The 72,089-nt window shown below is 40.5% G+C and overlaps 1 protein-coding gene across 4 annotated transcripts; it reads left to right on the top strand.

Annotated features, from left to right (window-relative positions):
- The first annotated feature begins 15,503 nt into the window (after nt 1–15,503).
- On the top strand, nt 15,504–53,817 carry ZNF595 (zinc finger protein 595). Of its 4 annotated transcripts, XM_078367770.1 has the most exons (5): nt 15,504–15,670; nt 19,175–19,301; nt 19,807–19,902; nt 39,940–40,003; nt 47,156–50,251. In XM_078367770.1, exons 3-5 carry the CDS (start codon nt 19,879–19,881, stop codon nt 48,868–48,870), a joined length of 1,803 nt encoding a protein of 600 aa, XP_078223896.1. In that variant the 5' UTR covers nt 15,504–15,670; nt 19,175–19,301; nt 19,807–19,878; the 3' UTR covers nt 48,871–50,251. The 4 variants fall into 4 exon arrangements, with proteins under 4 accessions (XP_078223896.1, XP_008991989.1, XP_035150321.1 ...); XM_008993741.5 differs by lacking the exon at nt 39,940–40,003 and having other exon boundaries at nt 47,156–53,817; XM_035294430.3 differs by lacking the exon at nt 19,175–19,301 and having other exon boundaries at nt 47,156–48,949.
- The last annotated feature ends 18,272 nt before the right edge of the window (nt 53,818–72,089 follow it).

Raw genomic sequence — 72,089 nt, 5'->3', positions numbered from 1 at the left:
TTGATAAACCCAACAAAAACAAGCAGTGGGGAAAGGATTCCCTGTTCAACAAATGGTGCTGGGAAAACTGGCTAGCCATGTGCAGAAAGCAGAAACTGGACCCCTTCCTGACACCTTACACCAAAATTAACTCCAGATGGATTAAAGACTTAAACATAAGACCTGGCACCATAAAAACCCTAGAAGGAAATCTAGGCAAAACCATCCAGGACATAGAAGTAGGCAAGGACTTCATGAACAAAACACCAAAAGCATTGGCAACAAAAGCCAAAATAGACAAATGAGACCTAATCAAACTCCACAGCTTCTGCACGGCAAAAGAAACAGTCTCTAGTGTAAATCGGCAACCAACAGAATGGGAAAAAATTTTGCAGTTTACCCATCTGACAAAGGGCTGATATCCAGAATTTACAAAGAACTCAAACAGATTTACAGGAAAAAAACAAACAAGCCCATTCAAAATTGGGCAAAGGATATGAACAGACACTTTATGAAAGAAGACATATATGAGGCCAACAATCATATGAAAAAATGCTCATCGTCACTGGTCATCAGAGAGATGCAAATCAAAACCACATTGAGATACCATCTCGTGCCAGTTAGAATGGCGATCATTAAAAAATCTGGAGACAACAGATGCTGGAGAGGATGTGGAGAAATAGGAACACTTTTACACTGCTGGTGGGAGTGTAAATTAGTTCAACCATTGTGGAAGACAGTGTGGCGATTCCTCAAGGCCTTAGAAATAGAAATTCCATTTGACCCAGCAATCTCATTACTGGGTATATATCCAAAGGACTATAAATCATTCTACTATAAGGACACATGCACACGAATGTTCATTGCAGCACTGTTTACAATAGCAAAGACCTGGAATCAACCCAAATGCCCATTGATGATAGACTGGATTGGGAAAATGTGGCACACATACACCATGGAATATTATGCAGCAATCAGAAATGATGAGTTCGTGTCGTTTGTAGGGACATGGATGAATCTGGAGAACATCATTCTCAGCAAACTGACACAAGAACAGAAAATGAAAGACCGCATATTCTCACTCATAGGCAGGTGATAAAAAATGAGAAGACATGGACACAGAGAGGGGAGTACTAAACACTGGGGTCTATTGGGGGGAAAAGGGGAGGGCCAGTGGGAGGGGGAGTTGGGGAGGGATAGCCTGGGGAGAAATGCCAAATGTGGGTGAAGGGGAGAAAGCAAACAAAACACACTTCCATGTGTGTACCTATGCAACTGTATTGCATGCTCTGCACATGTACCCCAAAACCTAAAATGCAATAAAAAATAAAAAATAATTTCAAATGCAAACATTATATGTATTCTTACATATACAGTCTGATTCTTTTGGGAAGTCAGTCTAGAATGACAGAACTTAACTCCAAAAATTATTTGAATAATACATGACATTAACAGAATCAATTTCTTACACATGTATTATAATATATGTTTGTGTCTTGAGGCAATTGTCTAAATTTACAAAATCTGAAATGTATCTGTGACTGCAATTATTCAAAAAATGCTAACCCTGAACAACTGTACTTTTTATGTTTTCAAGGCATAGTCATGTATATCTTATTTATTTAATGTATTAATTAAATATCTAGCATCTACTGACTAGTCCTATGAGAAATTACCCACATATTCAGGATTTCATAGTTAATTTTGTTGAAGACTTAGGGTGCAAGAGAATCTTAAGTAACTGAGGAAATTTCAAGTTAATATAAAACAAAATGAAAAGATGAAGGGGAAGTAAAATAAACCAATACTTATTGAATACATGCTGTATGTCAGTCATTTGCATATATAATCTGATATATCTTCTATACCTACAAATTTGATATGTTATAAATAAGATTGATTCTCATGAGATTATGTGACTTTCAGAAAATAAAGTAACTAGTAAGTGTAGAAGTAAGACTTTGAGCTCAGATCTACTTGATTCTAATATACTTGTGCTTTCCACTAAATTCTGCTACTCATCAGTTACTCTAAAGTTTTAGTGTTTCAAGAATTCCACAACTAATTATTAATGGTAGCAATGTTTCAACCAACTAATACTACTATGATTTCAGTTTATTCATCTCTTATTCTTTTACTTTGGATAAAAATGTAAGAGGCAAATTGTAATGCAAATTACACAGCTTTAATTTACATAGAATATTTTCAAGTAAACCAATTTTGTGTTCATACATGGGACTTTATCAAACATTTCCCCATGCATTTCCTGATTTATTACACAGAGCAACAGGGTGAAATAACTTCCATAAGATTGTACAATGTAAAATTTTTGTTTTGAAGGTCAAAAATGATAAAATACAGATAATTTTATATTGCTCAAAGTAATATCATTTACTTTATACAACAAGTAAAGGAAACTCATAAATCATCAGTGAATTTATCAAGTTCACACAGGTAGAGAAGAGTATATATGCAATCCAAGACTTTTGAATGTCAAGTTGAATGCAATTTTTAGTGAATTAAGGTTGTCTTTTGTTATTATTTGTCTTTTTGAAGATGAAGAAGGAAAGGCAACCAAACAATATTTTTGGTGCATTTCATGCCTACTATTTCAACTTTGATCTACTGTAAAATTATTGTTCTCATGGATCTGCTAGATACTTGGTTTGAGTTGTTGGAAAACAGATAAGAATATAGAAATAACAATTAAAATTGAAGCATACAGAATACTAGACAAAATAGAATTTGTGGTATTTGGTCTTATTTTAAAAAGAAAGTATTAGCAGAGTATTTACCACATAAAATCTACGCCTTGAAAATATAGTTATTAAACTTGCCATCATAGGCTATTTCACCAAAAATATTTTGCACCTGAAATGTATGCTTTAAAAATAATGTTTAAACTTGCCATATAAAGGTATAATATTAAAAGCCATTCAATGTTGTATTTGAATTGTTTCATACATTACAATTAAAGCACCCTCTTTCAAATTTCTATTTTTGTAGTAGTATACTCCACATATTCCCTTGAAATAACTGTTTAATTATAATTAAGAAGGAATGAAAAATAAACACACATCCAATGTATTTTCATATGCTCTAAATAGTAAACAGAATTATTTGCCCTTGTATAGATTCTGTATATATATTATGTGAATATTGAGTTGAATGAGTTATTTCACCCTGTTGCTCAGTGTAATAAACCAGGAAATGCATGGGGATATGTTATGTTAGAGTTACATATAAGGCAATAATTATACTTTTTGATTCAATAGTTTTGGGGGTGCAGATGGTTTTGGTTACATTAATATATTCTTTTTTTATTGAACATTAGATTCTGGGGTACATGTGCAGATCATGCAAGATTGTTGCATAAGTACATTCATGGCAAGGTGGTTTGCTGCCTCCATCCCCCCATTGCCTATACATGACATTTCTCCCTACATTATCCCTCCCCACCCTCCCTCCCACTATCCCTCCTCTAGTCCCCACAACGGACCCTAGTGTGTGATGCTCCCCTCCCTGTGTCCACATCTTCCATTGTTCAACACCTACCTATGAGTGAGAACATGTGGTGTTTGATGTTCTGTTCTTGTGTCAGTTTGCTGAGAATGATGGTTTCTAGGTTCATCCATGTCCCTACAAAGGACACAAACTCGCTGTTTTTTATGGCTGCATAGTATTCCATGGTGTATATGTGCCATATTTTCTTTGTCCAGTCTGTCATTGATGGAATTGCTGGGTCAAATGGAATTTCTACTTGTAGGTCCTTGAGGAATCACTGCACTGTCTTCCACAATGGTTGAACTAATTTACACATCCAACAGTGTAAAAGTGTTCATATTTCTCCACATCTTCTCCAGCATCTGTTGTCTCCAGATTTTTTAATGATTGCCATTCTAACTGGCATGAGATGGTATCTCAATGTGGTTTTGACTTGCATTTCTCTAATGACCAGTGATGATTAGCATTTTTCCATATGTTTATTGGATGCATAGATGTTTTCTTCTGTAAAGTGTCTGTTCATATCCTTTGCCCACTTTTGAATGGGTTTGCTTTTTTCTTATAAATCTGTTTTAGTTCTTTGTAGATTCTGGATATTAGCCCTTTGTTGGGTAGGTAGATTGCAAAAATTTTTTCCCATTCTGCTGGTTGCCAGTTCACTCTAATGATTGTTTCCTTTGCTGTACAGAAGCTCTGTAGTTTAATTCTATCCCATTTGTCTATTTTGGCTTTTGTTGCCATTGGTTTTGGTGTTTTAGCCATGAAGTCCTTGTCTATGTCTATGTCCTGAATGGTTTTGCCTAGGTTTTCTTCTAGGGTTTTTATGGTGCTAGGTCTTATGTTTAGATCTTTAATCCATCTGGAATTAATTTGAGTGTAAGGTGTCAGGAAGGGGTCCAGTTTCTGCTTTCTGCACATGGCTAGCCAGTTTTTCCAACACCATTTATTAAACAGGGAATCCTTTCTCCATTGCTTGTTTTCCTCAGGTTTGTCAAATATCAGATGATTGTAGATTTTTTCATTTTTTTTATTCTGCAATGGCTCACATCATTCCTTGTCAGTGTTTCTTCATATAATCTCTCATCAACATATACCCAGTAATGGGATTGCTGTGTCAAATGATTTTTCTATTTATAGATTCTTGAGGTATCACCACACTGTCTTCCACAATGGTTGAACTAATTTACACCCCCACCAACAGTGTAAAAGCATTCCTGTTTCTCCACATCATCTCCAGCATCTGTTGTCTCCCAATTTTTTAATGATCACCATTTTAACTGGCATGAGGTGGTATTTCAATGTGGTTTAGATTTGCATTTCTCTAAAGACCAGTGATGCTGAGCTTTTTTTCATGTGTTTGTTGGCTGGTTTAAACTCTTTAGCAAGAGCCCTTTATAGAAAAACTGAATGGTCAGCCACTTTTTGAAAAACAGACCACAAATATTATTTTCAATAAGTCATCTATCTAGGTTGCTTTACTTTCCAAAGAGAAATATTTGCAGTCTCTTATTACAGTGTTTTAGGCAGTTACTTGTACTGTGAGGCAAGTAGGGGAAATGGCTTTAAATTCTCTTCATCATTAAACCATAGAGACAGGAATCAGAATAGATATTTCTGTGAGATGGGGATGCGATGGAAGCATTGACTGGAAAAGGGAATATCAGAACTATCTGAGGTTATGAAAATGTTTTATATCTTGATTTGAGTGGATTTTTGAGATCTATAAACATATGTAAAAAGAACTAAGTTGCATACTTAAAATTTTTATACATCATTCTATATAAATTAAACTTGTATTAAAGTAAAATAAATAGGTTGGGCACTGTGGCTCACACCTGTAATCCCAGCACTTTGTGAGGCCAAGATTGGTGGATCCAAGGTCAAGAGATCAAGACCACTCCGGTCAACATGGTGAAAACCCATCTCTACTAAAAAAAAAAAAATTATGAAAAAAATACAAAAGTTTCCTGGGTTTTGTGGTGCATGCCTGTAATCCAGTTATTAGGAAGGCTGAGGCAAGAGAATCACTTGAACTCAAGAGGCAGAGGTTGAAGTGAGCCAAGATTGCCCTGCTGCACTCCAGCCTGGCCTAAGAGTGAGACTCCTTTCAAAAAAATAAAATAAAAATATTAAACAGTAAGAATTATTTTAAGAATACCCAAAACAATTTCGGTGATGCAATTTTTTCCTCAGTTTAGAAATTCATTCCAGTAGAGTGTCCAGGCAGGTTGTAAGACACAGACACTTAGGGACACACATGGAATTTGAGTACATGGCCTTTCACACTCAATTCCACAGGTAGATGACAAAATAGTGAGTCATTAAAGGAGATAGATGAGGCAAAAGAAACTCTGCAAGGAAAAGCAGAAAAAGTTAGGACTTTAAGGTGTTCTGGTAGAATTCCACATTCTAGTACTCAATCCTCTTTTTTCCCAACTCCCTGAACCGAGTGACCTTATAGGTGCAATAAATACTATTAACTAATGTCATGCTGAGGCAAAAAATAAAGTAAACCCACCATGAAACTAGAATCTCAATTCTCAGTTTGAGCAAAAGTATAAAGAATAGCCTTAACTCTTATTTAAGCTTTTGGAAGAGAAAACTAGAAAGGAAAGTGTTTGATAGCCAAATCATATCAAACAATGGCCTGCCTTGTCTCTTTCCTTGGACAAAAAGAATAAAACGCTCTGGGAAAATACAGCATACAAAAAGGAAATAAAGGACGCACATCATAAAATGCTATTTTAGTTACACATGTATATATTATGCCTAAGGAATTCCAAAGCTGAAGTTGTTCTCACCTATTTTAGTCAGATCTCCAGGCAAATATAGTCAGTTTCATCTTCAAATAAAAGGAATAAACATATTACCAAATAATACTGATTCAAACATTTATTTTCAAGTTAATTAAGCTATATAAACAAGATGCACAGCTTGATGCATATTATATATGTAATTTATTTCTTATTTTGAGGTTCAAAAGCTCAATAATATTCCTTGTATCTTTCTAAGCTTTCCCTCTGCTCTCTGCAGGGTATGAGAAGTTACAAATAAAAATGAAAATAATTAAAACTCATAACTAATTGACTGTCTTTTGTAAAGTTTAAAATGCTTGGATGTTAAATTTGCTTGACTGCTATTAAAAGTAACTTACACAAGTGCATTGTAAAAATGTTATTGCAATTCCATATTTGTTTTAATAACAATTATTATCCTTATATTTTACACTATTGCTGAATATTTCTGTAGACTTACTAAAAATAAAATAACCTATAGTCATACATAGAAATTTACTCATAGAATGAGCATAAACTGTAATCATACAACTTTAAGTTTTTTTTGTATTGTTTCACAGTAAATATTTATTTATTTATTTATTGCATTTTAGGTTTTGGGGTACATCTGCAGAACATGCAAGAAAGTTGCATAGGTACACAGATGGTACTGGGTTTTGCTTCCCTTCTCCCCTTCACCCACATTTGGTATTTCTCCCCAGGCTATCCCTCCCCAGCTCCCCCCCCCCGCTGGCCCTCCCCTTTTACCCCCAATAGACCCCAGTGTTTAGTCCTCCCCTCCCTGTGTCCATGTGTTCTCATTTTTCATCACCCACCTATGAGTGAGAATATGAGGTATTTCATTTTCTGTTCTTGTGTCAGTTTGCTGAGAATGATGTTCTCCAGATTCATCCATATTTCTACAAACGACACGAACTCATCATTTCTGATTGCTGCATAATATTCCACGGTGTATATGTGCCACATTTTCCCAATCCAGTCTATCATCAATGGGCATTTAGGTTGGTTCCAGGTCTTTGCTATTGTAAACAGTGCTGCAATGAACATTCGTGTGCATGTGTCCTTATAGTAGAACGATTTATAGTCCTTTGGATATATACCCATAATGGGATTGCTGGGTCAAATGGAATTTCTATTTCTAAGGCCTTGAGGAATCGCCACACTGTCTTCCACAATGGTTGAACTAATTTACACTCCCAAAAAGAGTGTAAAAGTGTTCCTTTTTCTCCACATCCTCTCCAGCATCTGTTGTCTCCAGATTTTTTAATGATCGCCATTCTAACTGGCGTGAGATGGTATCTCAATGTGGTTTTGATTTGCATCTCTCTGATGACCAGTGATGATGAGCATTTTTTCATATGATTGTTGGCCTCATATATGTCTACTTTTGTAAAATGTCTGTTTATATCCTTTCCAATTTTTGAATGGGCTTGTTTGTTTTTTTCTTGTAAATCTGTTTTAGTTCTTTGTAAATTCTGGATATCAGCCCTTTGTCAGATGGGTAAACTGCAAAAATTTTTTCCCATTCTGTTGGTTGCCGATTCACTCTAGTGACTGTTTCTTTTGCCATTCAGAAGCTGTGGAGTTTGATTAGGTCCCATTTGTCTATTTTGGTTTTTGTTGCCAATGCTTTTGGTGTTTTGGTTATGAAGTCCTTGCCTACTCCTATGTCCTGGATGGTTTTGCCAAGATTTTCTTCTAGGGTTTTTATGGTGCCAGGTCTTATGTTTAAGTCTTTAATCCATCTGGAGTTAATTTTAGTGTAAGGTGTCAGGAAGGGGTCCAGTTTCTGCTTTCTGCACATGGCTAGCCAGTTTTCCCAACACCGTTTATTAAACAGGGAATCCTTTCCCCACTGCTTGTTTTTGTCAGGTTTATCAAAGATTGTATAGTTGTAGATATGTTGTGTTGCCTCTGATGCCTCTGTTCTGTTCCGTTAGTCTATATCTCTGTTTTGGTACCAGTACCATGCTGTTTTGATTTCTGTAGCTTGTAGTATATAGTTTGAAATCCGGTAGTGTGATGCCCCCCGCTGTGTTCTTTTTGCTTAGAATTGACTTGGCTATGCGGACTCTCTTTTGGTTCTATATGAAGTTCATGGTGGTTTTTTCCAGTTATGTGAAGAAAGTCAATGGTAGCTTGATGGGGATAGCATTGATTCTGTAAATTACTTTGGGCAGTATAGCCATTTTCACGATATTAATTCTTCCTAACCATGAACATGGAATATTTCTCCATCTGTTTGTATCCTCTCTTATTTCGTTGAGCAGTGGTTTGTAGTTTTCCCTGAAGAGGTCCCTTACGTTCCTTGTGAGTTGTATTCCTAGGTATTTTATTCTTTTTGTAGCAATTGTGAATGGCAGTTTGTTCTTGATTTGGCTTTCTTTAAGTCTGTTATTGGTGTAGAGGAATGCTTGTGATTTTTGCACATTGATTTTATATTCTGAGACTTTGCTGAAGTTGCTCATAAGTTTCAGGAGTTTTTGGGCTGAGGCGATGGGGTCTTCTAGGTATACTATCATGTCGTCTGCAAATAGAGACAATTTGGTTTCCTCCTTTCCTATTTGAATACCCTTTATTTCTTTTTCTTGCCTGATTGCTCTGGCTAGAACTTCCAGTACTATATTGAATAGGAGTGGTGACAGAGGGCATTCTTGTCTAGTGCCAGATTTCAAAGGGAATGCTTCCAGTTTTTGCCCATTCGGTATGATATTGGCTATTGGTTTGTCATAAATAGCTTTTATTATTGGAGATACGTTCCATCGATACCGAGTTTATTGAGGGTTTTTAGCATAAAAGGCTGTTGAATTTTATCGAATGTCTTCTCTGAGTCAGTTGAGATAATCATGTGGTTTTGGTTTTTGGTTCTGTTTATGTGGTGAATTACGTTTATAGACTTGCGTATGTTGAACCAGCCTTGCATCCCCGGGATGAATCCTACTTGATCATGATGGATAAGTTTTTTGAGTTGCTGTTGCAATCAGCTTGCCAATATTTTATTGAAGATTTTTGCATCTATGTTCATCATGGATATTGGCCTGAAGTTTTCTTTTCTTGTTGGGTCTCTGCTGGGTTTTGGTATCAGGATGATGTTGGTCTCATAAAATGATTTGGGAAGGATTCCCTCTTTTTGGATTATTTGGAATAGTTTCAGAAGGAATGGTACCAGCTCCTCTTTGTGTGTCTGGTAGAATTCGGCTGTGAACCCGTCTGGACCTGGGCTTTTTTTGTGTGGTAGGCTCTTAATTGCTGCCTTGACTTCTGCCCTTGTTATTGGTCTATTCATAGTTTCAGCTTCCTCCTGGTTTAGGCTTGGGAGGACACAGGAGTCCAGGAATTTATTCATTTTTTCCAGGTTTACTAGTTTATGTGCATAGAGTTGTTTGTAATATTCTCTGATGACGGTTTGAATTTCTGTGGAATCTGTAGTGATTTCCCCTTTATCATTTTTATTGCATCTATTTGGTTGTTCTCTCTCTTTTTTTTTTTTTTAATCAATCTGGCTAGTGGTTTGTCTATTTTGTTGATCTTTTCAAAAAACCAGCTCTTGGATTTATTGATTTTTTGAAGGGTATTTCGTGTTTCTATCTCCTTCAGTTCTGCTCTGATCTTAGTTATTTCTTGTCTTCTGGTAGGTTTTGAGTTTTTTGATCTTGCTCCTCTAGCTCTTTCAATTTTGACGATAGGGTGTCAATTTTGGATCTCTCCATTCTTCTCATATGGGCACTTATTGCTATATATTTTCCTCTAGAGACTGCTTTAAATGTGTCCCAGAGATTCTGGCATGTTGTGTCTTCGTTCTCATTGGTTTCAAAGAACTTCTTTATTTCTGCCTTCATTTCATTGTTTACCCAGTCAACATTCAAGAGCCAGTTGTTACGTTTCCATGAAGCTGTGCGGTTCTGAGTTAGTTTCTGAATTCTGAGTTCCAACTTGATTGCACTATGGTCTGAGAGACTGTTTGTTTTGATTTCAGTTGTTTTGCATTTGCTGAGCAGAGCTTTACTTCCAATCATGTGGTCAATTTTAGAGTAGGTGGGATGTGGTGCTGAGAAGAATGTATATTCTGTGGATTTGGGGTGGAGAGTTCTCTAAATGTCTATCAGGTTTGCTTGCTCCAGGTCTGAGTTCAAGCCCTGGATATCCTTGTTGATTTTCTGTCTGGTTGATCTGTCTAATATTGACAGTGGAGTGTTAAAGTCTCCCACTATTACTGGGTGGGAGTCTAAGTCTCTTTGTAAGTCGTTAAGAATTTGCCTTATGTATCTGGGTGCTCCTGTATTGGGTCCATATATGTTTAGGATCGTTAGCTCTTCTTGTTGTATCAATCCTTTTAACATTATGTAATGGTCTTCTTTGTCTCTTTTGATCTTTGTTGCTTTAAAGTCTATTTTATCAGAGATGAGAATTGCAACTCCTGCTTTTTTTTTTTTTCTCTCCATTTGCTTGGTAAATCTTCCTCCATCCCTTTATTTTGAGCCTTTGTGTATCCTTGCATGTGAGATGGGTTTCCTAGATACAGCACACTGCTGGGTTTTGGCTTTTTATCCAATTTGCCAGTCTGTGTTTTTTGATTGGTGCATTTATTCCATTTATATTAAGGATTAATATTGTTATGTGTGAATTTTATACTGCCATTTTGATGCTAGCTGACTGTTTTGCCCATTAGTTGTTGTAGATTCTTCATTATGTTGATGCTCTTTAGCATTTAGTGTGATTTTGGAATGGCTGGTACTGGTTGTTCCTTTCTATGTGTAGTGCCTCTTTCAGGAGCTCTTGTAAAGCAGTCTTGGTGGTGACAAAATCTCTGAGTACTTGCTTGTTCACAAAGGATTTCATTTTTCCTTCACTTCTGAAGCTCAGTTTGGCTGGATATGAAATTCTGGGTTGAAACTTCTTTTCTTTAAGGATGTTGAATATTGACCCCCACTCTCTTCTGGCTTATAGAGTTTCTGCCGAGAGACCTGCTGTGAGTCTGATGGGCTTCCCTTTGTGGGTGACCCAACCTTTCTCTCTGGCTGCCCTTAGTATTTTCTCCTTTATTTCAACCTTGTTGAATCTGACGATTATGTGCCTTGGGGTTGCTCTTCTTGCGGAATATCTTTGTGGTGTTCTCTGTATTTCCTGAATTTGAGAGTTGGCCTGCCTTGCTAGGTGGGGGAAATTTTCCTGAATAATATCCTGAAGAGTATTTCCAGCTTGGATTCATTCTCTTCATTCCCTTCTGGTACACCTATCAAACGTAGGTTAGGTCTCTTCACATAGTCCCACATTTCTTGGAGAGTTGGTTCATTTTTTTTTTTTTGCGCTTTTTTCTCTAATCTTGGTTTCTCGTTTTATTTCATTGAGTTGATCTTTGACTTCTGATATTCTTTCTTCTGCTTGGTCAGTTCGGCTGTTGAAACTTGTGCATGCTTTGCAAAGTTCTCGTATTGTGTTTTTCAGCTCCTTCAATTCATTCATATTCCTCTCTAAGTTATCCATTCTTGTTATCATTTCCTCAAATCTTTTTTCAAGGTTCTTAGTTTCTTTGCATTGATTTAGAACAGGTTCTTTTAGCTCACAGAAGTTTCTCATTACCCACCTTCTGAAGTCTAATTCTGTCATTTCGTCACAGTCAATCTTTGTCCAGCTTTCTTCCCTTGCTGGTGAGGAGTTTTGGTCCTTTGTAGGAGATGTTCTGGTTTAGGGTGTTTTCCTCCTTTTTGCACTGGTTTCTTCCCATCTTTTTGGATTTATCCACCTGTCATCTTAGTAGTTGCTGACTTTTCGATTGGGTCTCTGAATGGACGCCCAGATTGTTGATGATGAGGTCTTTCTGTTACTTGGTTTTCTGTCTACCAGTCTAGCCCCTCTGCTGTATGACTGCTGAGGTCCACTCCAGGCCCTGCTTGTCTGGGGTACACCTATAGCAGCTGCAGAACGGTGAGGGATGCTACCAGTTTCTTCTTCTACTATCTTTGTCCCAGAATGGTGCCCACCTAATGTCAGTCTGATCAGGATTTTTTGAGGTGACTCTGGATATACAGGGGTCAGGGAGCTGCTTGAGGAGACAGTCTGTACTTTATAGGAGCTCAAGTGCTGAGCTATGAGCTCTGTTATTCATTCAGGGCTGTTAGGCAGGTGAGTTTAATTCTGCTGCAGCACAACTCTTAGAACCCCTTTCTTTCCTCAGATGCTCTGTCTCAGGGGGTTGGGGCTTTCTTTATGAGTGTCCGTGGCACTATCCTGCCCAGCTAGGAGGCAGTCTAGTCACAATTTACCTGCCAAGGCTCCGCCCTGCTGATGTGGTGTGGGCCCTGTTGCTGCGGGCTCTGCAGCAGGCTCCGCCCTGCTGCCACCAGCTCCGCCCTGCGGCGGAGTTTCTCTGTTATGGCGTGTTGCCTCGGCAACGGCAGGCTGCATCAGCAATGGGAGTGTACCTCTGTAGGGGCGGATATCCTCTGTAATGGTGAATGCCCCTCCCCCACCAAGCTGCACTGTCCTGGGTTCAGCTGTGCTCGCAGTGAAACTCTCCACCTGGAGCTTTTTGAGTTGCCATTTTGTTTGTCCCTGTGTGGGTGAAACCCACCGAGCCCGCTCACCTGGCTCCCTGCCTCAGAGCCTTTCTTTTTATTTTTTTTTTAAGTTGAACAGATGGCTCTCTCCCAGGTGTTTCAGTCACCTGCTGTTAGAGCATCAGGATCTGTGTGATTTCCCTTGCAGCTAGCCACTGCACTGGCTCAAACGCCACTTCCCAGGAATCTCCTGGTCTGGCTCACTGTCCAAGTCCCGTTTAATCAGATGGATATGCTAATCTGCCCTCCCAAATCTCAGATTGCCAGTTTAGCAAGGCACCCGGGCCCGTGTGTTTTGTGTGGATTGTTGGGGAGTGCCTGCGCTGCGGCACCGGCTGAAGCGGCTGCAACAGCCGAACCGGCTGTGATTGCATCCCATGTCTTTCCTACACCTGGGACTTTTCCCGTTCTGTGGGCAACAAAGATCCGTCTGGAAATGTGGCTTTGACTCACCCTCTGAGCATTCGCTGAGAGCTACAATCCCGGGTTGTTCTTACTGTGCCATCTTGAAAACCCCCTCCGATATTTCACTTTTGTTGTGAGACAAAGTTTTACTCTTGTTGCCCAGGCTGGAGTGCAATGGCACAATCTCAGCTCACTGCAACCTCTGCCTCTCGGGTTTAAGCAATTCTCCTGCTTCAGCCTCCCAAGTAGCTGGGATTACCAGCATACACCACCATGCCTGGCTAATGCTAATTTGATATTTTTTTCATAGAGACAGGGTTTCACAATGTAGGTCAGGCTAGTCTTGAACTCCTGACCTCAAGTGATCCACCACCTCAGCCTCCCAAAGTGCTGGAATATTTTACTTTTATATATAAGTAAAATATTTTAATATAAGTAATTATTTTAATATAAGTAATTATTAATTTTGAAGTTTGAATCTTGTAAGTTAAAATAGACAGTTGTAACTCATAGAAAGTTGTTGCATTTTGTTCTTTAGTGAAGATTGTTGTGAAGCAGCTTATCACTCTCTGTGCCTTCACCATTCTCCTGGGTTATGATTTGGTGAAAGGGCTGCAGGACAAAAGACAGGACCTGTGCAATAAATGGGGAGAAGTGAGAAAATCGATGGTACCTACAGAAATGAAATCCTCTCCAATCAACAAATTAGGTGATTGGATTCTATCACAATTCTTGTATTTCCATCACGGACTCGGTGGCTAGTCTTTTTGAAGTAGAGGCATGTTGTGGCTTATAGAACCACATACCACTTAAGAAATGTGGTTAAGAACTTCCTCTTGTGCCAGGATGTTGCTCCTAAGGGACTGTCCCAGCTTGGGCACAGGGGCAATAAATCAACCTAAATGTCCTTAACTTGACCTGGCTCATTATAAAGTCATTAACATGACATTAGCATAGCAGTTTTAGCTCCCCTCCTGTAAGTTTCACTTAGGAACTCATGGGAAGTAACCCAATCGAGTCGCTGTGGCCAACCCCAGGCATGTGCAGATGCAACACCCTTAATGGGGAACTTTAGACCTCCCATTTGGGCAGAACCATTCTTGCCACACAAAAGACCTAGAACTCAGCCTCATTTCTGGCAACCTGTTTTCAAGTCCCCTCTTGCTGCTAAGAGCTTTCCTTTTGCTTAATAAATCCACTTTGCCTTACTCACTGTCTGGCATCAGTGTGCTCCACTCTTTTTGGTCATGGCGCAAGAGTCCAGACCTGGCTGAACTGAGGAGACCACCACACCTCCACCAAACAGCAACTGGGAAACCGTGGTCTTCACGTGGATACTCTCAGCTTGCAGCCACTGCTCTCTTTAGGGGCACTGTCCCATCCCACAGTGAAGCCTAAGGAGAAAAGTTGGTAGAGAGAGGCTGTTCCCTCACTTCCAGCAGAAAAGAGATGTTCAGACCCTCACCTCCCTGAGATCAGAGCCCTTATGGCAGCACTCAGTGTGACAGCCACCTGACATATGCAGCTACTGGGTACCTGGAATATGGCTGGTTTTAAGTAAAATGTGCTGCAAACATAAAATACACAGTGAGTTTAGAAGAGATTTAGGTCAAAAAATACTTTGTTACTAATTACATATTGATCACATGTTAAAACAATTTTTTTGATACAATGGGTTAAAAATTATTAGAATTTCACTTTTTAAAATTTTTGACATGGATAATAAAAATGGAAAATTCACAAATTAGCTAACATTTTATTTTTTAGAGGATTGCTTCCCTCTTCAAATCTCAGGTGTCCTACTCAAAAGACAAGCGGCCAGAGAGGATATGAAATCTAAAATATTAAAATAATTGTCATTATATTATTTCCATTTGTGAAAAAGTGTGTGCCTGTGCATCCATGTGTGTGCGCGTGCGGCGTGTGTGTGCGTGCATGTCTGTGTATGCACGCGCGTGTCTGTGTAAGTACGTCTGTGTGCATGCTTGCATGCACTTTATAAGTGGACCTTACACACCACAAGGTTAAAAATGATGCCTGGGCTGCATCAGGCCAAGCACGGAGAGAAAGCCCTGCCTGAAGGTGCCTGGAGGCCCGAGCCTGACACTCGTGCCTCGTTCAGTGGAGTGTATGGTTGCAACTTCTGTCACTCAAGGCCTGAGGGCGGGGATTAAGTCCTATCCAATCGGAGTGCTGGAGTGACAACTGCCCAATCATGCACGCAGCCAGAGAGAAAGGGGCGGCTTCCGGGATCTGGCAAAGCCTCCTCTGGCTCCTGCTGGGGCGCGGGTTAGGTGTTCACCGCCTCGCGTCTTCCGCTCCCGGAGGCCCAGGTGATTCAGCCGCAGCCTCGGCCTCCGTCGCTCTGTGACATGCGGGTCTCGGGTGATTCGTAGCTAAGACTCCGCGACACCCCGAAGCCCAGAAATGGTGAGTGTGCGGGGCAGGGCGTCCCGAGGCTGGGGAGGCCTCATCGGAACCGGCGGGAAATGGCGGCGGCGGGACGGAGTCTGGGAGCCGAGTCCCCGCGGCCGCCGCTCAGCCGTCGGTCCTCAGTCCCCTCCGCGGAGGGACCCGGGCTCCCGACGGTCCCCGCACGGCGGCTCTGGCCCAGCCTGCAGCCCTTGTTGTCAGCTCTGCGCCCGCAGCCCCGCACCTTCCCCGGGCTGCGAGCTGAGGAGCTCCGCGGTGCCCGCGTGGGCGGTGCCCGCGTGGGCGGCGCTGTGGTCCGGGGTCCCGTCCCTACTTGACCCTGTTCGGATTAGATGGAGGCTCCGTGAAAACGTGGGGTTCCCGTGAGCAAACGGGGACTCGTGCACGGGGCGGCCCCGGCCGTGGCTCGCGCTCTGGGGGCTGCCAGCGGGTCTTGAAGGAAAGGCTCTTGTGAGGGGTGTGGGGAGGCGAAGCGGATCGCCCGCCGCCCCCTTTCCCCGCAGCTCCCTCGCCCCGGGCGTCTCCCCCGCGTGGCTGTTCCTGGGGGGCGTCTCTTAGACCCCGCCGGGGGTGCGCCCGGCGCTCCGCACCCTGCCGCCAGCCCCCACCCAATGCTAACCCAATTCTGAGTGCGCCTGCTGGGAATGTGCATGGCTACACTCCTCCCAGGACAGGTTTCTATTCTCAAGAATTGTGCACATGGCAGATTTGCTCCTAGCCTTTTGACAAAAACACACGCAGTTCGCAGAAGACTCCTGGCTCATCTCAACCCCAGACACTGAATATGTAGCAGGAACCTGTTTTCTTCAGCAACCTAGGCTTCTGGACCACCTGATCCTAATCTCTTCTGCCTTTATGGACACAGGAATCAGCGTAGCCCTGACTGGGTCTGTACCTGTAGCACATACCAGTGCTTCAGTCAGTCCTGTCCTGCTCCCACCCATGACGGTAGCTCCTTTCTTCTGCTTTTTCCTTCCCACAAATCCTCTTTTCCGTGCACACAGTGTGCTCATGTCCATCCTTTAGGTGCCTATGAGAATTCAGATGTTAGTGAGTTCAAGACCATGCCTTTAGGCCTGGCTGTTGCAGGGGCAAGTACAAATTAGAAGAGGTTTAATGCTTTCTCTTTGGAATGAGGGAGGAATTTTTGCTCTTTTCCGTTTTCTTAAAGCATTTAGTTTGAGAACTTTTGTATTTAAATATTTTCTCTGCTTTGAAATATTTTTGAATCATTTTTATCACGTAAACGTTTGTCTTTTTTGACTCAAAATCGTCTTTATCTAGGTCCTAGGAACTATTGTTTGAAATGTAAATAGCAAGAATATACACTCTATTTCACAGTTTCTGTAGGAGACTGGGAGGCTGCCTTCAGCAGGTACCTAGCTCCACGTTGCAAATCTGTATCTTGTTTTTGAATATTAGAAAAAAAACTAGAAAACCCAGATGACTTCCCAAACTACAAGGTGAAATTATAATAAACTATGTCTGACAAAAATGGTGCTTTCAAGGCTTCTGCTTGAGAACTAATTATGGTGACTTTCTGTGTTTGCAGTCTCTTAATAGATTGCCTACGACACACATCACATTTTTGTTTAATTATACAACAAAACATTTTCTTGCAGTTCTGTTATTGTGGAGACTCTTTTAGAATTGCAGATGATTTTGCTTTTAGTTGTATTTTCCACATACTGACCAGAATAACCAGATGTTATACACAAAGTGCCATTGAGAAAACGTTCTTCCTCAAGATTTCAGTCACAACCCACAATTGTGCACAAAGTGCAGCAAAGTGCTTCCCAAATCTGCAAACAGAATGGTCTCTCTCTTTGGAATCTACAGTCCTTTGTAGAGCACTTAGACTAAATTTCTACAAAAATAATTTTCAGGACAGCAGTTATTTAACCTCCTTCAGTGCTCCTGGCGTCTTCAGTTCTGACACTGATTTCAGAGATTTGGGGCCCGTAAACCTTACCATAATCACACATATGTATTGATTAAACATGGGAATTTCTGCTCCCTCCCACCTCCCCTTGCCCAAATGTCCACAAATGTACATACTCACCAGCCCTCCAAGATCTAAATGGGCAGTTCCAAATTCTGAATTTATGTTCTGGGACTTGATAAAAGAACTTTTATCTGAGAAATACAAGTTTTTAAATTTATGAGACTCAGATGTATTAAGATGAGACCGCACCCATATATTGTTCACCTCATTGAACTATTTGTCTTGAAATTCCTTGTTATTGCCACAAGTGGCTATAAATTAACCTAATAATGCCGCACTGGACACTATAACCCACACTCTGTAGCTTAACATATATGGCTAATCACTAACCAGTAAGAATTTCTGACAACTTTTTTTTGAGATGGCGTTTTGCTGTTATGGCCCAGGCTGGAGTGCAATGGCATGATCTTGGCTCACTGCAACCTCTGCCTCCCGGGTTCAAGTGATTCTCCTGCCTCAGGCTCCTGAGTAGCTGGGGTTACAGACATGCACCACCATGTCCAGCTAATTTTGTCTCTTTCGTGGAGACGGAGTTTATTCATGTTGGTTAGACTGGGCTAGAACTCCCGACCTCAGGTGATCTGCCTGCCTTGTCCTCACAAAGTGCTGGGATACAGGGATAAGCCACTGCACCCGGCCAGCTTTCTATCAGTCTACTCTCTGACTTCCTTTTTGCCTTTAAAAATATGCTTGTAACTGCTTCTAATTAGAGTGTACATTCAGGGCAACTTTATATTCTGGGATTGCAGCACACATTGATCTCACCTAGAATCTACACATAAAAGCTGGCCTCTGCCTAAGATTCACAAGACAGGGCCACACTTTGGGTTGAAGACGTACAGAAATGTCACAGAAAACATTTCTGTGTCATGAGAGATCAACATAGATATCCTAAGCACCACTTTCAGAGTGGAACCCTTTGAGTTTTCCAGACCTGCTGCAGCTGTGTAAGAGGCTTCTGGTGTGAACACAGCCCCATGGCAGAATCTGTAAGTGTAAACAAGCACCTTAGCAGTGGGAAGTCAAGACCACTAAATATCCAAGTCCATAATCCCAACTATGCCTTCTTGTGTTACTGGAGTAGAGTACTTTTGTCCTTCCCCCTACTACCTCAGATTAGTTGATCGGGGACAAGAGATACCACATCCGAATTAAGTTTCTCGTGTGATACTACAGCGAGGGCTGGGTCAAGCATGAGGGCTTCCAGGTACTTTAATGAGACATGAATTCACCCTTTGTTCCAGGAGGTCACAGGGACTGCTCTGCTTGGTTTCGGTAGGGACGGGTCAGGATAGCCCATATTTCCATTGCAGCAACAAAAATTGCTGGCATGCCCTCGTTTTTCCTCAGAGTTATAGAATACTTTAGAGAACATTATTGTGTTAAAAGTTATTTTATCAGATAATTCTTGTCAGTCCCGTAAGTCAGAACTAGTTCTCTTCTTTCACTTGTAGTCAAATTAAGAACTCTGTCACTTGATAAATATGTGTTTTCAGGAACTCTTAACATTCAGGGATGTGGCCATAGAATTCTCCTCAGAAGAATGGAAATGTCTGGATCCTGCCCAGCAGAATTTATATAGAGATGTGATGTTGGAGAATTACAGAAACCTGGTCTCCCTGGGTGAGGATAACTTTAATACATAATTCCTAATACTTCCTCAAAGTTTTCATTTTATTTCTTTGTAGAATGTCTCTTGGGAGCTTCTGCTTGGCATGAATTTAATTTCAATTCCTTTCTGCAAGAAAAAATTGGGAGTTTGCTGGTGTAAAAAAAATATTTAGGATGTTTCATCATTACATAAACCTTCTGTTTTCTTGAGTTTATTTGTGTCCTTCACTATAGGACAGTAGTAATTCTAGAAATTAAATGACGTAAAATATTGTTTTTTATATCTTAAAATCCAATTTGCCCCACTTATTTTTGACTCAGTAGTACTGGGTAGTGGAACTTATAACCCGTAGGTTTAAAATATTTAAATATTCTAAAGATTCTGTCAGGAAACAATTTTTGGACTCTCTAGAATCTTGTATAATTTCTCTATTCTACTTAACATACTAATAGGTTGGTAAATGGAGTATCCCCCAGCAATAGTCATGTGAACTTTTTTTTTTTTTTTTTAAATCAGGTGTTGTGATCTCTAACCCAGACCTGGTTACCTATCTGGAGCAAAGAAAAGAGCCCTACAATTTGAAGATACATGAGACAGCAGCCAAACTCCCAGGTAGGTGAGAGTGAATGAAGGAGAGGACACAGGCAAGGAGGCCAAAGGTCAAGAAGAAAGCCCGGCCTTAACATGTAGTTTGGGAAGCTCTACGCCAATGAAAATAATTTCTGAAAAGGCTGCATTTTTTCTTTATTCACAAGTGGAGTCATCTTCTGTCCCATGTTCTTAAATCTTATAAAAATTTCCATTTTTTCTTCAGTGATCTCCCTTCAAGTTTATAGGGAGAGCCAATGTCCACTTTCTCAATAAGGGGCTGCATAATCAGACTGCTGTTGCATTGCTTTTAGAGACAGTAGAATATTTGTGTTAATCAGGAGCTCTATGTTAAGGTGGTTTTTTGAGCTACTGTTTTTGCATCATGCCTAAAATGTATAAGGTGAGTAGTAGACATAATGGGATTTGGTTTAGAAATCCCAGGAACACCAAGGTCAGGTGTTGGATCTTTTCTGCTTAGTGATTTTTAATCCTGTAGAGGTCGCAAATACAATTCTACAAAAATTCATATGCAGCAGTTTCATCACAAAAATCAGCGGTTTTTCAAATATGAAGAAAGGTTATTTGACTTCAAAATGTCATTTAGAACAAACTGAGATTTGTAATTTAAACTCTATATATTCAGAATTTCAAATTATAATGCAGTTTAAAGCACAGGTTTCCAAACTTTGGCTTCCCTGAGCCACATTGGAAGAAGATTTATCTTGGAAGACACTTAAAATTATTAAATACACAAAGAATAATTACCACTGATGAGCTAGGAAAAAAGAAATAGGTTTGTGAATAATTTTTGTGATATCCATCACCACGGATAAGCAAAAATGTTCTCACACTCAAAGGATTGGTTTAAAGTATCTACTCACCTTCTAGATTTCTTTCTTTTTGGGTGTGGGGGCAGGAGGATGGAGCCTCACTCTGTTGCCCAGGCTGGAGTGCAGTGGCATGACCTTGGCTTCCTGCATCCTCTGTCTTCTCCTGCTTCAGCCTCCCGAGTAGCTGGGATGACAGGAACCCACCACTACACCCAGCTAATTTTTTTTGTATGTTTATTAGAGATAGGGTTTCATTGTGTTGGCCAGGCTGGTTTTGAGCCCCTGACCTCAAGTGGTCTGCCCGCCGTAGCCTCCCAAAGTGCTAGGATTACAGGCATGAGCCACTGTGTCTGGCCCACCGTCTAGATTTCTTAAATGCACTATGTCATTAACCAGCTTCGAACATTCCTAAGTGTATGTTAAGTACTAGTTACCTTATTTCTTAATAACTATTATCTTATAATTTGTCTTATTTAGCAGGAAGCCTACTAGGATTCCGTCATTGAGCAATAATCTATATGTAGAAATATGTGTCACACATATGCACATCTGTATGAGTCATATGTGTATATGAAATTCTCACTTAACATTGTTGATAGGTTCTTGGAAAATGTATGTAAAACAACATATTGTTTAAGAAAACTAATTTTACCAGGGTTTAATTGATAAAAACAAGTTATGTTTGAATGGCATATAGCTACATTGTTTCATTTAAAGATGCAGTTTTCAAGAACCTACTTTGAATATTAAGTGAGGACTTATCATACATGTGTGTCTGTGTGATATGGATTTTTCTGACGAATAAAAATTATAAAGCTGTATATTTAATTTGTACAGTGTAATGATTTAATATGCATATACATTTTGAAACAGTATTGTCAAGTTGATTAACACATCTATTACCTCACATAGATAACCTTTTTTTTTTTTTTGGTAGTAAGAACGCTTATGGTTTACTGTTGTAGGAAACATATGTGTATCTCTGTTCCATTGGTTTTTATATCTGTTTTTAATGCACATACCATATTCTTGAATACTATAACCTTTAAATAAAGTTTGAAATTAGAAAGTAGATGCCCCCAGCTTTGTTCTTTCTCAAGATTGCTCAGGTTATTTTATTTAAGATTACTCTTAAATTTTACAAATGTGTTTTCTATTACTGAAAAATGCCACAAAAATTTTGATGGGGATCACACTGAATCTATAGATCACTTTGGATAATACTCCTTGACAATATTAGTTATCCTGATGGAATGTGTTTTCATTTATTTGTATCTACTTCAATTTCTGTCATCCATATCTTACTGTATTTAGTGTATACATTTTTATCTCATCCTTTACATTTATTTTATTTATGTATTTTTTGAGACAGAGTCTTGCTCTGTCACCCAGGCTGGAGTGCAGTGCTGCAATCTCAACTCACTGCAACCTCCGCCTCCCAGATTCAAGCGATTCTCCTGCCTCAGCCTCCTGAGTAGCTGGGATTACAGGCCTGTGCCACCATGCCCAGCTAAATTTTTGTATTTTTAGTGGAGATGGGGTTTTACCATATTGGCCAGGCTGGTTTGGAACTCCTGGCCTCAAGTAATCCGCCCACCTCAGCATCCCAGTGTGCTGGGATTACAGGCATCAACCATCATGCTCGACCCCTTTATATTTATTTTTATTAAGTTTCTTATTTTTATACTATTGCAATTGGAAACTTTCTCTCTTTTTTTAGGAACTTTGTTGTTACTGTCTGGAAATACAACATATATTTGTATGTACAGTCACGTGCAGTGCCTCATTTCTGTAATCCCTGCATTTTCAGAGGCTAGAGGCCAAGGAAGGTCAATCACTTGAACACAGGAGTTTGAGATGAGCCTGGGTAGCAGAGTGAGACCCTCTCAAACAAAAAATCCCACAAGTACTAGTATGTTGATTATTTATCCTGATACCTTAATGAATGCATTTATTAGTTCAGTTTTTGTTGTTTTACTCATATCCATGATCCTATTAACTACAAACAGTAACATTTTTACTTTTATTCCAAACTGGAGAGCTTTGTTATTTTCCTTGCCTAATTGTTCTGATACAAACTTTCAGTAATATGTTAAGTTAGAAGCTGTGGCCCTGGAGGCATGCTTGCAGATCTTGGCCTCAGTTGTGGTTCCTGAAACAGCCCCACGTCTGTACATTTGAAGGATCTAACAACTCTTACAGTTTCTATAAACTACTTTTGGCAGGTAAAGATCTCCTTTTGTTTTGTTTTGAGATAGAGTCACTATCGCCCAGGCTGGAGTGCAGTGACACAATCTTGGCTCACTGCAACCTCCACCTCCCGGATTCTAGCGATTCTCCTGCCTCAGCCTCCTGAGTAGCTGGGATTACAGGCGTGCGCCACCATGCCCAGCTAATTTTTGTATCTTTAGTAGAGACAGGGTTTCACCATTGTTGATCAGGCAAGTCTCAAACTCCTGACCTCGTGATCCCCCCATCCTGGCCTCCCATAGTGCTGGGATTACAGGTGCCAGCCACCGTGCCCAGCCGTGAAGATTTCCTTTTGTTGGGTCCCCAGGCTGATGGGATTACCGCTGGGGTTGCTGAGAAGGGTCGTAGCTGGGTTACAAGGGTGCTGCATGGTTGTGTTAGCACACGTAGGGTCCAGCACTACTAGGGTTGTGGGGTGTCTCCTGTCACTGTGCTGAGGTACTGGATCCAAGAAATAAGGAGACAGGACACCACAGGACTGGATAGGAGCAGCTGGGCTCAGTGGGGGCCAGCAGTATTTACAAGCAGAGACAGGTGAGGCCCCAAGTGTCCAGGCGCATCTGTATTTATTAGGTACACGTCGGGGGGAAGGGTAGTGAGTGAGATTGTCCTAAGGGTAATGTCAGGGTCCATGCAGTCATGTGCGCGACAGGCGTTAGGCCACCTAGATAAGGAGGTGGTAAATGTGCAGCAAGGGGTCCACCCCTAAGGAGGTGGGCAGTGTGCAGTAAGGAGGGTGCAGGGTGCAAAATCTCTTATCTAAGGGCAGGCTACTTCTAAGAATTTCTATAGGAGGATGTTCTGAGTGAGCACAGTAGCAACAGAGCTGACAGGATCTACGGCCACCTGCAGGCTGCTACTAAGGATTTCTATAGGAGAATGCTTTGAGTCAGCACAGTGGCGAAAGAGCTGACAGGGTGTACAGACACCTAGGTGCTGTTATACTGGAGGGGTTTTAAGCCCTCAGGCGTGCATGGGATTGCCAGCCTGAGGCCAGCTTTCCACAAGACTGGACACAAGTTACTACAACTCCCTTTACAGAGGAGTGACTCTTGCTCCAAGCCTGCCATACAGCGGGTACCTTTACGATACTGAACGCTGCCACCTGGGCTGACCTGCCATGTAGCATATGCCCTTTCAGGCAGGGACACTACCACCTGGGTCAGTGTGATTCTTGTCCTGGTGTGGCTGTTTTTCCCTAGTTCATGCTCTGCAATGTGTCTGCTCTAGACCTTCCTCCAACTATAAACTGAGATATGATTATCTATGAAGAGATTATATATAAAGGGAAATAAATGAGCAGTAAGATATTCTTCAGACACTAATTGTGCCGGGGATCTGCCTAACTCTCCTTCCTCGGTGCCCAGGATGGGGGTTACCCACACCAGAGATTTGGACAGTGACGGATTCTTTCTGGACCCTGGAAAGATTAAATATCATTGAGGACATTAATCTACATGGCAGGCAGTCGGGTCAGGTTTTGAAGTTTGTCTGCATATGACAGGCAAAATACCATGTGTATGAATGGGATTGGCTTCTACTGGCTACCTGGGAACAGTTTTCACAGGTCTCTCTGGGTCCCTCAGTGTGTACAACTGGCCATTGACTGTGGCTATGAGGGCTAGAACTGAGTCACAGGGCTGCTTCAGGGACCACAGCTGAGGTCAAGATCTGCAGGCCTGCCACCAGGGCCATGGCTGGGTGTGTTCTCTTGCAGGTCTCTTGATAGAAAGGACCACTTCTGGATTATAGCTGAGAGGAGTTAGACAGAGTTTGCAGAACTGCTTCAGAATCCTCAGTAAGACCAAGCCTGGCGCACCATTTCCTTGTCTGTAGCCATGTCTATGGGCTCTTGAGTTGGACACCTGGGCCTGCTTTCCCCAAATAACCCATTTGATCTTTGGCCTTACTGAGCTTTCACGACCCTAACCATAGGCAGGCACCTTTCTACTTCTGTTTTCTACAAGTTTACTTCTGAAAATATCTTATATAAATGGAGTCGTACATTGTCACTTTGTTAGTGTCTTAGTTCGCTTAAAATAATGGCTTCATCGTGGTTCCAGTCGGGAGAGAAGGAGGAAGCAGGGAGCGGGGCCGTCTGGGGGGGGACCCGCCGCGGCTGCCACCACTGCCACCACCGCTGTCATCACCACCTCTGCTCGTGGCATGGGAAAGGAGGTGTGAGTCCCGGGCGCAAGGGAGGGTCGGCGGTGGGAGGCGATAGAGGGTTTAGATAAACTCAGCATTGACAGCATCATCCAACAGCTGCTGGAAGTGAGAGGATCCAAACCCGGTAAGAATCTCCAGCTTCAGGAGAATGAAATCAGGAGACTGTGCTTAAAGTCTCATGAGATCTTTCTCAGTCAGCCTATCCTACTAGAACTTGAAGCACCACTCAAAATACGTGGTGGCATCCATGGTCAATACTGTGATTTGCTGAGACTTTTTGAGTACGGTGGTTTCCCGCCAGAAAGCAACTACCTGTTTCTTGGGGACTCTGTGGACAGGAGAAAGCAGTCATTGGAGACAGTCTGCCTCTTGCTGGCCTACAAAATCAAATATCCTGAGAATTTTTTTCTTCTCAGAGGGAACCATGAATGTGCCAGCATCAACAGAATTTATGGATTTTCTGATGCATGTAAAAGAAGTTACAACATTAAACTATGGAAAACTTTCACAGACTGTTTTAATTTACCTATAGCAGCCATCGTGGATGAGAAGATATTCTGCTGTCGTGGAGGTTTATCACCAGATCTTCAATCTATGGAGCAGATTCGGCGAATTATGCGACCAACTGATGTACCAGATCAGGGTCTTCTCTGTGATCTTTTGTGGCCTGACCCCGATAAAGATGTCTTAGGGTGGGGTAAAAATGACTGAGGAGTGTCCTTCACATTTGCTGCAGAAGTGGTTGCAAAATTTCTCCATAAGCACGATTTGGATCTTATATGTAGAGCCCATCAGGTGGTTGAAGATGGATATGAATTTTTTGCAAAGAGGCAGTTGGTCACTCTGTTTTCTGCACCCAATTGTGGAGAGTTTGACAATGCAGGTGCCATGATGAGTGTGAACGAAACACTAATGTGTTCTTTTCAGATTTTAAAGTCTGCAGAGAAAAAGAAGCCAAATGCCACGAGACCTGTAACACCTCCAAGGGGTATGATCACAAAACAAGCAAAGAAACAGATGTCATTTTGACACTGCCTAGTTGGGACTTGTAACACAGAGTATAAAACCTTCATTTTTAAGACTAATGTGTACTGGTCAGCTTGCTCAGATAGATCTGTGTTTGTGGGGGCCCTTCCTTCCGTTTTTGATTTAGTGAATGGCATTTGCTGGTTATAACAGTAAATGAGGCCGGGCGCAGTGGCTCAAGCCTGTAATCCCAGCACTTAGAGAAGCCGAGGCGGGTGGATCACGAGGTTAAGAGACTGAGACCATCCCAGTCAACATGGTGAAACCCCATCTCTACTAAAAAAAAAAGAAATACAGAAAATTAGCTGGGCATGGTGGCGTGTGCCTGTAATCCCAGCTTCTCGGCGGCTGAGGCAGGAGAATTGCCTGAACCCAGGAGGCGGAGGTTGCATTGAGCCGAGATCACAACATTGCACTCCAGCCTGAGTAACAAGAGCGAAACTGCGTCTCAAAAAAAATAAATAAATAACAGCAAATGAATGATTTCACTCCAAAAAGTGTTTGGTTTTTTAATTCTCTATCCCTTTTACAAACAATTTTAATGGTGGTGTTGAAGCTGTGCACCCCAGGACTGTTTATCCCTTCTCAGGGGTAAGTGTACAAATGATCTGTTTTTGATTCAGTACAACCCATAATCATGTAAATGCTCATTTTCTTTAGGACATAAAGGGAGCCCTAGGGTGCTCTGAATCTGTACATGTTCTTGTCATAAAATGCGTACTGTTGATAGGCACCACTGTGAACATTTTTTGAGAATTTTGTTTCAAAGGGACTGCTTTTTCCTGTCATTGTCTTGTTATGTACAAACTAGTTTTTACAGCTGTCAACATTAGGAGTAACTTTCAACCTTGCCAGCATTGCTGGTATGATGTATATTTAATTAAAGCACACTTTTCTCCTACCGTATACTTAAAATGATGATTAAAACCGTTCTTTTAAATATTTGTGACTCTTTCCTAAAGCCAGAGTTTCTGTTGAATTATGTGTTGACACACCCCTAAGTACAAGGTGGTATGGTTGTGTACACATGCTACCTTCCTGGGGATTTAAAAACACGTTTTTGATTTTGAATGGCAATTAGTGATATAGTACTGTTTAAGCTACTAATGACTAAAGATAATAACATTTTGTACAATTTCCATGTAGTCTATTCATTAAGTAATCTTTTTACAGTTACATCAGGCCTGAACCCGTCCATTCAGAAAGCTTCAAATTATAGAAACAATACTGTTCTATATGAGTGACCGATTATGCTTTCTTTGGCCTCCATTCTTTATTCTGCGGTGAAGTTGAGGCTTATAAGTTAAAACAAAGGATCTAACCAGTTTATACAGAACTCACAGTATCTGACTTTTTTAAACCAAGATCTGTTAAAAAAGAAATCTGTTTCAACAGATGACCGTGTACAGTACCATGTGGTGAAAATGAATTCAGACTTATTAAATGATGAACTTGTTAAAAATAAATAAATAATGGCTTTAAGATTTATCCTTATTGTAGCCTCTGACGATATTTTCATTTGAGGCTTAAGAATATTTCGTTGTATGTATAAGCCACGTCTTTTTAAATCATCTGTGAAGAACATTTGAGTATTTTCACTTTTTGGCTTTCGTAAATGATACGATTTGGATCTGTGTTCCCATCAAATCTCATGTCAAATTGCAATCCCTAATGTTGGAAGTGGGCGAGTGGGCGGTGGTTGGATCATAGGGTTGGCTTCTCATGAATAGTTTAGCAGCAGCCCCTTTGGTACTGTCTTTGCCATAGTGAGTGACTTCTCCTGAGATCTCATTTCTCGAAAGCATGTGGCACCTTCCGCCTCATGCTGTCTTGCTCCCACTCCCACCATGTTAGATGGCTCACTGTCCCTTTTCTTTCTGCCATGACTGGAAGCCTCAAGGCCTCCCCAAAAGCAGAAGCTGCTATGCTTCCTGTACAGCCTATAGAACCATGAACCAATTAAATCTCTTTTAAAAAACAAATTACCAAGTCTCAGGAATTTTTTATAGCAATGCAAGAATACACTAATATAGTGAGTATTACCGCAGTAGACATAGATGCGCAAATGTTTCTTTCAGGTATATGTTGCATATTTCAAATAGATGCTGAGAATTGGAATTACTGGGTCATACAATAACTTCATTTTTAATTTTTGGAGGAAACTCCATACATTTTTCAGGTAGCTGCATCACATTTTTCCCACCAACAGTGTACAGGGTTTCAGTTTCTTAATTTCTCTACGTTGTTGACAGCATGTATTATTTTTTGTTTGCTTGATATTGGCCATCCTGATTAATGCACTACTTCATTGTGGTTTTTCTTTACGTTTTTCTAAAGATTAGAAATATTTTTCAATAACTATATTTCATCTTTGGAGAAACATTTTCATCTCTTGTCTATTACTTTTTGTAATCATGTTACTTTTTGTTGTTTTTTTTGGAGTTATTCTGGATATCATCAGTCATATATATACATATGTATGTAGGTTTTTCCCTTCTTACACGGAGCTCTTTAAATCTTTGCTTTAATGTGCAGAGATAAAATTTAATGTAGTCCCACTTTTTTGTGTTTTTAAATGTTTCTCATGCACAAGAAAACATTGCTGAGATCAATGTCATAATCTTTCTTCCTGTATTTTCTTCTAAATATCGCATAGTTATAATTCTTACCTCTAAATATTTAACTCATTCAACGTAGTTTTTGTATATGGCTCAGGGGAAGGATCCAACCTCAGTTTGTTTGATGTGGATATAGAGTGTTCCAACACCATTTATTGAAGAGACTATTTTTCTTATTGTGTGATTATAGCAATATTGTTGAAGATCATTGGAGCATATCCACAATGGTTTGTTTTCAGTTCTGGATTCTGTTCCATCATCTATTTGTCTCCTTGCAAGTACCACACTTATTTATTTATCTTTATCCTAAAAAAAGGAAGTGTTGTGCCTGTAACTTGTTCTTGTTTTCTAAGAAGGTTTGGGCTATCAGTGGTCCTTTAAACTTGCATGTAAATGTGAGAATTGTAAAAAAATATTTCTTCACAAGGTGTGATTTTTATTTTCAGGATAACATTGAATTTGAATATCACTATGTGTAGTTTCGTCATTTAACAATATTAAATCTCCAGACAAAAAGAAAAGTATGTTCAAGAATGTGTTAAGTTTCATATAGTTCTGGATTTGGCAATTTTGCTTCTGCTTTTGGTTTCTAGTTTTATTACATGTGGTATAAAAGGATGTTCTGTATAATTCAGTGTTGTATAATGCGAACTAGGCTCAATACTTTGATGACAAAATAATCTGCACAACAAACCTTATGACAGAAGTTTACCTGTATAAGAAACCTGAACATATCCCCTGATCTTTTAAAATAAAGGAAAAAAAAAGTTGCTTTGCATTCTAACAGGTTGTCCATGAAACAGTACCTACTCCTTATCTTCTCCACTTAACTGATGACACAGTTTAGTCTACTTTCTGTTTCTATGAGTTTAACTACTTTAGGTATCTTACATAAATGAAATTACATTGTTAGCCTTTTTGTGCCAGGGCTTCTTGCACATAAAGTCTTAAAAATGTGTCCTTATTGTGGATTTAACAAAATTCTCTTCTTTTAAGAAGTTGAATAATATTTAATTATTTATGTATTTGAAATGCTCTTTTTTTTTAAATTGTATTTTAAGTTTTGGGGTACATGTGAAGAACATGCAGGATTGTTGCATCGGTACACATATGGCAGTGTGATTTGCTGCCTTCCTCCCCATCACCTATATCTGGCATGTCTCCCCATGTTATCTCTCCCCAACTCCCCACCCCCCGCTGTCCCTCCCCTATTTCCCCCTGACAGATCCCAGTGTGTGATGCTCCCCTCCCTGTGTCCATGTGTTCTCATTTTTTATCACCCATCTATGAGTGAGAATATGCGGTGTTTCATTTTCTGTTCTTGTGTCAGTTTGCTGAGAATGATGTTCTCCAGATTCATCCATGTCCCTACAAAAGCCATGAACTCATCATTTTTGATGGCTGCATACTATTCCATGGTGTATATGTGCCACATTTCCCTGTCCAGTCTATGATCAATGGGCATTTGGGTTGGTTTCAGGTCATTACTATTGTGAACAGTGCTGCAGTGAACATTTCGTGTGCATGTGTCCTTATAGTAGAACAATTTATAATCCTTTAGATATATACCCAGTAATGGGATTGCTGGGTCAAATGGAATTTCTATGTCTAGGTCCTTGAGGAATCGCCACACTGTCTTCCACAATGGTTGAAGTAATTTACATTCCCATCAACAGTGTAAAAGTGTTCCTATTTCTCCACATCCTATCCAGCATCTGTTGTCTTCAGATTTTTTAATGATCGCCATTCTAATTGGCATGAGATGGTATCTCAATATAGTTTTGATTTGCCTTTCTCTAATGACCAGTGATGGTGAGCATTTTTTCATATGTTTGTTGGCCTCATGTATGTCTTCTTTTGTAAAGTGTCTGTTCATATCCTTTGCCCACTTTTGAATGGGCTTTTTTTTCCTTGTAAATCTGTTTTAGTTCTTTGTAGATTCTGGATATCAGCCCTTTGTCAGATGGGTAGCTTGCAAAAATTTTTTCCCATTCTGTTGGCTGCCAATTCACTCTAATGAATGTTTCTTTTGCTGTGCAGAAGCTGTAGAGTTTGATTAGGTCCCATTTGTCTATTTTGGCTTTTGTTGCCAATGCTTTTGGTGTTTTGTTCATGAAGTCCTTGCCTACCTATGACCTGAATGGTTTTGCCAAGATTTTCTTCTAGGGTTTTTATGGTGTTCAGTCTTGTGTTTAAGTCTTTAATCCATCCGGAGTTAATTTTAGTGTAAGATGTCAGGAAGGGGTCCAGTTTCTGCTTTCTGCACATGGCTAGCCAGTTTTCCCAACACCATTTATTAAACAGGGAATCCTTTCCCCATTGCTTGTTTTTGTCAGGTTTGTCAAAGATCGGATGGCTGCAGATGTGTGGTGTTTCCTCCAAGGCCTCTGTTCTGTTCCATTGGTCTATATCTCTGTTTTGGTACCAGTACCATGCTGTTTTGATCACTGTAGCCTTGTAGTTAATTTGAAGTCTGGTAGTGTGATACCTCTCACTTTGTTCTTTTTGCTTAGAATTGACTTGGGTATGTGGGCTCTCTTTTGGTTGCATATGAAATTTAAGGTGTTTTTCTCCACTTCTGTGAAGAAGGTCATTGGTAGCTTGATGGGGATAGCGTTGAATCTGTAAATTACTTGGGGCAGTATGGCCATTTTCATGATACTGATTCTTCCTAACCGTGGACATGAAATGTTTCTCCACCTGTTTGTATCCTCTCTTATTTTGTTGAGTAGTGGTTTGTAATTCTCCTTGAAGAGGTCCTTTATGTTCTTTGTTAGTTGTATTCCTAGGTATTTTATTCTCTTTGTAGCAATTGTGATTAGCAGTTCATTCTTGATTTGGCTCTCTTTAAGTCTGTGATTGGTATATAGGAATGCTTGTGATATTTGCACATTGATTTTGTGTCCTGAGACTTTGCTGAAGTTGCTTACCAGTTTCAGGAGATTTTGGGCTGAGATGATGGGGTCTTCTAAATATACAATCATGTCGTCTGCAAATAAAGACAATTTGACTTCCTCCTTCCCTACTTGAAGACCCTTTATTTCTTTTTCTTGCCTGATTGCTCTGGCTAGAACTTCCAATACTATATTGAATAGGAGTGGTGAGAGAGGGCATCCTTGTCTAGTGTCGGATTTCAAAGGGAATGCTTCCAGTTTTTGCCCTTTCAGTATGATATTGGCTGTTGGTTTGTCGTCAATAGCTTTTGTTATTTTGAGATACGTTCCATCAATACCTAGTTTATTGAGGGTTTTTAGCATAAAGGGTTGTTGAATTTTGTCAAAGGCCTTCTCTGCATCAGTTGACATAATCATGTGGTTTTTGTCTTTGGTTCTGTTTATGTGGTGAATTACGTGTATAGACTTGTGAATGTTGAACCAGCCTGCATCCCCAGGATGAATCCTACTTGATCATGGTGGATAAACTTTTTGATGTGCTGTTGCCATCGGTTTGCCAGTATTTTATTGAAGATTTTTGCATCCATGTTCATCATTGATATTGGCCTAAAGTTTTCTTTTCTTGCTGAGTCTCTGTTAGGTTTTGGTATCAGAATGATGTTGGTCTCATAAAATGATTGGGAAGTATTCTCTCTTTTTGGATTATTTGGAATTGTTTCAGAAGGAATAGTACCAGCTCCTCTTTGTATGCTTGGTAGAATTCAGCTGTGTACCCATCTGGACCTGGGCTTTTTCAGGTGGTAGGCTCTTAATTGCTGCCTCAACTTCAGATCTTGTTATTGGTCTATTCAGGGTTTCAACTTCTTCCTGGTTTAGGCTTGGGAGGATGCAAGTGTCCAGGAATTTATCCATTTCTTCCAGGTTTACTGGTTTATGGTGCATAGAGATGTTTGTAATAATCTCTGATGATGGTTTGAATGTCTGTGGGATCTGTGGTGATATCCCCTTTATTGTTCTTTATTGTATCTATTGGATTATTCTCTCTTTTCTTTTTTATTAATCTGGCTAGTGGTCTATTTTGTTGATCTTTTCAAAAAACCAGCTCCTGGATTTACTGATTTTTTGAAGGGTTTTTTGTGTCCCTATCTCCTTCAGTTCTGCTCTGATCTTAGTTATTTCTTGTCTTCTGCTGGGTTTTGAGTTTTTTTGGTCTTGTTCTTCTAGCTCTTTCAATTTTGACAATAGGGTGTCGATTTTAGATCTCTCCTTGCTTCTCATGTAGGCATTTATTGCTATATATTTTCCTCTAGACACTGCTTTAAATGTGTCCCAGAGATTCTGGTATGTTGTGTCTTCGTTCTCATTGGTTTTGAAGAACTTCTTTATTTCTGCCTTCATTTCATTGTTTATCCAGTCAACATTCAAGAGCCAGTTGTTCAGTTTCCATGAAGCTGTGCGGTTCTGAGTTAGTTTCTGAATTCTGAGTTCTAACTTGATTGCACTGTGGTCTGAGAGACTGTTTGTTATGATTTCTGTTCTTCTCCATTTGCTAAGGAGTGATTTACTTCCAAGTACGTGGTCAATTTTAGAGTATGTGTGATATGGTGCTGAGGAGAATGTATATTCTGTAGATTTGGGGTAGAGAGTTCTGTGAACGTCTATTAGGTTTGCTTGGTTCAGGTCTGAGTTCAAGTCTTGGATATCCTTATTAATTTTCTGTCTCATTGATCTGTCTAATATTGACAATGGGATGTTAAATTCTCCCACTATTGTTGTGTGGGAGTCTCAGTCACTTTGTAAGTCATTAAGAACTTACCTTATGTATCTGGGTGTTCCTGTATTAGGTGCATATATATTTGGAATTGTCAGCTCTTCTTGTTGCATTGATCCTTTTATCATTATGTAATGTCCTTCTTTGTCTCATTTGATCTTTGTTGGTTTAAAGTCTGTTTTATCAGAGATGAGAATTGTAACTCCTGCTTTTTTTTGCTCTCCATTTGCTTGGTAAATCTTCCTCTGTCCCTTTATTTTGAGCCTTTATGTATCCTTGCATGTGAGATGGGTTTTGGCTTTTTATCCAATTTACCAGTCTGTATCTTTTGATTGGGGCGTTTAGCCCATTTACATTTAGGGTTATTATTGTTATGTGTGAATTTGGTCCTGCCATTTTGATGCTAGCCGGCTGTTTTGCCCATTAGTTGATGCAGTTTCTTTATTGTGTCAATGCTCTTTACCATTTGGTATGTTTTTGGAGTGGCTGGTACTGGTTGTCTTTTCTATGTGTAGTGTCTCAGGAGCTCTAGTAAAGCAGGCCTGGTGGTGATGAAATCTCTGAGTACTTGCTTGTTCCCAAAGGATTTTATTTTTTCTTCACTTACGAAGCTTAGTTTGGCTGGATATGAAATTCTGGGTTGAAAGTTCTTTTCTTTAAGGATGTTGAGTATTGGCCCCCACTCTTCTCGCTTGTAGGGTTTCTGCCAAGAGATCTGCTGTGAGTCTGATGGGCTTCCCTTTGTGGGTAACCTGACCTTTCTCTCTGGCTGCCCTTAACATTTTCTTTTTCATTTCAACCCTGGTGAATCTGACGATTATGTGCCTTGGGTTGCTCTTCTTGAGGAATATCTTTGTGGTGTTCTCTGTATTTCCTGAACTTGAATATTAGCCTGCCTTGCTAGATTGGGGAAGTTTTCCTGGATAATATCCTGAAGAGTATTTTCCAGCTTGGATTCATTCTTTCCTTCACATTCAGGTACACCTATCAAACATAGATTAGGTCTTTTCACATAGTCCCATATTTCTTGGAGACTTTGTTCATTCCTTTTTACGCTTTTTTTCTCTAATCTTGCCTTCTCGTTTTATTTCATTGAGTTGATCTTCCACCTCTGATATTCTTTCTTCTGCTTGGTCAATTCAGCTGTTGAAACTTGTGTATGCTTTGCAAAGTTCCCTTGTGTTTTTCAGCTCCATCAATTCACTTATATTTCTCTCAAAGTTGTTTATTCTTTTCAGCATTTCATCAAATCTTTTTTCAAGGTTCTTAGTTTCTTTACATTGGGTTAGAACATGTTCTTTTAGCTCAGAGAAGTTTCTTATTACCCACCTTCTGAAGGCTGTTTCTGTCAGTTCATCACACTCATTCTTCATCCAGCCTTGTTCCCTTGCTGGTGAGGAGTTGTAGGAGGAGAGGTGTTCTGGTTCGGGTGTTTTCATCCTTTTTGCACTGGTTCCTTTCTGTCTTTGTGTATTTATCCCCCTGTCGCCTTTGTAGTTGTTGACTTTCAGATTGGGTCTCTGAGTGGACGTCCAGTTTGTTGATGATGAAGTTATTTCTTTCTGTTTCTTAGTTTTCCTTCTACCTGTCAGGCCCCTCTGCTTTAGGACTGCTGAGGTCCACTTCAGGCCCTTCTTCCCTGGGGATCACCTGCAGTGGCTGCAGAACAGTAAGGGTTGCTGCCAGTTTCTTCTTTTGCTATTTTTGTCCCAGAAAGATACCCGCCAGTTGTCAGTCTGATCTCTCCTTTATGAGGTGACTCTTTGGATATACGGGGGTCAGGGAGCTGCTTGAGGATACCTGCCTTGTGTGTGTGTGTGTGTGTGTGTGTGTGTGTGTGTGTGTGTGTGTGTGTTTAGTAGAGATAGGATTTTACCATCTTGGTCAGGCTGGTCTTGAACTCCTGACTTCATTAGCCACCGCCTCTGGCCTATATTTTTTTATTGTTGTATTATTTTGACAATTTAGCCTCTTATTACCATAGAGTGCAGTTCTTTTTTTATGACAGATTTTTTTTTTTCTAGAAGTCTCTTTTGTCTGATATGGCCACTCCTACACTTGTTTTAGTTACTGTTGGCGTGGAATAGTCTCACCCTTCAACCATTAATGTATGTGTGTCCTTAAATCTAAACTAAGTCTTTTGTGCACAGCGTATTGATTTTATAAATCTCTTTAGACATTTTGTGAGTGTTTTATTTTTTACTTCAATAATAATATCCTAGAGTTGGTAATTTATAAAGAATAAAAGTTTGCTTAGCAAACAATCTTGTTTTAAGTCAATAGCTTTCTAAGATCTGTATTTTATTTTATTTATGTATTTAGAGACAGGGTCCTGCTATATTGATCAGGCTGGTTTTGACCTCCTGGCCTCAAGCAAAAGTTGACTTCTATGTGTAGAAAAATTGAACAGTTGTATTCCCTTTAACACTTTATGTCATACTTTACAATTTTTATATAGTATACCCATTAACAAATTATCGAGGCTATATGTATTTTAATACTTTTTTGTAGCTTTTATATGAGAGTTAAAAGTGATTTATGCACCATAATTAGAGTTTTATAGCCTTCTGTGTTTGACTATATATATTTTCCAGTAAGATTTATGCTTTTATATGTTTTCTTATTTTAAGTTAGGATTCTATTATTACAACTTAAGAAATTCTTATTAGCATTTCTTATAAGATAGGTCAAGTGAATATAAATTTCCTCAACTTACTTGTTTAATCTGAGAATATCTTGATTGATACTTCATTTCTAAAGAACAGCTTTGTCAGGTGTAGTCTTCTTAGTTGTCAAAGTATTTTCCTTTTCTCTCTTCATCTGTACTTTAAATAGATGATCTCACTCACTCCTATCTGGTTTGCATGGTTTCTGCTGAGAAATCTGCTGATAACCTTATAGGGGTTCTCTTGTATGAAAAACTTTCCTTTCTCTTGCTTCTTTTTTATTTATTTATTTATTTTTGAGACGGAGTCTTGCTCTGTCACCAGGTTTGAATGCAGTGGTGCAGCCTCAGCTTACTGCAACCTCCGCCTCCCATGTTCGAGATTCTCCTGTCTCAGCGTCCTGAGTAACTGGGACTACAGGCATGCACAACCACACCCCAGCTGATTTTTGTATTTTTAGTAGAGACGGGGTTTCACCATGTTGGCCAGGATGGTTTCAATCTCCTGATCTCGTGGTCTGCCCTTCTCAGCCTCCCAAAATTACAAGGTATGAGCCACTGCACCCAGCCTAAGACATATCTTTAAACAAATTTTTTAAATTTTTCTATTTTTAACCTCCCAAAATATGTACATTTTTACAGTTTATTATGGGCCCAAATACTTTAATTATTCTTTAATTCTTTTTAAAAAATTATAATTAGGAACTTTCAAATTAATTTTAACTTTGCTGTTTGGCTTTTTTCTGTATAACTGGTTCCTGTTAAAGATTTCACTTAAATTTTTTATTTCTTTTATTGCATTCTTCAGCTCCAGCATATCCATTTGGTACTCTTTCTTTACTATAATTATAATTTTGCTCATGCATTCTTGTTTAACAAAATTTTTTTTTTTTTTGCATCTCATTGAGATTCTTAAAGATAATTATTTTTAATTCTTAGCCATTTTTTAGATCTGTGTTTTATTGTAAGTGGTTGCTGGAGCATTTTCAGTTTCCTTTGGTGGTGGTATGTTTACCTGATCCTATACTATCCATAAAGCCTTGTTTTGATGTTCTTGCTTCTGATGGAGCAAATAACCTGTTTCAGTCATTATAATTTGGGGAGGTAAATACTTCTCCTATTGGATCTCTGGGCTGATGATATTTCCACTGAGACTGCAATTAAATGCATTGGATCCAGATCACATAACTACTACTGGGTCTGCAGTGAAGTTCATGTTTGCTAGACCTGTTACCAGGCCATCAGTCAGTTGTGGATTTTGTCTGTTTTCTGGGAAGACTAACTTTCTTTAAGAACATGATCAGTAAGACCAGCACTGAGAAAAAAAAAATCTCCAGATATATATACATATGGGAGTGCTGATAAAATAAATGTGAGCAGGTGTGGCTCCTGCTGTGTGGCTCTTGCTGGATGTTTCAAAATGCTCTAACCTAGTCATTGGACAGGTTCCTAGATGAGCAGTACTGACACTTGATCACAGCTGAGACGGTGTAGAAATGATTCATATAGGGCTGTTTTAGGACACACAGCTGAGACCAAAGTCTTCAGGCATGTTTCTGGGTTTATGGCATTTTTCCCTCCACATTCCTCAGTGGGCAGGACTGCTTCCAGACTCTAGCTGACAGGGACTGGAACTGGGTTATAGGACTGCTTCACGATTCACAGTGGGAATAAAGTCAGCCACCATGCCTACAATGGCACATATAGGTGTATGTTTTGGCAGGTAACGGGTTAGTAAAAACTGCTTCCGGACTTCAGTGGTATGGACTTGGAGCCAGGGTATGGTGCCACATCAAGCTCCTCCATCAAATATTGGCAAACCTATATCCAAGGGCACAGATGGTTGTTTCGCTCTGTGGGTCCCTGTGTGTTTGGAATTTCTCCCATACCATGACTGACTTGTGCAACGGATGGATTTGGGGCTAATTCAGAGATTGCAGACAGAAACAGTATCCAAAGACCTTTCACCTGAGACACAAGACATGATGAATCTTCCTAGGTGTCTTGGCAGATGGTGCTAGTGGTGGAAACAAAACCAAATGTTCTACAGCTAATTCTACAATGAGAATTGGACATACTTTTTATTCTGTACCTGGGACTATGATGGGCAGGCATGCCCATGCCACTCAAGGGCATGCCCTCTTAATACAGCCCTCCACAGTCTTGGTTTCTTCTGTTTTATGATACATCTATATTACATTCAATATTTTATAGGTCAGAAATTTTCTATTGTTTCAACTCCATTTTACTGGGGAGTTTTTTTTATATAGGTTCTCTTCAGTTATTTGTTTTTTTGTTTTAATCTTTATATTTGCATGGTAATTTTAAACTCTTTACCTTTTATGACCCTATGGTGTTTAATTCAAATAAAAATCATTGGGTTTCACGCTGAGCAAATTAAAAATATATATATGTAGAGGCCGGGCGCAGTGGCTCATGCCTGTAATCCCAGCACTTTGGGAGGCCGAGGCGGGTGGATCACGAGGTCAAGAGATCAAGACCATCCTGGTCGAAATGGTGAAACCCCGTCTCTACTAAAAAGATACAGAAAATTAGCTGGGCATGGTGGCGCATGCCTGTAATCCCAGCTACTCGGGAGGCTGAGGCAGGAGAATTGCCTGAACCCAGGAGGCAGAGGTTGCGGTGAGCCAAGATTGTGCCATTGCACTCCAGCCTGGGTAACAAGAGCGAAACTCCGTCTCAAAAAAAAAAAAAAAAAATATATATATATATATATATATATATATATATATGTAAATCAGACATTTCTACTGCCTCTAAAAGTTACCTATGTGGTATTTGCCTGTATACATATTGCCCCTACGTTGTTTGTAAATTATTTATTCACTTGGGTGGTCATTAGTATTTTCTTGTGTAGGTGAGTAGTCAAAAAACAGTGTAAAATTATCACCTATTTGATTATAAGTTATTGTGTGAGATAAACACTTGTTATTTGAAGGTGATTTTTGAAAAATGTAACCTTTTTAGGTAGATGTGGATATTTGTGATAAAAACTTAATATTGCTAACTTAAACGTTTTCTTTTTCTTTTTTTTTTTTCTTCCCAAGACGGAGTTTCACTCCTTTTGCCCAGGCTGAAGTGCAGTGACGCGATCTCGGCTCACTGCAACCTCTGCCTCCCGGGTTCAAGCGGTTCTCCTACCTCAGCTTCCCGAGTAGTTAGGATTACAGGCACCTGCCACCACACCCGGCTAAGTTTTTATTTTTAGTAGAGATGGGGCTTCTCCATGTTGGTCAGGCTGGTCTTGGACTCCCAACCTCAGGTGATCCACCCGCCTCAGCCTCCCAAAGTGCTAGGTTATACAGGCGTGAGACAACGCGCCCAGCCAACATTTTCAAGTATGCAGTCTAATGGTGTTGAGTACATTACTTCATTTTGCACTGGATCCCTAGATCTTACGTTACAGAAGTGAAGTTTAATATTCTAAAAAGCTGCCTTTTTTTCTCTTTCTCCAGCTCCTGTTACTTACTTTTCTATACTTACTGTTTCTATAATTTTATAATTCTCAGTGTAATTATATAATGTGTTTGATTTTCTTATTTTACTTAAGGTAATGTTCTCAGACTTTGTAAGATGTGTCAGAGTATCTTTCTGTTTTAATATGAAATATTTCATTGTATGTATATGTCACATTTTTAAAATCTGATACCGATAAAGGAACATTTGTATTGTTTCCAGGAATTGTCTTTTGTAAATAATGATGAATGAATATGCATGTGTAAATATCTATTTAAAGTCCTGCTTCGAACATCCTTGGGGTATCTTGAATACAGTGGTAGTATCATGTGTATGTCCATATTTTTTGTTTTCTTAGCCTTTGATGTTATATCCAAAAAGTGATTGCCAAGACCGGTTGCATGAAGCCTTCATCAAATATGGTGGGTTGTTTTGTTTTGTTTTGTGTTGTTTGGAGACAAGAGTCTCGCTCTGTTGCCCAGGCTGGAGTGCAGTGCAATCTCAGCTCAGTACAACCTCCTCCTCCCAGTTTCAAGCAATTTTCCTGCCTCAGTCTCCCGAGTAGCTGGGACTACAGGTGCGCACCACCATGCCCGGCTAATTTTTGTATTTTTTAGTAGAGATGGGGTTTCACCATATTGACCAGGCTGATCTCAAACTCCTGACCTTGTGATCGGCATGCCTTGGCTTCCCAAAGTGCTGGGATTACAAGCGTGAGCCACCACTCCTGGCCTCCTTCATTATATATGTTTTTACTAGATTCCACGCATGTGTGAGATCATGTGGTATTTTTCTTGATGTATCTGGTTTATTTCATTTAACGTAATGGCCTCCAGGTTCATTCATGTTGTTGCAAATAGAAAACTTTTATTCTCTTTTGTACATTGAATAGTATTTTTTTGTGTGTATATAGTACTTTTAAAAATTCATCTGGTTTTGGACATTAGCATTTGGATTGATTCCATATCTTGGCCATTGTAAATAGTGTTGTAAAAAATATGGCAATTAGATATCTCTTTGACATACTTATTTCATTTTCCTTAGCTACAAAGAAAATAGAATTAACATATGCTCCAACAATATTGTTTAATTTAAAAATTAAAAATAAAACCATGATGCATTTTTGTGTGTGTGTGGTCATCATTGTTTTATTGTGTAGGTGAGGAATCAAAGAAACAGTTGTAAATTACCATCCATTTATTGCTTAAATATATGTTACCGTGTGATACTTTGTTTTATAATGGCTCTACTAACTCACAGTCTTACCAACCATGTGTTAACTTTTCTCTACATTCTCACTAACAATTTTTTTTTGACTGGAGTAAAGTGGCATGTTATTGTGGCTTTGATTTGCATTTCTTTGGTAATTAGTAATGTTGAGCAGCTGTGCATGTACCTTTTGGCCATTTGTGTTTCTTTAGAAAAATATCTTTTAAAGTCTCTTGCATATGTTTTTAATTGAGTGTTATTTTTGTTGTTGGTTATACCGTACCAACAACATATGTACATTTTGTCCTATGTACATTTTGCAGATATTTTCTTCCATTCTGTACATTATCTCTTCACTCTGTTTTGTTTGCTGTGCAGACAGTTTTAGCTTGTTCTAATCTCTTTTGCATATTTTTGCTGACTTTGCTTGCGTGTGACTTAAAGATTCTTTGCCCTGTAATTTGTGGCAAAGCATTCCACTCTACTTCAGATAGCTTTATAGGTTTGAGTTTCTCATTTAAATCTTTGTGATTGAGTTTTTATATCACAAGAGGTAGGGGGCCTAGTTTTGTTTTGCTTTTTAATTATCATGTGGATAACTAATGTTTCTAGTACCATTTATTGAAAAGACTGTTTTTGTTTTTCCAAATGTGTGTTCTGTGGCCATCTTTGTTAAAAATCACTTGGCTCTAGGTTCACAAATTTATCCCTGGGCTCACTGAATACTTTGATATCTCTATTTTTATGCCAAATTATGCTGTTTTGCTTATTATAGCTTTATGGTATATTTTGGAGTCGGGTAGTGCAGTGCCTCCAGCTTTGTTTGTTTGTTAGTTTTTGCTCATGATTACTTTGGCTATCTGGGAGTCTTTGGTTGTTCCTTACACATTTTTAGCTAGTTTTTTTCATTTCTTTGAAAACAGTCATTTCTTTGGTATTTTGATAGAGATTGCATTGAATCTGTAGATTACCTTGGGTAGTATGGCCACTTTTATAATATTATTTCAGTTCATGAGCAAAAAAATGTTTTTTAGATTTTCATGTCATTTTCAGTTTCTTACTAATGTTTTATACTTTTCATTATAGACAGTGTTCGCCTTTTTAATTAAGTTTACTGCTAGACATCTTTATTTTTTATTGTGGATGCAGAAGCAGCATTAGGCAAAATTGAGCATGTCTTTGTGATTTTAAGAACTCAACAAATTAGGTATAGATGGTATATACCTCAACACAGTAAAGGCCGTATATGACAAATCGATGGCTGATATCATACTGGACAGGAAAGAGCAGAAAACTTTATTTTTTAATTTTTTTATTTTACTTTAAGTTCTGGGGTACATGTGCAGAATGTATACTTGTTACGTAAGTATACCTGTGCCATAGTGGTTTGCTGCACCTGTCAACCCGTCATCTAGGTTTTAAGCGCTGCGTGCATTAGGTATTTGTCATAATGCTCTTCCTCTTTGTGCCCCCCATACCCCCAGTAGGCCCCGGTGTGTGATGTTCCCCTCCCTATGTCCATGTGTTCTCATTGTTCAACTGCCACTTATGAGTGAGAACATGTGGTGTTTGGTTTTCTGTTCCTATGTTAATTTGCTGAGAATAATGGTTTCCGGCTTCATCCATGTCCTTGGAAAGGACATAAACTCATTCCTTTTTATGGCTGCAATAGCAGAAAACTTTTTATCTGAGATCTGGAACAAGATAAGGATGTTTCCATTTTATATTAAAATTGTATGACAATATTTTACTGTGTACGCTGTGTGGAAGCACAAGGCAAATATGGATCAGTGATGTGTCTATTTCCAATATAAGAGTCTCTGTTTATCTGAATGCATATTGTTGCTTATTGTTTATGAGTTGTATACTGGTTCTGGTTTTTTTTTAATACAATGGTGATTTTGCACTGCCTAGGTGAGTCATCATTGAAGTTCTTCTAATTTTATCCTCCATTTATTTATAAATCTATGGTTTTAACCATCTCCCCACTGTATCTGTTTTAGCTATTCTTTTTTTTGACGGAGTCTTTCTCTGTCACCAGGCTGGAGCACAGTGGAGCAATCTTGGCTCACTGCAGCCTCCGCCTCCTGGGTTCAAGCAATTCTTCTGCCTCAGCCTCCTGAGTAACTGGGACTAGAGGCATGTGTCACCACCCCAGCTAATTTTTGTATTTTTAGTAGAGATGGGGTTTCACCATGTTGGCCTAGATGGTCTCAATCTCTTGACCTCGTGATCCGCCCACCTTGGCCTCCCAAAGTGCTGAGATTACAGGCATGAGCCACTGCACGCAGCCTTAGATATTTTAATTGTCATCAAAACACATAAACTTCATAATCTTTAATAATTTTAAATATTCAGCTTAATCATATATTGATGTTGTTATTCACTGTATCTCTAGAATATGTTTATCTTGCAAAGCTAACACCCAGTACACAAACAGCTACCTTTTCTGTTTTTCGGCCCTTTACAAAAACAATTCTGTTTTCTATTTTAGAGTCAAACTGCTTTAGATATCTCATGTGAGTTGATTCATATAGTTTACCTCTCTTTGTGGTTGACTTCATGTTGCACAGTGTCATCAAGATTTATCCTTAGACATGTTACAATATTTTTTGCTTTTTACACACTGGAGTAATCTTTTATTATTTCAACGTCTTTATCCATTTATGTGGTGAGAGAAATTTGCATGGCTTTCATTTATTTGCTACAATAATTATGAGTGTACAGATTACTCTTCATGTGACCATATGTGTGAGTGTATATTTTCACTGGATTTTATATTGATCTAGCTGTTCAATACTCATACCAATTTTTTTAAATTCTTTAGCTTTGTATGTGTTTTGATATCATGAGCTGTGGTGCCGCCAACATTGTTTCTCTTTTTGAAGATTATTAGATGCTTCACTGTCCTTTGAAATTTTGTATAATTTGGGGGTTGCTATTTTTATTTCTGTAAAAATTTAGTTAAAAACTTGACAGATTGCATTTAATGTGCAGACTACATCAAACAGTCTACATATCTTCATAATATTAATTATTTGAAACTTTGAATAAGAGCATGCTGAAGAGTATGGTGTTTAGTTTCTATAAATATGTCAATTTTTTAGTTTTCTTTGTTGAGACAGAGTTTTACTCTTATTGGCCAAGCTGGAGTTCAGTGGCAGGATCTCAGCTAACCACAATCTCTGTCTCCCAAGGCCATATATGGCAAGTGATTCTCCTTCCTCAGCCTCCCTAGGAACTGGTATTGTAGGCATGTGCCACCATGCCCAGCTAATTTTATATTTTTAGTAGAGACAGGGTTTCTCCCTGTTGGTCAGGCTAGTCTTGAACTCCCAATCTCAGATGATCTGCCCACCTCAGCCTCCCAAGTGCTGGGATTACAGGCATGAGCCCCACTGTACCTGGCCAGTTTTCTTTTCTTTTCTGTTTGTTTTTTGTTTGAGACAGAGTTTTGCTCTTGTTGCCCAGGCTGGCATGCAGTGGTGCAATCTCAGCTCACTACAACTTCCGCCTCCCGGATTGAAGCGATTCTCCTGCTTCAGCCTCCCGAGTAACTGGGATTACAGGCATGTACCACCACAGCCAGCTAATTTTGTATTTTTACTAGAGACAGGGCTTCTCCATATTGGTCAGTCTGGTCTCAAACTCCCGACCTCATATGATCCGCCTGCCTCAGCCTCCCAAAGTACTGGGATTACAGGCATGAGCCAGCATGCCTGGCCCAAGTTTTCTTTTTTTAATTAATTTCTATTCTCATTCCAGTTTGATCATTAAACGTAATTTGTAAATTTTTTATTTTAAAAAATTTGTTAAGACTTTTTTGTGGAGGGGAAGAAAGAAAAATAGACATGTTTTTGGCCTAACAGATTCAAGGAGAATATTGTATGAGCTATTCATATTCAGAAGGATGTGTGTTCTGCTGTTGTTGAAGAGTGTTTTCTACAATTCTGTTTGGTATAATTGTTTTATACTGCTACAGGTCTTCTATTCCCTTATCAATATTCTGTCTTTTTTTATTATTCATTATAGAAATTGAGGTATTAAAATATCTTACTGTAATTATATTGCTCTCTATGTCTTGCTTTACTTCTGTCAGTATTTGCTTTATATATTTGGAATCCTAATGTAAGACACACACACACACACACACACACACACACACACACTAACATATAGGGTATACATTTTTCAGGGGTTCCAAGTCAACATTTTTATCATAGTTCAATGTTCTTCTTTGTCACTTATGAGCCTTTAGTTAAAATATATTTTATGAAATAGGACAGTTTTTGACTTAAGATGCACTTTGAGTAATATGATTTTGACCTCTTCTATTTTGTTATTTGCCTCAAAGTTTTTTTTTTCATCTTGCCTTTTTCAGTCTCCTTTAATCATTAGATCTCAAGTGACTCTTGTAGAAAAGCAAGTGGTATCTTGCTTTTTGATTTCTTAAATTATTTGATGGCACGTATTTCGAATGGAAAGTTTACTTCATATATATTTAAATAATTTCCTGAAATAGAAAGTCTTATTCATGTTATTGTTTTACTTGATTATTGTATCTTTGCCCCTTATTATTTTTCTGTCTTTTGTGTCCTTTTGATTTTTGTATTGATAGATTTTTCTTCTTATTTTTTTATGTATCTATTCAGGTGCTTACTTTGTGGTATCTTGGAAAATACATAAAATTTCTCAAGGTATAAACTTCAGTTGCATTTGAAAATTATTCCTCATGACATCTGCCCTTGACTTTGTTATTAATGTCACTAATTATATTTTTATGTTGTGTATTTATTAACAGATCATGGTTCATAGTTTATGAACATTTTTATGCTCTTTAAAATTTTAGAGAATAATTAAAATGTTTTCTGCACTCTCTTGATAATGGCACAGGACCTTACGTTGTGTGTGTGCTGTCTTTACCAGAAAGTCATGTGTTTTCATATGACTATGTTTTCTTGCATCATGCTGTTTTCAGTGGACGATACTTTTCTCCAGCATTTCTTTTGTAACGCAGGTATTGTGCTAATACACTTCTTCAATATTTGGTTATCTTAAAAGCACTCTACTTTTTATTCATTTTTAGAACAGTTTGGCTGGTTTTATTATTCCCACTTAGAAGCTATCTTTCAGCATTTTAACTATATCATAATTCCGTCTTGTCTAAAAAAAAATTGTTGACAGATTCAATGACTATCTAAGACTGCACTTATAATGACACATCACTTTTAACTTGTAGCTCCTAAGATTCTCTTTCTTTGACTTTTGAAACTTTGCTTATATGTGTACCTTGTTATAAATCTGTATATGTATCCTAGTTGAAGTTTGTTGAGCTTCTTCATTTTTTACATCCTTCTCTGTTGAAAATTTCTGCCATTATTTTTATATTTTTCACCTCCACAATTTGTTTTTTATATTTTTAATGTTTTCATTGATAATCTTATTTTTCTTTTTATATTTACTTGTATGTGTTCCCATTTAGCTCATTGAGCATTATTCAGATTACATTTTTAAAATTTGTACATCTTCATTTTTTATGGTTGTTTTCTGAAAAGTTTTAAATTTTTTAATTAGGCCATGTTGCCCTAATATTTTGTATATATTATAATATTTGCTTGTTATTTGAACATTAACAAAAATCTGTTTGTCACAATATTTACAATGTTGCTTTGTCCTGACATAATCTGAGTCCAGTTGTCTTTGCTGGAGACAGTGGGAGCCTCTCATACATGTTCTAACGATGTGTCTTGTCTGGAATTTTATGTTTATTGTTCAGTTTAAAGCATTTGATCATGTTTCTTCTTAACAGTCTCTCATCACTATTCTACCTATTCCCTTTATTTAATACTGCAGTCTGCTCCTGAAACATTTGGTCTTAACAGACCCAAGCTATTCTTCCAAAGTATACCACCATTTCTCTCAGCTGTCTCTGTTACTGGAGACAGAAACCATGTTTTGTAAAGACTGCCACAAAGGAGAAGTAAGGATATATGTGTCAGTATTTTTCTTCTAAGTAAGAAGCCAGGAGTTGAAAGTTTACTCCTCTCGGCACAGTGCTTGCTCTATTGGGGAGGAGAAAGAGCTGTGGTGGGTAAATGTAACAAACTTTCCTTCCTGTTCATGTGATTCTTGGCCTTGTGCTTACCAGAGGCATTCCATATGATTAACTCATTTAAAAATTTTGCAACAAGGCATTTTGGTCAGTATATTTTTGTTACAATTATGTGTCTGTGAAGAAATTATAACCTGTGATACTTTGTGATGCTAGCTGACTAATGTAGTTTGTATACATTTTATATATTAGATTCATAAAGTATATTCATATGAATCTAGTAAGTGGGATAATTTATTTTTATTTATTTCAGCTACGTGTTCTTTCACCCAAGACCTTTCACCAGTTCAGGGGATAGAAGATTCATTCCATAAACTTATACTGAGAAGATGTGAGAAATGTGGACATGAGAATTTACGATTACGAAAAGATTATAAAAGTGTGAATGACTGTAAGGTGCAGAAAGGAGTTTATAATGGACGTTACCAATGCTTGTCAATTTCCCAGAGCAAAATATTTCAGTGTAATACATGTGTTGAAATTTTTAGTAGATTTTCAAATTCAAACAAACAGACAAAACATACTGGAGAGAAACCCTTTACATGTACAGAATGTGGCAGATCATTTTACATGTCACACCTAACTCAACATACAGGAATTCATGCTGGAGAGGAGCCCTGCAAATGTGAAAAATGTGGCAAAGCCTTTAATAGGTCCACGTCCCTTACTAAACATAAGAGAGTTCATACTGGAGAGAAACCCTACACATGTGAAGAATGTGGCAAAGCCTTTAGACGGTCCACAGTGCTGAATGAACATAAGAAAATTCACACTGGAGAGAAACCCTACAAATGTGAAGAATGTGGCAAAGCTTTTACACGGTCCACAACACTGAATGAACATAAGAAAATTCATACTGGAGAGAAACCCTACAAATGTAAAGAATGTGGCAAAACCTTTAGATGGTCCACAAGCCTGAATGAACATAAGAATATTCATACTGGAGAGAAACCCTACAAATGTAAAGAATGTGGCAAGGCCTTTAGACAGTCCAGAAGCCTGAATGAACATAAAAATATTCATACTGGAGAAAAACCCTACACATGTGAAAAATGTGGCAAAGCTTTTAACCAATCCTCAAGTCTTATTATACATAGGAGCATTCATTCTGAACAAAAACTTTACAAATGTGAAGAATGTGGCAAAGCCTTTACTTGGTCCTCATCCCTTAATAAACATAAGAGAATTCATACTGGAGAGAAACCCTACACATGTGAAGAATGTGGCAAAGCCTTTCATAGGTCCTCACACCTTGCTAAGCATAAGAGAATTCATACGGGAGAGAAACCCTACAGATGTGAAGAATGTGGCAAAGCTTTTAACCAATCCTCCACCCTTATATTACACAAGAGAATTCATTCTGGGCAAAAACCCTACAAATGTGAGGAATGTGGCAAAGCCTTTACACGGTCCACAACTCTGAATGAACATAAGAAAATTCATACTGGAGAGAAACCCTACAAATGTAAAGAATGTGGCAAAGCCTTTATATGGTCCACAAGCCTGAATGAACATAAGAATATTCATACTGGAGAGAAACCCTACAAATGTAAAGAATGTGGCAAAGCTTTTAACCAATCCTCAGGCCTTATTATACACAGGAGCATTCATTCTGAACAAAAACTTTACAAGTGTGAAGAATGTGGCAAAGCCTTTACTCGGTCCACAGCCCTGAATGAACATAAGAAAATTCATTCTGGAGAGAAACCCTACAAATGTAAAGAATGTGGCAAAGCCTATAACTTATCCTCAACCCTTAATAAACATAAGAGAATTCATACTGGAGAGAAACCCTTCACATGTGAAGAATGTGGCAAAGCCTTCAATTGGTCCTCATCCCTTACTAAACATAAGATAATTCATACTGGAGAGAAATTCTACAAGTGTGAAGAATGTGGCAGAGCTTTTACTCGGCCCTCAACCCTTACTGTACACAAGCAAATTCATACTGGCAAGGAATGTATTTGATAACATAGTGGAATGACATTGCTAAGTAATTTTTTCTTCCAGTTTCTTTAAACAAATAAATTCAAGAATATTGTTTCCATATGATTAATTTGTATTCTTTTTTGTTTTAGTTAAAATTATTTTAAAAAATTTTTGTAGGTACATAGTATTATGTATATATTTATGGCATATATGGGTTGTTTTGATGGGGCATACCACACGTAATTATCACATTAGAGTAAATGAGTTATTCATCACAAGCATTTACTTGTATTACACACAGTCCAGTTATACAATTTATTTATTTTGAGATGGAGTCTCACTCTGTCACCCACACTGGAGTGCAATGGCACAATCTGGGTTCCTTGCAATCTGCACCTGCCCGGTTCAAGCAATTCTCCTACCCCAGCCTCCTGAGTAGCTGGGACTACAGACAGGCACCACCATGCCCAGCTAATTTTTTGCATTTTCAGTAAAGATGGGGTTTCATCATGCTGGCCAGACTGGTCTCAATCTCCTGACCTTGTTATCCACCCACCTTCACCAACAAAATGCTGGGATTACAAGCATGAGCCACTGCATCCAGGCACTTTATTTTTAACTTTATAATTATTTTTTTCCTTGTTATTTTATGATTATAGTATATCAGAGTATAATTGTAATTCACACATTTCTGTGTCATGAATGCTTTAAAAAAATGTTCCATGGCTCATGGGCCTGTAGTCCCTGCTACTCGGGAGGCTGAGGCAGAGGAATTGCTTCAACCCAGGAGGTAGAGATTGCAGGGAGCAGAGATCACACCACTGCACCCAGCCATTCTAATTATTTTTAACTTTATTATTATTTTTTGCTTGTTATTTTATGATTATAATATATCAGAGCATAATTGTAATTCACACATTTCCATATCATGAATGCTTTTAAAAAATGTTCTGTGGCTCATGGGCCTGTAGTCCCAGCTATCGGGAGGCAGAGGCAGAGACTGCAGGGAGCTGAGATCACACCACTGCACTCCAGCCTGGCAACAGAGCAAGGCTCTATCTCAAAAAAAAAAAGTTCCATGTTTTTCTTTGAACATAGCATCTCTTCCTGCAAACAAATAGATACTCAATTTACATGGAGTTAAATATGTAAATGTTTACTCTAAAGATAAAACTTAGATGTAAGAAAATTATGGAGCAAGCAGTTGTGTCTGTGTGAGAGTTTGTATCTTTTTCCAAAGAAAATGGCAATACTGGAACAAAAGATTATTTTAGTAAGGTGGATAATTTACTAGAAATCTAGAAACCTAAAGCATTCTGAAATCAAATCTATATTTTCTTAATTACTGTAATATTTAATGATCATTGTTGAGACTCCCTCAAGTAAATTCTATTTATGTGTCTTCTTCATTCTAGAGCTATAATTTGCTTGTTTCATTTTTTTGTTTGTTTGTTTTTACTTCATGAAGTGTTTATTATGTGAGCTGGTCAGAAATGATAAAATTTAGTAGTGCACACACAATTTTTAAATGGAAATTCACATTTTTTGTATTAAGTTTTAGCATTTCATTTTATTGCTTTCTTTTTTTTTTAGATGGAGTTTCGCTCTTCTTACCCAGGCTGGAGTGCAATGGTGCTATCTCGGCTCACTGCAACCTCCGCCTCCTGGGTTCAGGCAATTCTTCTGCTTCAGCCTCCCGAGTAGCTGGGATTACAGGCACACGCCACCATGCCCAGCTAATTTTTTGTATTTTTAGTAGAGACCGGGTTTCACCATGTTGACCAGGATGGTCTCAATCTCTTGACCTCATGATACACCCGTCTCGGCCTCCCAAAGTGCTGGGATTACAAGCTTGAGCCACCATATTATTGCTTTAATTGAATAATTGTATATGAACTGATTAGTTATCCTTTCACTTTTTAAAAATGACATAAATGAGTTTATCATGCCAATTCTTCAGGTAAGTAATGGGAAAACTTTGTAATTCATAGGATGTTTTGATATATAATTATAGTAAACATAAGAAAGTACTGGGTGTATAATAGATGCTCTGTAATTAGCCACAAGTATTCTTTCTGGAGTTCGTAGCTACAAGTAAGAGATTGAAAATATCTGTGGTGAAGAAATGGCAGTCTGCATGTGGAGAGATCTGTTCCCAGGCTGCAAAACTGACTGATTGTGAACTTAAAGAATTTCTGCTTTTCTAATGATCTTTTTGTGATGTGCTTACTCCTAGCTATGTATGCCGCACAGCCCTTCTTTTCTGTTTTATGGCTACAGTTTCCTCACTGTTCTGTTTATGCCATGTAATTTCATACAGACTTTCTGTGTTCTGATTAGAAGTTTGAAATCTTTTAATGTGGTAAATTGTTATTAACTCGAGTGTTTGAGGTTATTTATAGCTTGTCAATGCCATATTTAGATCACTAAATTGAGATAAGTCATTTACTGTCCACAGGGGCATTCGTGGAACAGGAAGTGAAATACCAGGAACTGATTCTGGAGTTTTGGAGGGCCACCCCAGGCCCCAGTGTGGGTCCCAGCCTCTGGCACACTGGTACCTGCCCAAAGTACCCCTCAGGCCACCACCACTCTCATCAGGGCCCTTGCTGCTCTCATTGTTATAATCTGTGCCTGCAGTCCCCTGGTGCCTGCTCCAGGTGGCAGATGACTTTGCTCCAGGCATTCACACCTTTTTATTCCATCTGTGCAAGAGCACTTTATAATTCTGAATCTGTTTTAAAAATCATTTTACTTGAGCTAGCTCATATAAAAGGAATTACATACTCTTTGTCACTATGTTTGTGATATATTTCACTGAACATTGATGTCTTAAAGTTTTATGCTTGTTGTAGCATGTGCATGATTTGCTTTCTGAAGGTACAGCCATATTCCATGGCATGCATATGCCATGTGGTAAGCATTTATCAAGAAACCTTAAGTAGCCTTCACCTTTTTTTATGGGCAGGGGGGGATGCTCTTAAAAACGTGTGCAGGCCAGGCACAGTGGCCTATGCCTGTAATCTCAGCACTTTGGGAGGCCGAGGCAGGTGGATCACCTGGGGTTGGGAGTTCAATACCAGCCTGACCAACATAGAGAAATCCCACCTCTATTAAAAATACAGAATTAACCAGGCGTGGTGGCACATGTCTGTAACCCCAGCTACTCAGGAGGCTGAGGTAGGAGAATCACTTGAACTTGGGAGGCAGAGGTTGCAGTGAACTGAGATCATGTCATTGCACTCCAGCCTGGGCAACAAGAGCGAAATTTCATCTAAAAAAAAAAAACGTGTGCAGTTGTCTATTCCAGGTCCTGCTTTGCATACATAGATTCCGAGAAGTGGGATTGCTGGATTGTATAATAATTTCTTTTATCTTTTTTTCTTGGATTGTATAATAATTTCTTCCTTCTTTTGGATTGTATAATAATTTCTTTCTTTCTTTCTTTGGATTGTATATAATTTCTTTCTTTTTTTCCTTTTTTTTTTTAGATTGGGTTTCACTTTGTCAGCCAGCCTAAGTGCAGTGGTATAATAATGGCTCACTGCAGCCTTACCATTCCAGGCTCAAACAGTCCTTCCACCTCAGTCACCTAAGTAGCTGGGACTACAGGCACATGCCACCACATCTGGCTAATTTTTGTATTCTTTGTAGAGATAGGGTCTCATTATATTTTCCAAGCTGAAAACAAACTTCTGAGCTCAAGTAATTCTCCCACCTTAGCAGCCCAAAGTGTTGAAATTACAGGCACGAGCCACATTTCGTTTTTAATATTTTGGAAAACTTCCATCCTACTGTCTTGAGGGCTGCATTATTCTTTCACCAACAGTGCATCAAGGGTCCAAATGCTCTATGTACTTGACAACATTGATTATTTTTTATGTGTTGAATAGTGGCCACACTAATTGGTGAGAGGTAAGAGCTCATTGAGATTTTGCTTTGCATTTCTTCTCAAAAGTGATTTTGATGGTGTTTTCAGATTCCTCTTGTTTTTGCATAGCTTCTTTTAGGAAATGTCTTGGAATACATTAGTCTATTTTTTTTTAATTAAGTTACTCACTTTTGGTGCTTGTTATGTTTCAGAAGTCAAAGGCCGGATGACATTTGTTCTCCACTTAATGTTTCCCTTGAAGTGCTGATGTGCAGGTTTTGAAAGTCTGATATAGTACCTTTTCTAATTCTCTTGTCGCTTCTGCGTTTAATGTAATATTCAAAAAAACCTGCCAAAACCAGTGTTATTTGGCTTCTCCCTATATTTTATTCTAAGTGTTCCAGAGGTGTGTATCTTACCTTTAAGTATTTAGTTTATATAAAATATTTTGTTTGCATGTTATCGAAGCAAATGGTCCAAGTTCATTATCTTTCATTTAGCCCTTGAGTTTTCTCACACCATTTGTTGAGGAGTCTGACCTTTTCTTCACTGTTTGGTCATGGTACCTAGTAAAATATTGTTTGGTAATATTTGCACAGGTTTATTTCTGTGTTCTTTATTCTGTTCCGTTACGCATTTCTTTGTCTTTATGACATTACCACATTGGTTTTATTTTTGTAGCTTTGGAATCTGCTTTGACATCATTAGATATGGTACTTCTTTGTTTTTTCCTAAAGCTGTGTTGGCTGTTCGTGGTCCCTTGAGATTACCTGTGAATTTTAGAATTACATAAAATATCTCTGCAAAATAAGTAACATTGGAATTTTAATATGATGACATTGAATTTGTGCAATACTCAGAAGTATTGACAGCTTAACAGTGTTACATCCTGACTGAGAAACATGCATTTGTGTCTGTGTTTGTGTGTGGACTGACATCAGAGACTGTGCTAAGACGGAAGAGAGAGTTCAGAGGATTTCCTTGGCCTGCCTCTGGCCTCCTGCACAACTCTAGCTATGGAAACTGGCTGACCACTTGATCCTCAGCTGGTTTGTCTTCTTAGATGTATCATTGTCAACTTGCTAGAGCAATAAAAACGCCTTTCACAAGTTGAACACAGTTGTCTACTTTTGGCCCAGTCTCACACACAAAGACCCAGCAAGTTGGAAACTAAGGAAGGTAAATTCTCTATGGTAGAGCTGTAGGTTATTTTAATTTCCTTTATTGAATTTTTTTCTTATTCTTTTTTTTTTGGCATTGTGTCATTTAATCCAAACAAAACATTATATATATATATATATATATATATATATATATATATATATATATTATCCTTGCCTATATTTGTATATCCATATAAAATAAAAAGGGAACAAAAAAGAAAGAGCAAAGGAAACAACATAAAATAAGAAAAGGAGAGAGGAAAAAGGAAGCAAAAAAGAAAAATAAATGCAATTTTAAAAGAGGTAGAAATTAGAACCAAGAAAGCATCTGAGCAGTGTAATCACTGTTTTGTTGTACAACGCCCAAACCATTAGCTCCTCCTGAAACAGAGATCTCAGAGACTGCAAATAACTCCTGAGCATTTTCTATTTTTACTGTTTATTCTTTCCCTAAGTTACCCCACTTTTTTTGTCAGCTGAAACTATTAGTTTGTTTTTACACTGCTATGAAGAAATGCCTGAGAATGCATAATTTATAAAGGAAAGAGGTTTAATTGACTCATAGTTCTGCATGGCTCAGGATGCTTCAGGAAACTTACATTCACAGCACAAGGGTAAGCAAGCACATTCTTCACATGGCAATAGGAAAGAAAAGTGTTGAGTAAAAGAAGAAAAAGCCTTTTATAAAATCATCAGCTCTTGTGAAAACCCACTCACTATTAGAAGAACAGCATGGGGGAACTGCCCGCCTTGATCTAATAAGCACCAGTGAGGTCCCTCCCCAAAGGGGATTACAATTCAAGATGAAATTTGGGTGGAAACAAAGCCAGACCATATTATTCCACCTTTGGTCCCTCCTAAATTATGTGTTTCTCACATTCCAAAACACAATAATGCCTTCCTAGCAGTTCCCCAAAGTCTTAACTCATTTCAGCATTGACCCAAAAAGTCCAAGTCCGTAGTCTCATCTGAGACAAGGCAAGTCACTTTATCCTGTGTGCCTGTGAAATCAAAAGCAAGTTAGCTACTTACAAGATACAATGGGGGGTACAGGGATTAGGTAAATATACCCATTTTAAATGGGAGAAATTGGCCAAAATGAAGGGGCTACAGGCCCCACTGAAGTCTAAAAAACAATAGGTCAGTCATTAAACGTTGAAGTTTCAAAATGATATCCTTTGACTGTATGTCTCACATTTAATTCATACTGTTGCAAGAGGTGTCACAGCCTTGGGCAGGTTCACCTCTGTGGCTTTGCAGGGTGGTCTCCCTCAGCTCTTTCACAGACTGGTGTTGAGTATCTGTGGCTTTTCCAGGCACACAATGCAAGCTGATGGTGGAGCTACCATTCTGGGATCTGTAGGACTTGGCCCTCTTCTCACAGCTTTAGTAGGCATTGCCCCAGTGGGGACTCTGTGTGGGAACTTCAACTCCACATTTTTCTTCTGCACTGCCCCAGCAGAGATTTTTCCATGAGGGCTCTGCCCCTGCAGCAACCTTCTGCCTGGACATGCAAGTATTTCTGTACATTCTCCAAAATCTAAACTGAGGCTTCCAAACCTCAATTCTGCATGCCTACAGAACCAACACCATGGGGGGATTGCCAACCTTGGAGCGTAACATCTTGTGAAGAAATGGTTCAAGCTATTCTTTGACCCTGTTTAGCCATGGCTGGAGTGGCTGGAATCCAGGGAACCAACTCTTGAGACTGCACACAGCAGGGATTCCTGGGCCTAGCCCATAAATTCCGTTTTGCCTTCTGTGCCTCCAGGGCTGAGGAGGGGATGCCACAAAGGTTTCTAACATGCCCTGAAGGCAATTTCCCCATTGTCGTGGTGATGACTGTTTGCTTTTCATTACCTGTGTTAATTTCTGCAGCCAGCTTCAATATCTTCCCAGAAAATGGGTTTTTATTTTCTACCATATCATCAGGCTGCGAATTGTCTAAACTTGTGCTGTCAACTTTTGAATGTTTTGCTTCTTAATTTCTTCTTGCCAGATACCATAAATTATCTCAAGTTCAACCTTCCACAGATCTCTAAGACAGGAGCAAAATGCCACCAATATCTTTGCTAAAGCGCAGCAAGAGTCACCTTTATTCCAGTTCTCAACAAGTTCCTCACCTCCATGTGAGACCACCTCAGTCTAGACTTCATTGTCCATATCACTATCAGTATTTTGGTCAAAGCCATTCAACAAGTCTCTAGGAAGGACAAACTTTCCCGTATCTTTCCTTCTGAGGCCTCCAAACTGTTCCAGCCTCTAAATGTTACTCAGTTCCAAACCCACTTCCACATTTTCGAGTATCCTTATAGCATCCCACTGCCTCAGTACCAGTTACTGTATCAGTTCATTTTCATGCTGCTTTGAAGAAATAAACCTGAGACTGTAATGTGGAAGAAAAGGGGTTTAATCAACTCACAGTTCTGCATGGCTGGGAAAGCCTCAGTAATCTTACAATAATGGGTGAAGGGGAAGCAAACACATCCTTCTTTACATGATGGCAGGGGAGAGAAGTGCCAAGCAAAGGGAAGAAAAGCGTTTTATAACACCAGCAGATCTCATGGGAACTCACTATCACAAGAAAAGCATAAGGGAATTACCCGCATGATCTAATCACCTTTGATATCCCTCCCCCAAAATGTGAGGGTTACAATTTGAATTACAATTGAAAATAAGATTCGGCTGGGGACACAGAGCCAGACTGTATCACCAGATGTCTAACAATATTTTACTTTGCTGTTATAACCCAGATCCAAAGACTAAAAAGTACTTTCTAGTCATGGTTGCTTTATTTCTGAAGTAGTCTGGGCAAAATGATCAATTGTTACATGAAGTTGGGACAGGACTCATTTATTAGCATTCTGAACAGGGATCCTGGCCAAGAAGAGAATTTCTCTAGAAAGGAGCCAGGGGTTCCATATATAAGAAAAACCCTTGACCAGGTTCAATGACAATCACGAGCAATTTTGCTCTGGCCAGACAGAATTGTGGTTGTCTGTGTGGACAAAAAGCCCAAATTGGGGAATTCAATTAGGACCTATCTTTTATCTTTGAGGTTGCTGACCTTTGGATGCAGTTATCATGGTTTTATTCTTTCTGTTTTTAACAATCTGGGCACTATTTTGTAGGGCTGCTGTGGTTTGCTGGGACTCCACTCCAGACCCTAGTCACCTTGGATTTTCCAGTACTTGGAAGTATCAAAATGGAAGGCTGAAAACCAGCAAAGATGGCAGCCTGCCCCTTCATCTGGGATCTCCATCCTAGGGAGATACTGACCTGTTGCCTGCCTGACTGCATCTGTAGGAGGTGACTGGGGATCCTGGTTTGGAGGAAGGAGTCTAGCTGTGTTTTGATAGAGCAGCTGTGCCTTTGATAGATGCAGGAGTAGATGAGGGAACCTGCCCAGGGTCTTGTATGCACAAGCCCACAATGAACTGTGGACCCACCAATGCACTGGGAGAATGGAATGGAGCCAATGGAAAGTTCAGACTTTGTGCAGGGGTGAGGAACCTGGCCTTTTTAGGAGCCAGATCTGTGTGGTGGTGGGGTGTTCAAGAGTCCCTCTCACTTTGCTGAGTTTTTCTTTCCCCCTTTTTACCCAGTAAATTCTGCTCCTCACCCTTCAGGGTGTCTGCAAGCCTAATCTTTCCTTGCTGTGATAAAATCTCAGTTTTTTGCTGAACTAAGGAGAAAATTCTAAAAAATTGTGGTGCCTGGACATGGGCCTCGAGGAAAGGTAAGATGCAAACCAAAAATACTTTCCCCTGTTGCTTCTAAGCCTTTTCATCCTTGTACTTCTGAGTATAGGGGAAACTACATACCATCCCACCCCAACAGTCGCAGGTACACTTGAGATGGATCAGTGAATGGTGGCTCCCCTGCACCCTCTGGGCTGGGCCCAGAATGAATGGCTTGGGCAATGAGTTGTCTGCCACTTACCCACAGTTTCTCCAGCTCTGACTGAGCAAGGAGAAAGTAACACATTTACATAAGAATAAAAGGTTTCTGGGCCGGGCGCGGTGGCTCAAGCCTGTAATCCCAGCACTTTGGGAGGCCAAGGCGGGTGGATCACGAGGTCAACAGATCGAGACCATCTTGGTCAACATGGTGAAACCCCATCTCTACTAAAAATACAAAAAATTAGCTGGGCATGGTGGCACGTGCCTGTAATCCCAGCTACTCAGGAGGCTTAGGCAGGAGAATTGCCTGGACCCAGGAAGCAGAGGTTGCGGTGAGCTGAGATCGCGCCATTGCACTCCAGCCTGGGTAACAAGAGCGAAACTCCGTCTCAAAAAAAAAAAAAAAAAAAAGGAATAAAAGGTTTCTTCCCTGTCCTACACTTGAGCATTCATTTTCTCCACTCTGTCAGCAGTTAACTTTTAGGTGAGAAGGGTTTTCTTTCCCCCTTATAGGGAACATTTTACTAGATCGGGACCCCAACTATCATTGTGTATGTTCTCTGTAAAATTTTAATGGTTAAAAAAAAAAGTAAAGATCTTAAGCTGTAGACAATCTGGTGCGTTTTATATGTCTTCCTGTTTGGTTAGTAGTAATCTTTGCTGCAGGCCTCCATTTTGTTTTATGTCCTTGGGACATGACCTGTAACCACATGGCAGTGTTTTGCTTTAGCCTCCGAAGCCTGGGTTCAGTTCTGGCTTAGAAAATGCTTCTGGGTTGATGTCTGTGTGACTTTTGCCATTTGGTGATTATTTTCCCTTTATGAACAAGTCCTGACTTTTATCTTAAACCTTTTTCTGAGTTGCCTTCAGAGGTTTTAGGTTTTGTAAGAAAATACCTCACATACTCACAGTTAAATCATAACTTAATTGGTGCTTGTTGGTTTCACCTGTACAGTTACCTTTAAGAAAGTCTGAAAGCCAGAAATACTGGCTGCTTGGCACAGCTAAAGCAGGTAATGGGGACTTTTTTTTTTTTTCTGAGACAGAGTTTCGCTCTTGTTACCCAGGCTGGAGTGCAATGGCACGATCTCGGCTCACCGCAACCTCTGCCTCCTGGGTTCAGGCAATTCTCCTGCTTCAGCCTCCTGAGTAGCTGGGATTACAGGCACGCACCACCGTGCCCAGCTAATTTTTTGTATTTTTAGTAGAGATGGGGTTTCACCATGTTGATCAGGATGGTCTCCATCTCTTGACCTCGTGATCCACCCGCCTCGGCCTCCCAAAATGCTGGGATTACAGGCTTGAGCCACCGCACCTGGCTGGTAATGGGGAATTTAAAAGAAGTTTCTTAAAGAGCACTCAGCTTAATTAAAAGTGGATGTCCAAGTTATAGGTATATTTAAAGGCCTTTATGGTTTGGTTTTTTTTTTCTCCTTGGACCTTGTTTTGCTGGAAAAAAAAAAGGATTTTTCTCAATTAACTGAATTCTTTCTCTTGATTCTGTCTTTCCACCCACTACATGCATGAGAGGCCAATTATCTAATTAGGAGATTGGCAGACAAAAAGTCTTACAGCTACTGGATTCTTCTTTGCCTAGCTGTGTAGTTATATGTGTGCTGTGTGTGTGTAATGTCTATTTTTATAAAGCTCTAATTGACCTAAAGAAAAATGAGTTCTTGGATCTAATACTTTTTGAAAGGAAGGCAAAAGCTGTGGTACATTTAAGTTCACATGACTTTAATTATTGAGAAATAAAAACAGACTTAGCAATTATTGGTAAAAAAGCAGATGTCAAAATACACATTTTTATGGTTAAAGGACTGTTTTGAATTAGAAAAGATAAAGCTAAAAGTCTAAACAAATTATAAAAAGTTTCTATAAAATTAATCTTGCCAAAGAAATTTTGTGTGTGAACATTAAATTAGAAAGGATATTATGTTTTTTCTGTAAATCAAGCATTGAAATAACTGCACAACAATGCACTCGTAAGGCACTAATATGCTCTTTAGCAAAATTTGTAAAGGGTTATAAAAGAGACCAGAAGATGCCCCTTCCATGTCTGACATGCCCTACACGAGGCATCCCCAGGGCCACAGCACCCTAGCCATGAGGAGCCACCCAGGAAGCAGGTGGCCGGGTGCCTAGATCTGAGAGGAGGAGCCCAGCCTGCACTATCCCATGAGTCGCCCTGGGCCCTCCATCCACCCTTCCACGGTAGGCAGGGCCCCAGTAGCTCATCCTCCTCCAGCTTCTGGGCTCGGCCTAGGCTCCATGGGGCTCCATATGAGTGGCAGCCGTCAGTGGTCCCTGAAGGGCTGAGTCCTGGTTGCTGTGGCCACCGCCCTCCTGCTGCTCCTCCTCAGCACAGTCACCAAGTGCAAGACCAGCTTCTGCCACAAGGTGCAGGTGGCCCCAGCAGCAGGCGGGCGGGCGGTTGCTGGTGGCTTAGGAAGCACATGGCCCTGGGGATGGGGTGAGGGCAGGAGAGTCCAGCTGTGAGGTTGGGACCCTGAGGCCCAGCGGTGGGTTTACAGAGTGCAGGGCCCTGGCAGATCCTCTGTGCTGTGCTGGGCTCTGGCATTCAGGCATGGCGGCGGGTTCACCCTCCTTTTCCAACAGCGGAGTCTCCTTGGCTTACACCGGCCTTCACCAGCCCTCAGCTCAGTCCTGGCTACACTTGGCAGTTCAGAGGATTAATGGGAAAACGTGTATAAAGTGCACTGGAAATGATCGATTGTCAGCATTTTCCCCTCCTGTTCCCTCTGCCCCGCTCTTTCATTTCCTTCCAACACAAAGTAGGGGACAGCCGAGAGGAGGGTTAAGATCCTGTCATCTCCCGGCACAGGGTTTGCTAATGACTGTTTTCAGGATCCTTGGAGTGGGACCATCCCCACGGGACCCTCAGGGCAGGAAGGGGAAAGTGCAAACCGATTTGACAGATGCAGAAATGGAGGCAAGGTGAACGGCCCAAAGTGGCAGAACCTGTAAAGAGAACTAGGAGTCCAGCCAGGTCCTCTGTCAGTCTCTCGCTGAGCACCTACTGTGTGGCGGACACTCTGAGGTGTGGGCACTCTGAGAAACACAGGCTTCATGGATAGAAGGCATGCTGTCCTGGCTCCTAGGGCACAATATGGTCAAGGCTGTGCAATGTGCATGAGGTCCAGTGTGTGCGTGAAGCAAAGAGAGGGATAGAGGCGGTGGGGGCCGACAGGACCAATTCACAGACGGGACCCTTGAGAAGGCAGTTAAAGTTCTGCTTCCAGGGCTGAGAAGGCCTTCCAGGCACAGAGGCCAGCATGTACAAAGGCACAGAGGCAAGTACTGGATGACTGGAGAGAAACCTCTAAATGCTGTTCATGGGCTCCCCACATTGCATCCTCCTCCCCAGACCTGCTCCTCCCAAAATCCCATCCTTACAGTTAGTGATTCAAGCCACTCTCCTCACCTTCTCTCTCACACCCACCTCTTGTGGACCCCAACTTCAAGACATAAGAATTCAATTGCTTTTCATTCCCCGTGACTACTTATTGCCTGGCGTGAGCCCCCATCACCCCTCTCACCCTAACCAGTCTCCCACTTCCGTTGTTGACCCCTGAAGTCTCTTTGCAACCCAACACTAGGTGAGATCACATCAGTGCTCTGCACAGAACCGTAGAGTGGGTTCCTGCCTAATTAGAGTAAGCCAACAGCTTTAAGATGACACCCGAGGTCCTTGAGAATTGGCCCATGATGCCTGAACATCAGCCCTCTTAGCTTGCCTCCCACTGTACCTCCTCTCAGTTGCTTCCCTCTGGCCACCCTGACCCTGTGCTGTTCCTAGAACATAAGGTACCTCAGGGTCCCTGCACCTGCTCTTTTTTCTGCCTGGACTGCCCTTCCTCTAGATAGCTGCATAGCTGCCTCTCTGCCTCTAAAATTGCAGAACTACTGCCCCCAGAGGTTCCCTGTCTTCCTTTCCTAATCTCTTTTTCTCCATAGTCCTCATCACCATCTGTTACACTACATACATGATTCATTTTATCTCTTCTCTTTTTATTGTATTTGGGCTTTGGGGTACATGTGCACATCCTGCATCCTGCCGGATTATTACATAGATACATACGTGCCATGGTGGGTTGTTTTTTTTTTTTTTTGAGACGGAGTTTCGCTCTTGTTACCCAGGCTGGAGTGCAATGGCGCGATCTCGACTCACCGCAACCTCCGCCTCCTGGGTTCAGGCAATTCTCCTGCATCAGTCTCCTGAGTGGCTGGGATTACAGGCACAGGCACGTGCCACCATGCCCAGCTAATTTTTGTATTTTTAGTAGAGATGGGGTTTCACCTTGTTGACCAGGATGGTCTTGATCTCTTGACCTTGTGATCCACCCGCCTCGGCCTCCCAAAGTGGCTTGAGCCACCGCGCCCGGCCTTGCCATGGTGGTTTGCTGTCTCCATCCCCCCCACCTCTCCATTGCCTACATCAGGCATTTGTCTTGGTGTTATCCCTCCCCAACCTCCCCGCTGTCCCTCCCCTCCATCCCCCCACCTAGCCCTATGAATGTTGTTCCACCCCTGTGCCCAGATGTTCTCATTGTTTATCACCTACCTATGAGTGAAAACATGTGGTGTCTGGTTTTCTGTTCTTGTGCCAGTTTGCTGAGAATGATGGTTTCTAGGTTCATTCATGTCTCTACAAAGGACATGAACTCATCATTTTTATGGCTGCATAGTATTCCATAGTGTATATATGCCACATTTTTTTTTTTGTCCAGTCTATCATTGATGGGCATTGGGTGGGTTCCAGGTCTTTGCTGTCGTAAACAATGTCACAGTGAACATATGTGTCCATGTGTCTTTATAATATAATGATTTATAATCCTTTGGGTATATACCCAGTAATGGGATTGCTGGGTCAAATGGAATTTCTATTTCTAGATCCTTGAGGAATCGCAACACTGTCTTCCATAATGGTTGAACTAATTTACACTCCCACCAATGGTGCAAAAGTGTTCCTTTTTCTCCACATCCTCTCCAGCATTTGTTGTCTCCAGATTTTTTAATGATCGCCATTCAAACTGGCATGAGATGGTATCTCAATGCGGTTTTGATTTGCATCTCTCTAATGACCAGTGATGATGAGCATTTTTTCATATGTTTCTTGGCTGCATATTTGTTTTCTTTTGAAAAGTGTCTGTTCATATCCTTTGCCCTTTTGAGTGGGTCTGTTTTTTCTTGTAAATCTTAAGTTCTTTTTATATTCTGGATATTAGCCCTTTGTCTGATGGGTAGATTGCAAAAATTTTTTCCCATTCTGTTGGTTGCCAGTTTGCTCTAAGGATTGTTTGTTTTGCTGTGCAGAAGCTCTTAAGTTTAATTAGGTCCCATTTGTCTATTTTGGCTTTTGTTGCCATTGCTTTTGGTGTTTTAGTCATGAAGTTCTTGCCTGTACCTGTGTCCTGAATGGTTTTGCCTAGGTTTCCTTCTAGGGTTTTTATGGTGTTAATTCTTATCTTTAAATCTTTAATCCATCTAGAGTTAATTTTTGTATAAGGTTTAAGGAAGGGTTCCAGTTTCAGCTTCCTTCATATGGCTAGCCAGTTTTCCCAACACCGTTTATTAAACAGGGAATCTTCTCCCCATTGCTTTTTTTTTGTCCAGTTTATCGGAGATCAGTTGGTTGAAGATGTGTGGCATTGCTTCCGAGGCCTCTGTTCTGTTCCATTGGTCTATATCTCTGTTTTGGTACCAGTAGCATGCTGTTTTAATTACTGTAGCCTTGTATTATAGTTTGAAGTCAGGTAGCATGATGCCTCCAGCTTTGCTCTTTTTGCTTAGGATTGTGTTAGCTATGTGGGCTCTCTTTTGGTTCCATATGAAGTTTAAAGTAGTTTTTCCAGTTCTGTGAAGAAGGTCAATGGTAGCTTGATGGGGATAGCATTGAATCTATAAATTACTTTGGGCAGTGTGGCCATTTTCACAATATTGATTCTTCCTAACCATGAGCATGGAATGTTTTCCATCTGTTTGTGTCCTCTCTTATTTCCTTGATCAGTGGTTTGTAGTTCTCCTATTTCCATGGTTAGTTGTACTTCTAAGTATTTTATTCTCTTTGTAGCAATTGTAAATGGGAGTTTGCTCATGATTTGGCTGTTTGTCTGTTATTGGTGTATAGGAATGCTTGTGATTTCTGCACATTGATTTTGTATCCTGAGACTTTGCCAAAGTTGCTTATCAGCTTAAGGTGGTTTTGGGCTAAGACAATGTGGTCTTCTAAATATACAATCATGTCGTCTGCAAATAGGGACAACTCGACTTCTTATTTTCCTAATTGAATGCATTTTATTTCTTTTTCTTGCCGAATTCCTCTGGCTAGAACTTCCATTACTATATTGAATAGGAGTGGTGAGAGAGGGCATCCTTGTCTAGTGCCAGTTTTTAAAGGGAATGCTTCTAATTTTTGCCCATTCAGTATGATAGTGGTTGTGGGTTTGTCGTAAATAGCTTTTATTGTTTTGAGATATGTTCCATTAATACCTAGTTTATTGAGGGTTTTTAGCATAAAGGGCTGTTGAATTTTGTCAAAGGCCTTCTCTGCATCTATTGAGATAATCATGTGGTTTTTATCTTTGGTTCTGTTTATGTGGTGAATTATGTTTATAGATTTGCATATGTTGAACCAGTCTTGCATCCCCGGGATGAAGCCTACTTGATTGTGGTGCATAAGCTTTTTGATGTGCTGTTGCAATCGGCTTGCCAGTATTTTATTGAAGATTTTTGCATCAATGTTCATCATGGATATTGGCCTGTAGTTTTCTTTCTTAGTTGTGTCTCTGTCAGATTTGGTATCAGGATGATGTTGGTCTCATAGAGTTAGGAAAGAGTCCCTCTTTTTGGATTGTTTGGAATAGTTTCAACAGGAATGGTACCAGTTCCTCTTTGTATGTCTGGTAGAATTCAGCTGTGAACCCGTCTGGATCTGGATTTTTTTTGATCTATAGTCTGTTAATTGCTGCCTCAACTTCAGACCTTGTTATTGGTCTATTCAGGGTTTTGACTTCTTCTTGGCTTAGTCTTGGGAGTGTGCAAGTGTCCAGGAATTTATCTGTTTCTTCCAGATTTACTGGTTTCTCTTCATAGAGTTGTTTGTACTAATCTCTGATGGTAGTTTGTTTTTCCAAGGAATCAGTGGTGATCTCCCCTTTATCATTTTTTATTGCATCTATTCTTCTCTGTTTTCTTTTTTATTCATCTAGCTAGTGGTCTATTTTGTCAGTCTTTTCAAAAAGCCAGCTCCTGGATTTGTTGATTTTTTGAAGGGTTTTTTGTGTCTCTGTCTCATTCAGTTCTGCTTTGATCTTACGTATTTCTTGTTTTCTGCTTGCTTTAGACTTTTTTTGATCTTGCTCCTCGAGGTCTTTCAATTTTGATGTAGGGTGTCAATTTTAGATCTTTCCTTGTTTCTCATGTGGGCATTTATTGCTATAAATTTCCCTCTAGACACTTTAAATGTGTCCCATAGGATCTGGTATGTTGTGTCTTCATTCTTGTTGGTTTCAAAGAACATTTTTATTTCTGCCTTCATTTCATTGTTTATCCACTTGTCGTTCAGGAGCAAGTCGTTCAGTTTCCATGTGATTATGTGGTTTTGAGTGCTTTTCTTAATCCTGAGTTCTAATTTGATTGTGCTGTGGTCTGAGAGACTATTATGATTTCCGTTCTTTTGCATTTGCTGAGGAGTGATTTACTTCCAATTATGTGGTCAATTTTAGAGTAAGTGAGATGTGGTGCTGAGAAGAATGTGTATTCTGTGGATTTGGGTGGAGTTTCCTGTAGATGTCTGTTAGGTCCTCTTGGTCCAAATCTGCATTCAAGTCCTGGATATCCTTGTTGGGTTTCTGTCTTGTTGATCTGTCCAGTGTTGGCAGTGGAGTGTTAAAGTCTCTCACTATTATTGTGTGGGAGTCTAAGTTTCTTTGTAGGTCATTAAGAACTTGCTTTATGTATCTGGGTGCTCCTGTATTAGGTGCATATATATTTAGGATTGTTAGCTCTTCTTGTTGCATTGATCCTTTTACCATTATGTAATGTCCTTCTTTGTCTCTTTTGATCTTTGTTGGTTTAAAGTCCATTTTATCAGAGACTAGGATTGCTGCCTCTGCTTTCTTTTGCTCTCCATTTGCTTGTTAAATCTTCTTCCATCCCTTTATTTTGAGTCTATGTGAATCTTTGCATGTGAGATGGGTCTCCTGAATACAGCACACCGACAGGACTTGACTTTTATCCAATTTGCCAGTCTGTGTCGTTTGACTGGGGCATTTAGGCCATTTACATTCAACGTGAATATTGTTATGTTTGAATTTGATCCTGCCATTTTGTTACCGGCTGGTTGTTATGCCCGTTAGTTGACACGGCTTCTTCATTGCATCGTTGTTCTTTACCATTTGTTACGTTTTTGCAGTGGCTGGTACTGGTTGTTCCTGTCCCCGTTTAATACTTCCTTCAGTAGCTCTTGTAAGGCAGGTCTTGTAGCGATGAAATCTCTCAGCAATTACTTGTCTGTAAAGGATTTTATTTCTCCTTCACTTATGATGCTTAGTTTGCCTGGATATGAAATTCTGGGTTGAAAGTTCTTTTCTTTAAGGATGTTGAATATTGACCCCCACTCCCTTCTAGCTTGCAGGGTTTCTGCCAAGACATGCACTGTGAGTCTGATGGTCTTTCCTTTGTGGATGACCTGACCTTTCTCTCTGGCTGCCCTTAGGATTTTTTCCTTCATTTTAACCCTAGTGAATCTGAAAACTATGTGCCTTAGGGTTGCTTCTCTTGAGGAATATCTTTGTGGTGTTCTCTTTATTTCTTGGATTTGAATGTTGGCCTGCCTTATTAGGTTGTGAAAGTTCTCTTGGATAATACCTTCTTTTTTTTCTTTTTCTTGGATAATATCTTAAAGAGTGTTTTCCAACTTGGATTCGTTCTCCCCATCACATTTAGGTATGCCTGTCAAGCATAGAGTAGGTCTTTTCACATAGTCCCATAATTCTCGGAGGCTTTGTTCATTTTTTTCACTCTTTTTTCTCCAATCTTGCCTTCTCGTATTATTTCATTGATTTGATCGTCTGTCTCTGATATCCTTTCTTCTGCTTGATTGATTCGGCTGTTGAAACTTGTGTATGCCTTGTGAAGTTCTTGTGCTGTGTTTTTCGGCTCCATCAAGTCGTTTATGTTCTTCTCTAAGCTGCTTATTCTAGTTAGCATTTCATCTAACCTTTTTTCAACGTTCTTAGTTTCTTTGCATTGGGTTAGAACATGGTCTTTTAGCTCAGAGAATTTTATTACCTACCTTCTGAAGCCTGCCTCTGTCAATTCATCGGATTCATTCTCTGTCTTTTTTTGTTCCCTTGACGGTGAGGAACTGTGATCCCTGGGAGGAGAGGTGTTCTGTTATTTGATGATTTCATCCTTTTTGCGCTGGATTTTTCCCATCTTCGTGGATTTATCTCCCTTTAATCTTTGAAGTTGGTGATTTCAGGAGGAGTCTCTGAGTGGACGTTCTTTTCTGTTGATGTTGGAGATGTATCTTTTTTGGCCTGTAGAGGGCGCTGCTGGGCTCTCTCGGATTGAGGTTGTTGGGTAGGTGGCCCTTCCCTGGAGTTTGTTTGCCTTTGAGATTGGCCCGGCCTTTCCAATGGCGTCCCTCCTTCCCCAGCTGGATCTTCCTGGTTGGGGTCAAGCCGGTGTATTTGCTGCCAAGCTCTCTAACAAGGGCTTCATTTTGAGTTCTGTGGAGATGGGACCTGCCAGGCCTTGTAGTCTGTTTCCGTGCTTTCACCTCTGCCTCTCTCTGTGGGACGGTCAGTCCTGCTGGCGTTAGTCCAAACTCCCTCCCGGGTCCCTGCTACAACGTGCCTGGGTAGCTGCTGCTCAGATTTGCATCGACTCCCCACGGCGCCCCACCATCTAGCAGGGCTCTCGTGGACTGTGGATTGCAGGAGGGATAAGGTAAGCACAGGATCCGAATCACAGCACTGAGCGCGTTAAGTCCCCTGACCCTGCAAGCCGGCTGCACGTTTCAGGTGGGGAAGTGCCCTCCCATCTTTATTTGCCGCCCCCCACAGTGGTTCTCGCCCTGCAGCTCCTTCCCAGGGCTTATTTCCAGTGCCATATGAGTCCCACAGAAATGAACTCTGCACCTCGTTTGGAATCATGAAGTCCTCTAGCCCTCTGCCTCTCATTTGCTGGGAGCTGCATTCCGTGCTGGCTTCTCTTGGCCATCTTGATGCCCCCCCCACCCCCGCACCTCATTTTGTCTCTTATCTGTCTCCCCCAACTAGATCTCAAGCTCGCACAGGGTGGGGACATTGTTTTGTTCACTGCTGTATCTCCAGGGACTAAAACATGGTAGGCTCTGGACACACATATGTGAATGGAATGATGGAGTCCAAGTGCCTGGGAGAAGGAGGTGGGAAAGGAAATACAGGCAGAAAACTTCCTGGGGTTAAGGCATCCGACATTTTTCACAGAGGTTATGCAAGGGGGAGAGGAGAATCAGACATTAATTCTCAATTTAGCAGAGAAAGACTCAACAGAGAAATAATTAGCATCTGGGAGAGTAGCAGGGGAGAGGTAAAGACCTCCACCAGCCCATCCAGAGGAAAGCAGAAGCCCAGGAGGGGCCCAAGGAAAGCGCAGATGAGGCCTGAGCTGTGAGGGTCCCTGACAGCTGAGCATCTAGTGGCTGGGACAAGATGGGGTCTGAATAGTGGGTGAAGAAACTGGACAGTTGGACCCAAGAGGGAAAAGACCAGGAAGCAAAATGGGAGCCTACTGGAGGCTACAGAGTGGCAGAGCTGGCACTCATGTGGCTCCTTGGTTTGATACCCTGCCTTTGGGTTAGGTACCCTGTGCCTTTGGGCACAAGGAGCCCCATTCACAGTGAGGCCACTGTGGCTTGGAAGCAGACACTGGCTTATGTTGGTCAGGAGACTGTCTCCTGTGACCCTGGCTCAGCGTTCTCCAAGGTGCTGGTGACCTTGAGCAAGTCACCATCCCTCCTGTGGGCTTTCAGTAAGGACACAATTAGTGAATTCAAGTGAGAGAGAAAGAGAGAGAAAAGGGTGTTTCTGCGCTTCCAGCCTTTCCCTTCCCTGCCACTTCAGTGGCTGCCTGATAGAGTGATGCTTCCTGGTCACACTTGCAATTCCTTGCTTTTAATAATTCCATCCAGGCCGGGCGTGGTGGCTCACGCCTGTAATCCCAGCACTTTGGGAGGCCGAGGCAGGTGGATCACGAGGTCAAGAGATCGAGACCATCCTGGTCAACGTGGTGAAACCCCGTCTCTACTAAAAATACAAAAAATTAGCTGGGCATGGTGGCACGTGCCTGTAATCCCAGCTACTTAGGAGGCTGAGGCAGGAGAATTGCCTGAACCCAGGAGGTGGAGGTTGCGGTGAGCCGAGATCGTGCCATTGCACTCCAGCCTGGGTAACAAGAGCAAAACTCCGTCTCAAAAAAAAAAATAATAATTCCATCCATTATTAACCTTTTAGGAATTGCGGAGGGTCCAATGGATTTGTGTGTGGCCATTTCAGGGTCACTTCAAACCTAGACCTCCAGACCTCTAGATCACCCTGGGTTAATACTGGGACAGAAGGGAGAAGCAGTGACAGGAGAGAAAGAGAGGAAGGGAGGAGGCACAAGAGGAGATCGTTCTGGGGTTTGGTGATGGGGGAGGGAGAGGGTCACAAAAAATACTGGAGATGAAGAGTCAACCCAGAGAAGAGCTTCTGGAGAGAGGGAAGATAATGCAGAGGCCCCAGTGACACGGACCAGAGCAGAGGGCAAGGGGGAGGAGTGGAGGAGGTAAGACAGTTGGAAAGGAAGGGAAGGCCCAAATCAAAACTGGAGGCCCCCTTCTCCCCAGACCAGTGTGAAGGTTTTCACTATTCAAAGTAACAGAGATGGTATATTGTTTCCAATATGTGATACTGGTTTCCAGCACCTCAATCTGGCCCAGTATCTGAGCTCAGAAGACACTGCGGAGTCCTTGGGCAGAAGCAGGGAGACTGGTTCTGGCCCCTCACACTGTGTGTGCCGGGGCTACTGTGACAATGACGCAGCTCCCTAGCTGGGAGGACCCACACTACACTGACTTTGTTCTCTGGATTTTCACGTCTCCAAGGCAATTTTCTCATCCATTAAATGAGGACACCACCACCTGTTGCAGAGCATCTTTGAGGAAGACACCATGGCAGAGGCTAGTCCATGTTCAAGGAAAATAGCTCGGTCCCCCAAAATCACTAAGCTCAAGGGAAAATTCAGGCTGGCAGCTGCTTAGGGCAAACCTGACTTCCATTGCATTCAGTCATCCCTCTGCTCACTGAGATAAATGCCTATCTGATTTCCTCCTTTAAAAAGGCTAATCAGAAACTCAAAAGAATGCGACCAATTATCACTCACCTACCTGTGACCTGGAAGCCCCCTCCCCACTTCCAGTAGTCTCGCTTTTGCCTGGAGCTGTCCCGCCTTTCTGGACCAAACCAATGTTTATGTTACATTGGTAAGACTTGATGTGTCATGTTTGCCTAAAATGTATAAAACCAAGCTGTGCTTTGGGCACATGTTGTCAGGACCTCCTGAGGCTGCATCACAGATGTGCATCCACAACCCTGGCAAAATAAACTTTTTAAATTAACTGTCTCAAATTTGGGGGTTTCACAGGGAATTGAACAGACAAAGGCAATGGGGGAGTGAAACAATGCCCCATGTTCATGCAGTGGCACTGTGTGTGGGGCATGTGCGGGTACCTGGGGGGGCATAAAGAACCCTAAGATGGGAAAACGCACAACGTTTTGGTAACTCTCCAGGCCCAGGAATCTCAGAATGAAAGGCTTCTGGGATGCAGAGCTGGGCCTGGAGATTGGGAAATGGGGAAAATGTTTAGGGGAAGGTATGTCAGGTGTATGGACTTGTGTGAGCAAAGGACAAGAAGGGTTAAAGTGGTGGGCAGGAGGGGGAGAAGGCCAAAAAGTCATTTGGAGTTAGGTTGGGAAGAGCCCTTGATGGCACGTTCCAGTTTGCAGTTTATTTTGTAGCACCAAAGCGCTTCTGATGGGTTTAGAATAGAGGACTAAAGCAGGAAGGTAGAGTCCAGCCTGGAACCCCAAAGGAAGAGACTAACAGCCTCCGGTGAGGGGGGCTCATTCCTCGACAGAGGCCATTGCTCCATCTCCCAGTCCCTCTGACACTCTCCCTTATTCCTGCACCCACAGAACCTGGGACTCTGTTGTGGCTCGCAATGGAGCCTCCTCCACTTCCAGGGCTGACTTGGGCAGTTTCTTGGCTCCCTCCTTCTCTTCCTCTTGCTGGCATCAGGTTACAGAAAGCTTCTGTTTCCTGCCACCACCCTCCCACAGGTGTGGCAGCCTCAGTATTCTGTGAGCTCTATGTGGGGTCCTGTAGCAAGGGCCTGAAGATGGATGCTGAGCCACCTGTAATGAGGAATGACAGACAACTCAGGTCTGGTGAAAGAATGCAGCATCTGGAAGTGCTTTGTCCTGGTGCCCTGGGTTTCACTGGTCAGGGTCACAACTCCAGAGCCCGGCCTACCCTCCCTCCCCACCCGCACCCTCTTTCCTGGATCTCTTTACAAGTTCATATTCTCCAGTTACCTGCTTGTTTCCCCAACAGACTGCAAGCTCCTGGAAGACAGGGACTTACCTGACTCACCCCTGACCCATAGGGCCTGGCTCCAAGCAGCCTAGCAAGCACTTCCTAACCTCAGCTAAACTGTAGGGTTCATTGTGGGCAGGAAGTAAGGGGGGCATCTACAGGAGCCACTGCCCTGGACCTGCCATGAGCCATCGATGTCCATTATTTCCAGTATTCACAGCCACCCTGACAGGACTTGTACCTGTTTTACAACTGGGGAAAACAGAGAAACCCCATCTCTACTAAAAATACAAAATTGGCCGATGTGGTGGTGCATGCCTCTAATCCCAGCTACTTGGGAGGCTAAGGCAGGACAATTGCTTGAACCCAGGAGGCAGAGGTTGTGGTGAGCTGAGATTGTACCATTGTACTCCAGCCTGGGCAATAAGAGCTAAAGTCCATCTCAAAAAAAAAAAAAAAAAAAAAAAAAGCAGCACCCTAATCCAGTCACTGAGAGCAGAGCTGCTTGCTGGCTCTGGGAGCAGATGGGGCATACCCATGGTGCTGGTGACAGAGATGATTGTAGCAAAGGGCATCTCACAACAGGCAGGACCAAGGCCCATGGATCTCATGGAAGGCTCTGTCCATCGTTTCTGTCTTTTAACTCTCACAGCCAACGGGAAGAGGGAGGTCACA

Source organism: Callithrix jacchus, chromosome 3 (genome assembly GCF_049354715.1).
Source record: "Callithrix jacchus isolate 240 chromosome 3, calJac240_pri, whole genome shotgun sequence".
NCBI classification, from domain to species: Eukaryota; Metazoa; Chordata; class Mammalia; order Primates; family Cebidae; genus Callithrix; species Callithrix jacchus.
This window is presented reverse-complemented; position numbering and strand designations above follow the sequence as displayed.

What these genes read in the sequence shown, in the direction of transcription:
- ZNF595 (XM_008993741.5), top strand. An exon ending in CAGAAACCTGGTCTCCCTGG is followed by an intron (nt 19,302 to 19,806) that starts GTGAGGATAACT and finishes TTTTTAAATCAG; the next exon opens with GTGTTGTGATCTCTAACCCA. An exon ending in GACAGCAGCCAAACTCCCAG is followed by an intron (nt 19,903 to 47,155) that starts GTAGGTGAGAGT and finishes TATTTATTTCAG; the next exon opens with CTACGTGTTCTTTCACCCAA.